Source organism: Pseudoliparis swirei, chromosome 24 (genome assembly GCF_029220125.1).
Source record: "Pseudoliparis swirei isolate HS2019 ecotype Mariana Trench chromosome 24, NWPU_hadal_v1, whole genome shotgun sequence".
Classification (NCBI taxonomy): domain Eukaryota; kingdom Metazoa; phylum Chordata; class Actinopteri; order Perciformes; family Liparidae; genus Pseudoliparis; species Pseudoliparis swirei.
Genome location: NC_079411.1, coordinates 6,362,605 through 6,425,154, shown reverse-complemented (window position 1 = coordinate 6,425,154; position 62,550 = coordinate 6,362,605). Strand labels below are relative to the sequence as shown.

General features: G+C 41.6%; 6 protein-coding genes across 8 annotated transcripts; all 6 read left to right on the top strand.

The window, feature by feature from the left end:
* The first annotated feature begins 3,584 nt into the window (after window positions 1-3,584).
* Window positions 3,585-7,680, top strand: clrn2 (clarin 2). The gene is made up of 3 exons (XM_056409634.1): window positions 3,585-5,436; window positions 6,276-6,455; window positions 6,578-7,680. The coding sequence occupies exons 1-3, from the start codon at window positions 5,184-5,186 to the stop codon at window positions 6,844-6,846; spliced, it is 702 nt and encodes a 233-aa protein (XP_056265609.1). The 5' UTR covers window positions 3,585-5,183; the 3' UTR covers window positions 6,847-7,680.
* Window positions 7,681-8,594: 914 nt separating this feature from the next.
* On the top strand, window positions 8,595-14,457 carry lap3 (leucine aminopeptidase 3). The gene is made up of 13 exons (XM_056409251.1): window positions 8,595-8,788; window positions 9,138-9,253; window positions 9,896-9,950; window positions 10,035-10,140; window positions 10,282-10,441; window positions 10,579-10,743; window positions 11,553-11,711; window positions 11,804-11,928; window positions 12,106-12,194; window positions 12,288-12,390; window positions 13,291-13,370; window positions 13,471-13,583; window positions 13,945-14,457. Exons 1-13 carry the CDS (start codon window positions 8,690-8,692, stop codon window positions 14,129-14,131), a joined length of 1,557 nt encoding a protein of 518 aa, XP_056265226.1. The 5' UTR covers window positions 8,595-8,689; the 3' UTR covers window positions 14,132-14,457.
* Window positions 14,458-15,186: 729 nt separating this feature from the next.
* Window positions 15,187-17,476, top strand: med28 (mediator complex subunit 28). Of its 2 annotated transcripts, none has more exons than XM_056409499.1 (4): window positions 15,187-15,359; window positions 16,394-16,460; window positions 16,561-16,661; window positions 16,881-17,476. In XM_056409499.1, exons 1-4 carry the CDS (start codon window positions 15,198-15,200, stop codon window positions 17,082-17,084), a joined length of 534 nt encoding a protein of 177 aa, XP_056265474.1. In that variant the 5' UTR covers window positions 15,187-15,197; the 3' UTR covers window positions 17,085-17,476. The 2 variants fall into 2 exon arrangements, with proteins under 2 accessions (XP_056265474.1, XP_056265473.1); XM_056409498.1 differs by having other exon boundaries at window positions 16,561-16,673.
* Window positions 17,477-19,011: 1,535 nt separating this feature from the next.
* Window positions 19,012-33,833, top strand: klhl2 (kelch-like family member 2). 2 transcript variants are annotated; one of them, XM_056409568.1, is made up of 15 exons: window positions 19,012-19,425; window positions 23,686-23,805; window positions 23,897-24,003; window positions 24,110-24,231; window positions 25,018-25,180; window positions 25,399-25,508; window positions 25,612-25,728; window positions 28,184-28,333; window positions 28,433-28,550; window positions 29,760-29,957; window positions 30,145-30,246; window positions 30,733-30,861; window positions 31,006-31,146; window positions 31,244-31,387; window positions 32,306-33,833. In XM_056409568.1, exons 1-15 carry the CDS (start codon window positions 19,358-19,360, stop codon window positions 32,332-32,334), a joined length of 1,818 nt encoding a protein of 605 aa, XP_056265543.1. In that variant the 5' UTR covers window positions 19,012-19,357; the 3' UTR covers window positions 32,335-33,833. The 2 variants fall into 2 exon arrangements, with proteins under 2 accessions (XP_056265543.1, XP_056265542.1); XM_056409567.1 differs by lacking the exon at window positions 19,012-19,425 and having other exon boundaries at window positions 23,078-23,805.
* A 715-nt stretch (window positions 33,834-34,548) lies between these two features.
* On the top strand, window positions 34,549-39,255 carry msmo1 (methylsterol monooxygenase 1). The gene is made up of 6 exons (XM_056409569.1): window positions 34,549-34,653; window positions 35,791-36,084; window positions 36,205-36,353; window positions 37,051-37,177; window positions 37,364-37,518; window positions 38,496-39,255. The coding sequence occupies exons 2-6, from the start codon at window positions 35,830-35,832 to the stop codon at window positions 38,683-38,685; spliced, it is 876 nt and encodes a 291-aa protein (XP_056265544.1). The 5' UTR covers window positions 34,549-34,653; window positions 35,791-35,829; the 3' UTR covers window positions 38,686-39,255.
* Window positions 39,256-40,649: 1,394 nt separating this feature from the next.
* cpe (carboxypeptidase E) lies at window positions 40,650-55,742 on the top strand. The gene is made up of 9 exons (XM_056410244.1): window positions 40,650-40,982; window positions 50,098-50,294; window positions 50,479-50,646; window positions 51,301-51,418; window positions 52,156-52,338; window positions 53,065-53,204; window positions 53,908-54,007; window positions 54,278-54,396; window positions 54,612-55,742. Exons 1-9 carry the CDS (start codon window positions 40,742-40,744, stop codon window positions 54,708-54,710), a joined length of 1,365 nt encoding a protein of 454 aa, XP_056266219.1. The 5' UTR covers window positions 40,650-40,741; the 3' UTR covers window positions 54,711-55,742.
* Window positions 55,743-62,550: the final 6,808 nt, after the last annotated feature.

The window sequence follows — 62,550 nt, the reverse complement described above, 5'->3', positions numbered from 1 at the left end:
ATGGAAGGCAATCTCAAGGTCTGTTAAAATGGGGTTGAAAGGACTATGTAGATCAGGGGTGCTCACACTTTTTCAGCATGCGAGCTACTTATAATATGTTATTTATATATATATCTATTTATATCTATTTATATTTATTTATTTATATACACACAAACCCTGAAAAAGCAGGGTTGTCATATTTTGTTTGACTGTAAAAAATAATTTACAGTGAAAAATTGGAGTCTGTACTCAGTGTACTTTGAATTGAGAAACGGCTATTGTCACTTTCAATAACCCTTAAAAGGTGTATGGTTTCGTGTTGATTGCCTTCTTTTGTATCTGCTTCATTGGTTTTGATGTCTGCCTTTTTATATTGTATTGTTTTAATGATTTTGTATATGTTTTAATCTACTTCCTCTTTGATCTAAATCGGACTTCTATTTTGAAATGTTAAAAGGAAGCGCACCTTTATTTTATGTTAAAATACAAACTTGACGGTACGGCTAAATGTTATGGACGGATGCGCATTTCATACGTTTTAATAGTTTGAATGGTCCCGTATGAGGCTAATGCTCTTACGGTGGTGACAAGGAGGTATTTAATAAAGATTTTTGGTTCAATTGTATTCGCCGAAAGAAAGAAAATAAAGAAGTTCACCAGCAGTAGGCCTAAGTCTCACGCCGATTCAAATACGGGGATCCGTACAGTCACCATGGAAACATTGTCACATGACATGAATGCACTCTCGTTCTGTGCTGTGACGTCGCTCGTGAGTAGTGACGTCACGGAGCAGCGAACCAGAGTCTGTAACTAGAAGTGACTTCCAGCAGAAGTTACGTCTGTGAATCTCACAGAAACCCCCCTCCACCCAGGGAAGTGGCTGAATTGGAGAAGGGGGTGGGCGGGCTCTGCTGCGAGATCACAAAACGGGTGGGTGGGAAGGTGATTCTCAGAAATGAGAATTGCCAAGGACTATATATAAAAGAGGAACAAAAAGGGAATTCATTTCTTACATAAAGAAATTTAAAAAGTGTTCAAGTGCGTTGTGCGTAACGCACTTGAACACTTTTAAAATTTCTTTAAAGAAATTTAAAGAAATTAAAGAAATTAAAAAGATGTTCAAGTGCGTTGTCTTTCAAAAAGACAGAAGGAACACTACATCACGTTTAGCTGAAGCTTTGATCCAAAACGACTTTCAATCATACACCGTAGACAGCTGCCTTGCTCAGGGACACATGGACTCGGGCGGGGATCGAGCCAAAGAAAGACCGTCCTGAATAGTTGGTAGTAGGCATGGACCACGATCCAGACCTCCACAATCCATCAGGCAGATGGAGGTAGAGAGGAGGAGTGGGCGGGGCACATCAGCAGGGCCATGGCATCAGACCCAGCCAGGTCCAATGAACCCTATGCAGGCACGTGCACAGATAAAGCCCTAGTGGTGCTCAAGCTCCAGCCCTTTTGCCCTGGATGAGTAAAGTGCCCTTTTTGCTGGAGACACATTTTTTTAATTCATCCGTATTTAAGAATAAACGTTACTCTTTCTGCCATCAAGTCCCCCCAAATGTGTTTTAATATCCGACGGGGCATTTATTTGAGTTCTTGTGAGAATTTCGCCGAGACTTCATGCGCTCACGAGCCCCCCCTCCCTCCCTCCGCCGCGCCCCTCCCTCCTCCACTTCCTCCTCCTCCTCCTCCTCCTCCTCCTCCTCCTCCTCCTCCTCCTCCTGGTCCGACGTTTCCTACAAAAATAAACAAACTCCGTGATTTCAAAGCCTCGTCCAGCTGTTTACTGACTGTTAGTTATGTTTAGAGAATAGAGAGAGAGAGAGGGAAGAGAGTGAGAGGGAGAGAGAGAAGAGAGAGAAAAGAGAGAGAAGAGAGAGAAAAGAGAGAGAGAGAGAGAAGAGAGAGAAGAGAGAGAGAGAGAGAGAGAGAGAGAGAGAGAAGAGAGAGAGAGAGAAGAGAGAGAAAGAGAGAGGAGAGAGAGGGAGAGATAATTCATATTCCGTTCTATTCAACAGGGGCTTGTCTAAGATTTGCGTGGCCAGACTGAAAAATAAATCAGACGGCCTCTCTTGTTCAGAGGGCCGGGCCAAATGTGGATGCGGGCCGTATTCGGCCCGCGGGCCTTAGTTTGAGGACCACTGCTCTTGGCTGTTGATGTCTATCAATATCGCTCATTTTGAAAATGACGTCAGAGGGTAATACGGATCCGTATCAGACCAGCGAGGAGGGCAATACGTGGCTGGCATGACGCCCATTAGCCAATCAGAACGCTTGTACTGTTGTTGCTATATAATAATTAATCTTTATTCATAAAGAAAATGTAAGCTAGCGGTCTGATGCTGCCCAGGAAACAGGGTCGAGGACAGCATCATCAGTATTGCTGCTAATGCTTCAACTCTGGCATAACTCTGCATTGGCATTGGGTGCTTTTTTTTTGGCATTTTTTGGTTTGAGCACCTGCCCCCCAAAATGTCTGTGCACGTGCCTGACCCTATGAGATTGTTTGCAATTACATGTATGTGTAATATAACCATATATACATACAAATATATATACATATAAATATATATGTAAATATACACACATATATATACACAAATATATATGTATCTATATAACATACATATACACTACCGTTCAAAAGTTTGGGATCACCCAGACAATTTCGTGTTTTCCATGAAAACTCACACTTTTATTTATCAAATGAGTTGCAAAATGTATAGAAAATATAGTCAAGACATTGACAAGGTTACAAATAATGATTTGTATTTGAAGTATTAATTTTTTTCTTCAAACTTTGCTTTCGTCAAAGAATGCTCCTTTTGCAGCAATTACAGCATTGCAGACCTTTGGCATTCTAGCTGTTAATTTGTTGAGGTAATCTGTTGAAATGTCACCCCACGCTTCCTGAAGCACCTGCCACAAGTTGGATTGGCTTGATGGCCACTTCTTGCGGACCATACGGTCAAGCTGCTCCCACAACAGCTCAATGGGGTTGAGATCTGGTGACTGTGCTGGCCACTCCATTACAGACAGCAGACCAGCTGCCTGCTTCTTCCCTAAATAGTTCTTGCACAATGTGGAGGTGTGCTTTGGGTCATTGTCCTGTTGGAGGAGGAAATTGGCTCCAATCAAGCGCTGCCCACAGGGTATGGCATGGCGTTGCAAAATGGAGTGATAGCCTTCCTTATTTAAAATCCCTTTACCTGGTACAAATCTCCCACTTTACCAGCACCAAAGCAGCCCCAGACCATCACATTACCTCCACCATGCTTGACAGATGGTGTCAGGCACTCTTCCAGCATCTTTTCACCTGTTCTCGTCTCACAAATGTTCTTCTGTGTGATCCAAACACCTCAAACTTGGATTCATCTGTCCATAACACCTTTTTCCAATCTTCCTCTGTCCAATGCCTGTGTTCTTTTGCCCATACCAATCTTTTCTTTTTATTGGCCAGTCTCAGATATGGCTTTTTCTTTGCCACTCTGCCTAGAAGGCCAGCATCCCGGAGTCGCCTCTTCACTGTCGACGTTGACACTGGCGTTTATGGGTACCATTTAAAGAAGCTGCCAGTTGAGGACCTGTGAGGTGTCTATTTCTCAAACTAGAGACTCTAATGTATTTGTCTTCTTGCTGAGCTGTGCACCGGGGCCTCCCACTTCTCTTTCTGCTCTGGTTAGAGCCCGTTTGTGCTGTTCTCTGAAGGGAGTAGTACACACCGCTGTAGGAAATTTTCAGTTTCTTTGCAATTTCTCGCATTGAATAGCCTTCATTTCTAAGAACAAGAATAGACTGGCGAATTTCACATGAAAGTTCTTTTTTTCTGGCCATTTTGAGAGTCTTATCGAACCCACAAATGTGATGCTCCAGATAATCAACTAGCTCAAAGGCCAGTTTTATCTCTTCTCTCATCAGCAAAACAGTTTTCAGCTGTGCTAACATAATTGCACAAGGGTTTTCAAGGGTTTTCTAATCATCCATTAGTCTTCTAAGGCGATTAGCAAACACAATGTACCATTAGAACACTGGAGTGATAGTTGATGGAAATGGGCCTCTATACACCTATGGAGATATTTCATTAGAAACCAGACGTTTCCACCTAGAATAGTCATTTACCACATTAACAATGTAGAGAGTGTATTTCTGATTGATTTAATGTTATCTTCATTGAAAAAAACAGTGCTTTTCTTTGAAAAATAAGGACATTTCTAAGTGATCCCAAACTTTTGAACGGTAGTGTATATATATATATTTATATCTAATCTAAATCATTATAAACTAGGGGTGCTCACACTTTTTCAGCATGCAAGCTACTTATTATGCGCACAGACACGCCGGCATCGGAGCTCTGCGGCGAGCTGAGAAGTGTTAACGTGACACGTAGAGACAGAAATGACATGCTGTTGTTTGGATACGATCAATAAGATAAGATATATACTTTTATTAATCCCCAAGGGGAAATTAGTTCTCTGCATTTAACCCATCCTTAGTTATTAAGGAGCAGTGGGCTGCAGTGATGCGCCCGGGAAGCAACTGGGGGTTCAGTGCCTTGCTCAAGGACACTTCGACTTCCAACAACTAATGGGGAGAGCCGGGATCGAACCGACAACCTTGGGGTTGCAGGACGACCCCCTTACCCCACTGAGCTACAGCCGCCCCCAAACAGACGGCTGTTTAGTTTAATAAATGAACAAAGACGTGCTCTTTAAGAAAAGGGACCTTAACGACCTATAAACCGAGTCTGCACCCATTGGCCCCTCTGTGTTTACCACTCTGACCTTTAGGTGCTGCAGAGCATCGCATCACTCATTCTGAGACTATTAGCTACGCGTGCATGGCCTTAATGACACCAATCGTGAAACATGTCCAAAACAAAGGTTAATGCGTACGCTGAATAAGGAGGAGAGTGCAGAGGGAGGGAGAGAGGAAAGCAGGCGCACTGGGCATGGGATAGAGTTTCTCCCGGTAACGGATCTCTTTGACCCCCATGGATTCGGTTTCTCCTCCTCTGTGGACTCGCACGACAACACACGCGACATGTCACCAAGAGACATACCTTTTATTTACCCGATGATGACTAATTCCTCCTTTTTTACAAACTAACAGAGCAAACTCATGGTGATCGCCGAGTGCGCTCCGCGGTCGCTGCCCGGCCTCGTGTTACCTTCCTCGGGGCAGCATGGGCTCGTGAGATGCCTTCGCTGTGGAAACGGATAACCTTCTCGGTGGCCTCGGTGCTCTGTGTCGGCTCGGTGGTGCTCCTGGTCGTGGCCTTGTCCACGGAGCGATGGGTCACCGGACGGATCCTGTGTAAAACCGGGGCGGAGATAGTGAACGCGTCCCACCCGGAGCTGGAGCAGTTCATCGGGGACATTTACTACGGCTTGTTCCAGGGAGGAAAGACCAAGAAGTGTGGGCTCGGCAACAGGCGCTCCAAGATATACAGTAGGATCAAACTGCCCTCTGTTCATATAGACTACACACAAAGGGTTCACTATTTAATACATAGAAAACATAGTTGGATAAAGACATTTATTTCTTGAAATGTAAAATGTTTATTATTTCCATGAAATCTGCAGAAAAAAATGTAAACGTTTTATTCAAAGTGGATTGTTTCTTTAGATTCTCATTGCCAGACAGACTATTTCTTCTTCCTGTGGTCCACATGAGAGCTTTTAACAGTGACAATGACACATATAAGGTTCACAGATAGCTCATGATATTTTAACATTTTAGTAACCAAAAAAGCAAACCTATTTTAACAAGTCTCGGAGGTCGCAGAGCTTTCAAATATAACAAAAGCGGTGTTTTTTCAGCCTTATGGCTTAGGGAGAGTTTGGAGCTTATCTCACCAATATTAGGTTTCTTAAATTAGAATTAAATTGGCATGAGTTCATTACATCTTTTAACATACTTCAAATAAACTCCATTTAAACAATATTAAAAACGTGCCACATGCTTTCTTTTGGATATTGAAAGAATAAGAAACATATAAGGCACATTATACTGCACATATACCACACACATCCAACAATTGTGCTAATGTTTTAGTTTATTGACATAGATATCATAAAACAAACATATACACTTATATACCATCTTCACATTAAAACATAAGCACCAAACAATATAAAAACATAAACATATTCAGGCTAGTATGCAACATAATTTATCCGTTAAGGCTCCATCTTTCCAGTTAAACCTGTGATAATCACAAAAGAAGAGAAATGCTGCATCCGCACATCATGCTGTGTTTTATTTATCTGTGTTTCTTCTCGGGATAGTTTTCCCAAAGCTTGTGCGGACGTTGAATGGCGGCCTTCACATGATGGTGATCCTCTTCCTGCTGGTGGCTGTGGGTTTCGCACTGGTCAGTCTGTCTTTCTGCATATACAACGCACGCAAAGTTCCCTATCAAAGCATCAAAGGGCTCAAAGGACTCTACCTGTGGAACGTCATCGCTGGTGTGTGAGGCAACCTTTCCGAATCACTCTTTCCCTCAGAATCTCAATTGTTGATGTTTTTTTCTTTTCTTGCTTGCTTCACTTCCTGTTGCTTCTGAACTTCCCCTCTTTATTTTTTTCAGCTCTTTTCGGTGCCCTGGGTGTACTGTGTTTCCTGGCAGCCATGAGGCACCACGCTCTGACCGAGCGGGTGGCCAATCATCGGGAGAACTTCTTCGTGCTGGTTGTCCTGGACGACGGCCTGGACTGGTCCTTCTGGCTGGGCGTAGGCAGCATTGCGACTCACTTGGCCGTCTGTGGAGTGGTTGCCATGAGCCGAATCAAAATGCCCAAACCGGAGATCAAGAAACCAGAAGAACCCACCATCTCTGCTCTGGACCTGCTCTACTGAAGGACCAATCAACCGAGGAGCATTTACAGGACTGGAGGAAACCCCAATGACAGACAGCCGAGTGAAACCAGCATTGTGCCAGTGCCAAGCGTCCTGCATCCCAAACTTCCCTTTGCATTCTGGACATGTTGGATATATTCTGTCGATAGCTGCAAAATGTAAATATATCATTATTGTTTTCCTTATAGGTATAGTTTTTAACTCACTTTATTGTTCGCTTAAAGTCTCCATTTTGGTTTTCAGAGTAATTATTGTTGATCCCTAATAGAAATTGTACAATTATGCATGAATAACAATTTACTTCACAGGGAGTTGTGGTATATGTAATGTTAACAATCTTCCATAAACAGAAAGAGATTTATTTTTTCACTTTTATTCACTTTATCTTGGTCATAAAATGTTCAGCTGTTATAAAGGTTAAGTCACTCTGGCCATCATTAAGGGACTTCTATACATTTAATAGATTGGTTATTATGTCCTGGTCATTAACACTATAACATATAAGACATCAATTAAATAATTATAGTTGAAGCACAAGTTTGTGTTTTATTGTTGTTATTATCTCCTAATGACCTGAGGGATTGTTCTTTCTTTTGTATTTGCTCTGTAATAATATTTTAATCTCTAAACTTGCAAATATCAGGTCTTGACCCAGCGAAGATTTCCTTCTTATAAAAATATAATTCATGATGTAAATTAATCTACTGTATGATGTAAGTGAAACAGAAACATCAAGTGACGCCGTTGTCATGGAATAAATAATTTTCTTGCTTAAAATTGTGTGCAAAAGTATTACATTTAAAATTAGGTGAGTTTCCCTTTTTCAGACTTGATAAAGAACAATACATTCATTAAATGTGTTGTTGCAGAGTTGATTATCAATTATTTTGGGAATATTCATGCACTGATATTTTTTCACGGCCGTTGTTGAACAATATCAGATCTTTTACTGAAATAAAATTAGCAATACAGTGTAAACATATTTCATTATCCTTCTTAAGAATATGATATGCATTAAAAAATGTAAATCAATTCAAAGGTATTAGAATCAAAGTATACTTATGGTACCAACAATTCAATTAATCATAATGCAGGATATCCCACAATATTGTATATTATATAATTTAAGGCTATATTGATGCATCAATGTTTGCATCATTTTTATGTGGGACTTAATTACTCAATGTATACTGGAGGGAATGTAATTCATTCTGGAGGATCAATATGTTTTATATTATTCTATGATAGACATCGTCATTTATTTGTCAATTATATTTTGTTACATAATCTGATTCTAAAGCCCCCAATAGTTCCTTCCAATTAGTAGTATAACGTATAAAGTAGCAGCAAATCTAAGTACCTCACAATTGCAATTAAGTAAAGAGTGTGCTCATCCGTGTGCGTCCGTCTGCGCGCAGCACAGCAGAGCTCCGATGCCGTGCTGGGCGCATCGCTCTGCCGCGAGATAATATTGAAGAGCCCTGCCATTACAGCAAAGGATAAACGCCCTGTTTTATAAATAATGCGCACCAGGCACCAGCGGTGATTGAGAAGTGGGTATACGCAATGCTGACTGAAAAATAAGTGGGTATACGCCGTATACCAGCGTATACCCTGGAATACACTACTGGCCTACATGTCACTATTTGTGTCATTCGTTTTGGGCTGATTCAAAGCCCCCTGCAGCTGCTCGCTGCTGCCACCACGTGGCGACTAAATGAACTCCGTGGTCGCGTTTAAGTGACGAATAAACAACGCGACGCTGTCAGGTCTTTGCACATGCATGCGACCTCTACATCTCTGAGTTAATAGTTTGTTTCGGGGTTTAACATATGTACAACTGATGACGATGCTTCTTGCGAGGAGAACCGTGCAGACGGCGGCGCGGACAAAATGCTGCAGGTCGTTCTCCGCGTCACAGACTCACCTGAACGAGAAGAAAGTAAGGAGTCGTTAGCCGTGAGCGCTAGCTGTTAGCCTGTCAAACATAAGCTGATAGGCACTCTCTCTCTCTCTCTCTCTCTCTCTCTCTCTCTCTCTCTCTCTCTGTGTGTTTGTGCACAAGTTACTTCCAATCATCAGCCACTCGGTTATTTAATTGGCTTCAATTGTGAATGTATTTAACAGCTCTATTTTAGCACAGTCAACAGTCAGTGTAATCTGTGAGGTTTGTGGATGAGTTACAAGCAAGCATTTGTATTATTAGTGTGAGATCTATTGATCTGTCAATTTAGAGAATTGTAGATTGATCGGTTTTTCTTCTTCTCTCTCTCTTTCTTGTGTGCCTGCAGGGTCTGGTGCTGGGAGTGTTTGAGAAGGAGGGAGAGGAGGGCGGCCTTCATCTGACTGAAGCGGCTGCAGGTTTTGACCAAAATCTTTCTGGAAAACTCTCCGAACTGCTGAAAATGTGAGTCTGTGATGTTTGTGAGCTGTCAGTACACGTCTTATTCTGTGATTATAACAATAAGGGTCCTGCAATGAATTCTACCTTCATAAAAGTTATCAGTTGTAGGCTGTTAACTTATTATTAATTGATTCATTTTTATAATTAACTTATGTTTAATTGTAACGATGCATGATTAAAATGTACACAGGCCTACAAAAAATGACCATGAATATGTAGGCCTGTGTACATTTTAATCATGCAAGTCCCACCCAGAGAAATGCACAGAGTAAACCTCACTGATAAGTTAAAAAAACAAAAGAATCGATACATCACTGATATTAAGAAATAAGGTAAGGATCGAGATACTTTATAGTCATCCATCTATAAACAGTGCACATAGGAACAACATTGTGTTTCCCTGGTCAGGACAACATAATAAATGATGCAACATTCAGATCTTGCAATGTTGCAAAAACAAGATACAAAATGAGGTAACAGTACACCTTTATTATGCAGTACAAAGGGTTGAAATACATCAAGTAGTGTAAACAAGACTGCCAAAAACCTCTCTGGTGCATCCCTGGAAACCACGTTAACACGGTGTCTCTGTCTAATCGGTTGCGCAGGTGGTTAATAAACTATTTTTTGATTGGCTCTCTCCAGATCTGGACCGGCTCTCAAGAAAGGCAAAAGCAGAATATTTTATGGAATCCACAAGGTAACGAGGAGTGACATCAGAATAAGACAAACCCGGTCTCTTGACAACATCGGCGTAATTCAATCTTCTCTGTGTCTTCTCCAGGACTTCCCGTGCGTCGCAGTCGTCGGGCTTGGTAAGACCAGTGCGGGTGTGTGTGCGGCAGAAAACTGGGACACCAGCAAAGAGAACATCAGACAGGCAACGTCTGGTAAGACACGTTGTCTCTGCTCGTCTTCGTACGGGCAAATATTTAAATTTCATGCAATGGACAATAAAGATGTCTTATCTGATCTCACTGGAGTGACTACCTGGCTGATATATTTGCATGTGTCTGTGTGTCTGTGTTCAGCTGGATGCCGGCTGCTTCAGGACCTGGAGGTGAACCACGTGGAGGTGGACGGATGCGGTGATGCCCAATCGGCAGCAGAAGGCGCCACTCTGGGTTTGTTCCAATACGACGAATTAAAAACCAAGAAGAAGACCAAAGTAACCACACAGCTTCATGGAAGGTAGACTAACAAACGAGCTGAAGCACAAAGCCGGGGCGTTTGATACTGCAGGGTTATTCACGATGTACGCAGCATCATGCTAATCATGTATATGTATTTGTGTGTGTGTGTTTGTGTATGTACGGGCTTGTTCTTAGTTCCGACTCGACCGGGTGGCAGAAAGGAGTCATGTATGCAGATGGCCAAAACCTGGCGCGGCTACTCATGGAAGCTCCCGCCAATCACATCACTCCTACTGCTTTTGCCAACACCATCGAAGAGAGATTAGCGCTGCATGCTGATCGAGTCACAATAAATAAGAGGTCTGTGAATCATTCATCATTACTGCAGCGTCCCAATTATGTCAGTACTCAGAAAACAACAACAAAGCACGCCGACATGTGAAGTACAGTCCATTGTTTTGATTTGTCGCATTGTTGAAGTGCATTTTAGACGCGTGTGCTCTTTAACCCTTGTGTTGCCTTAGGGTCATTTTGACCCGACTCAATATTACACCCTCCCCCCGCCTTTGGGTCATTTTGACCCGATTCAATGTTTCACCCTCCTGTTACCTTTATATTTACTAACATATTTTACCCTTTGGGTTCAATTTGACGCCAGCAATTAAAACCTCCAGAAAATTATTAGAATTAATATTGTTTTCCAAGTTTAAGTGTGAGGCACTTTATGTTTGTTTGTTGACTACCGAAAGAACACCGACATTAAACATTGAATGGGGTCAAATTAATCCTAAGGCGGGGGGAGGGTGTAATATTGATTCGGGTCAAAATGACCCTAAGGCAACACAAGGGTTAACCGACCAGTTATGGCATTTTAGGACCTTTATAAATAAACGGTTTCTTATTATGTTGCCAGATATTGAATGTCATTTGGCTGCAGAAGATTGTGATTGGCCTTTTTCTTTAAAAAATAAATATTTTTTGAGACCCAAGTGATTGTAAACCAGATCTTCTTTTTTACAATCATAGAAACAATTCTTGACAATTATTCAATCAAAAATAATCTATCGCTTAAAATAAGGTCTTGTCTAAATTGATTGGTTATCCTTTTTTGCACCGTGAAGATAGGTTAAAGGAAGACTTTTGGTCTAACGGTTCATTTGTGTCTGTAGGTCTCAGGCCTGGATCGAGCAGCAACAGATGGGAGCGTTTCTCAGTGTGTCTCGAGGCTCAGAGGAGCCCCCTGTCTTCCTGGAGATGCATTACAACGGTGCTCCTGACAGCAAGCAGGCCCCACTGCTCTTAGTGGGCAAGGGCATCACCTTTGACAGGTAAACCATCACAATACACACTCAAGCCCAGTAACTCGCATAAAGAAAATCATTACAAAGCTCACATTAATGTTGTTTTGACTTCTTGGTAGCGGCGGTATTTCTCTGAAGCCGTCTTCTTCTATGGATCAGATGAGAGCTGATATGGGGGGAGCGGCCACCGTGTGTGCATCTATCGTCACAGCAGCAGCTCTGAAGCTACCCGTCAACATTATTGGTAAACGGTTTGACTTTGTAGTTTCTTATACCATAGATTGTAAATTAGAGAATTTATAAATATGAACACCCTGCAATGGATTTTTTAACCACTACATGCACGTATCATTGATATTGTAATGATGAATTGAAAAGAAATCTCTTAACCTAATTGTTTCCACTGGTAACAATAAATTAGGTCTGGCTCCCCTGTGTGAGAACATGCCCAGTGGAAAAGCTACTAAACCAGGGGATGTTGTCAGGGCCAAAAATGGAAAAACAATCCAGGTGGGTGGAACGAACCATTCCGTGAGTGTGATACCTTTTGTGCATTTACATGTGTGAGTTCAGATGAGCAGGTTGTATTGTTGTTGTGTACAGGTTGACAATACAGATGCAGAGGGCCGGCTGGTTCTCGCTGACGCGCTGTGTTACGGACACACTTTCAACCCAAGAGCCATCGTCAATGTTGCTACGCTAACAGGTGGGATTTCTTTACACAGTAGTGTTTTGTGATGAGAAACAACTAATGTTTTTTATATTTACATCATATTTGCATTATGTTATGCCATATGTTTAGTTTTTATGGCAAATCATATTCTTTCAAATTGCTTATATATTTGAGTGATCTAAATACATTCATTTGACTTATAAATATGAGTCTCTGTTTTTTTCCGATGTGTAGAAAGCGGCGTTGGCACGGTCTTTGACCTCACATTAGACTTATTATGGGTTTGTTAAGTTTGATGAAAGTGTAAATAAGTGGAAGTGAATGCAGGAAATTCCTTTGCTAAATCAGAAAGTGAGTTGGAGTTTAAACAGAGGTGTGTTGGAGGTGATGAACAACATACTGTCCCCTCTCTGCTTATCCCCTGTCTATATCCTGCCGCAAAACACATCTTTAAAAGAGGTTTTGGTTGTGTCTAAAGTAAAGAGAACTGTAGAAATTCTAAAGTATCTATAACCCTTAAAATAACAGTTTAGGACTATTTCAACCTGTCTCTGTGTTCCCATTCATGACATTCAAGGTCCAGTTGTCGCCTTCTCAAACATTAGAGCTTATAATTAGCTGTTTCTTTGTGATACCAGAGAAGATAAATGAACACTTGAGGTGCATGAAAGTGCTGCATGACTTGGTGTCACTCGTGGTCGCCGTGCAGCGCAAATGATGCAGGGTGACCATCACCAAAACTGTCCAGATACCAGGTCATGTGAGTTCATGTTTACAGCTTGGTAATAATAGTCAGTGTGAACATGAGATGGACCAGAACTAGAAGGCCAGATTTGTAAGTGACCAACTGTCGTTAACTACAAGTTCTGATAATAAGATGTGCAAATATAATGTGTCTGTTTTAAAATATGGTTTCTTTTTTTTTGCTCTTAGGTGCGATAGATGTAGCTCTCGGCTCAGCAGCAACTGGAGTGTTTACAAACTCTGACTGGCTCTGGGAACAACTACACAAGGTATTGTGAATGCACAATAAACATGCTCCCACCCTCTCAGTCCATCAGCTCCTGTGTTGACTAATGGTGTGTGTGTGTGTGTGTGTGTGTGGTTTTGCAGGCTAGTGTTGTGACAGGTGACAGAGTTTGGCGGATGCCTTTGTTCCAGCACTACACCAGACAGGTGACTGACAGCCAGCTGGCTGACCTCAACAACGTCGGCAAGTACAGCCGGTACGTATCTTGCTGCCTGCCGTCATCAGAGGAGTACAGACTCCTTGTGCGTGTATCACCGAAGTGAATAGTTTAACCATATTAGAGTGTTGAACTCTTTGTTATGAGTCTGGATGTTTGAAATTCATCAAATGATGGTTTCAACTCGTCTTTCGTGTCTATTTCACAATAAGGGCGCATTGTTACTCAAGATAACTTGATCTAGGATTAACGAATCAACAACCAAATGAGCACGCTGAAAATAAAGAGAATTTACAAAACATGATAACAGCATATTAGCCTGAGTTAGTTCAGAACAGGACCAATATGTATTCCCATGGCTTTATTAACCTGAATCTGACTATGTTGGTCATGTTTCTAGGTCTGGCGGCGCCTGCACAGCAGCTGCATTCCTGAGAGAGTTTGTCACAGCTCCTCATTGGGCTCATCTGGACATCGCAGGTGTGATGGGCAACAAAGATGAAGTTCCCTACCTGAGAAAAGGCATGTCTGGAAGACCAACACGTACACTGGTGGAGTTTGCTGCCGGATTGGCCCACAGTGGCTGAGAGATTGACACAAATATCAGAATGGACACAAGACTGTGAGCTTCTTCTGTAGCGAGATTCAACCCTGATCTCTCAGCATTGGCCAGGTTTAGAATAAAAAAATGGACAATATCATATCCATTGAAGAGCTCAGGAAATGTTGGCAGGGATTCATTGCTGATTTTTTTGTAAACCAACATGACAGCTTTTATGTTTACATACAGCTAATGCGTCGAGGTCACAGGTACAGAGGATCCCCACACTGTTGTGATATCAGCTAAAGACAACTGAAACTTTATTGTCAACAATGTATATGATGTATGAAATAAACGATATCATTAATTATGTATGTGACACCTTTGTAATCTGTATAGCTCTTTAGTTAACACACCAACGCACACTACCTCACACCCAAAGAGTACACCCTGTATGGGATTTCTGAATACCTAATTTTAGAATCATGGGATGGGGAGGTTTACCAACAGATTTTGCAAACTGGCTGCTGTGATTTGCGACAAGAGCATGAGTGAGGATGCATGCCAATATTGATATTTCATCCAATATGGCATTCATCCCAAAGGCCAGTCAAGTTTCAGACTTTGATAGCAACTTCTTTATGGACTTGTCATTATGCAACGGGGCAAGTCAGTGCCTTTCCCCAAACTGTTGCCCCAAAGTTGAAAGCGTGCATTAGCTTGGGACTCTTTGAAACAAAGCTTATTGCGTCCCCTCATAAGCTCTCATTTGTCCGTTCAATCAATGTGTTTTTCCCTTATTAAATTAACTCAGATTCATAGTTTGTAGAAGCACCAAAGAGGTGAGAATTTCCACTATTGTGCAATAAATAATGCAGAAATGGAGAAAACAAAACAAAAAGAACCATCATTTTTGTAATATGTTTTCTTTCGTATTATTGTAATCATCTCCACGGGGTCCTGGCCACCAGGTTGGTGACCACTGGTCTAAAATATAGTGTTCTAAGCCATCAAAATCTTTTTAACCGACTCGATTGTCCTCGGTTGTGCTCGGATTACGGAGAGCGCCGTCCCTCTGTCTGCGCATGTGCGAACTGGCTACAGAAATCGAGATGGCGTCGTCCATGAGTGGGATGTTCTCCGGTCAGCAGCCCCCGGGTGTCCATCCTGTTGGCGCTCCCGGTGGACCGGGCCAGCCGGGCTTCCCCGGCGCAGCTACTACCAGAGGTCCGGGAAAAAACACGCTGGTGGACGAGCTGGAGTCTTCCTTTGAGGTAAGGCTAACTGTACGTGGCTAGCTTGCGTTAGCTGAGTTTGCTAAGTGTTGTTAGCTTATTTGGCTAGCTGGGTAGCATTTGCTAATTTTGCGAAAATACTGCAGTCTCATATGGCTATGGAGATATTTATATTTTACCACGTCTTTTCTGAGTAAATCATTCTGAGATAACGCTCAAATACAACAATAGATGACACTAAACTAAATGAGCTATCTTAACGCTATTCAGCTCTGGTTTTCACACTGACAAGCTTCACTAGTAGATAATATATAACTAACCCAACAGCTCTGGAGATAACGTTACTCCAGTCTCTTATTATTAGTGAATCTACATAACATGACAATAACATGGATGCATCTTTAATATCCTGCAAATCTATCAATATATTATATTAATAAACAATAAAGCAACAGGCATTTCGACTTTCCAGGTGTTCTTGATTCATTATCTCAGTTACTTAAGTCAGGTGGTGTGAATGCAGAAATACAAGCTTCCTAAAACCAAAGCAGCTAAATTGGATTCAAACATCAATTTTATTATTTACAGATGTGCTTTTTATACTCTGATATAATAAATAGTAACGTTGTTGGTCAAGTTTGCCTGTGTCGGCTTTTTAGTTCCCATTTGATTGGACTGGAGAATAATTTTGTTCACTTGTCCAGCTATTTCTTAGAGACTGGCAACAAGAAGCTGAATGAAGTTCTTGAACACAGTAATGTTGGCTGCTGGGATTTACAGGAGAGTATTAAAGTCCATGTTTGGAATGACGTGTTCAACAATCGCACCCTGTCTGAGTGTAGGAGGTCAACATAAAGTAATTAAAACATTTTGTATACTAGAATAGTTGCATCTCCGCTATCCCATAAACCATTTTATTATGGTACAGACTGTAGCATATGAGGTTTGCAGTATATTTCATAGCTCAATTTTAGATTGGAAAGCTTATTTCATTGAACAGTTTATCGTGTCAATACATCATTTTGAGCATTTAGAAAAAGGCAAATTCACTCACGCTGTGCATTTTTCTGTAGGCATGTTTTGCATCCCTGGTAAGCCAGGACTACGTTAACGGAACTGATCAGGAGGAGATTCGAACTGGTGAGTGAAACATCTAAAACATGTTCTGTTGTTTATGGTAGTTTTAGTTCATCCCATATTGTTATTGGTATATTGATGTGCATCTGTCTGTTGATTACAGGTGTTGACCAGTGCATACAGAAGTTTCTGGACGTGGCTCGTCAGACGGAGTGCTTCTTCTTACAGAAAAGGCTACAGCTATCTGTGCAGAAACCAGAACAGGTGGTGAAAGAGGTGCTGATTTGCCTTTTTATTCATCTCTGCAGTTTTTAAATGGTTCTTTCCAACTCCCATCGACTTATTTCCCCCCTCCATTTTGCCTCTATTTCTTAGCCCTGAATCCGTGACATGCTGTCAGTCTTTACGTACTATGCATTGCTCTCCATTTCTTAATGTGCCTTCTCTCTTCTCACATACTTTTTTCTTTTTTTCTCACTTCAGGATGTGTCAGAGTTACGTAATGAGCTGCAGAGGAAAGAATTACTGGTTCAGAAGCACTTGTCCAAACTGCACCACTGGCAACAAGTTCTCGAGGACGTGAGCGTCCAGCAGCGTAAACCCACAGACCTCCCTCCTCCGGGGCCGCTGGCCTTTCTGGAGCAGGCCTCTGCCAGTCTGCCCCCTGCCCCTTTAAAACCAAATTAACACCAAAGTTACAGTCGCGTTCGTTTTCTGTCGAAGGAAATAGTTTGCACCCAGAATTGGATGTTGAACTCTGACCTGCTGGTGGTCACACCGAAACGGGAAACCCACTTGTTTGAATTCATCAATCATAAAGGCGGGTTTTGAAGCAAGATGGAGCGAGTACTTGCAGGATTTAAGTGTAATGTGATTGTAACCAACTGTCACAACACACACCACGTACATAATGTGATGCCTGCCGCCAAGAGACAACCTGTGAGAAAGTGAAGAACAGTTTGTTGTCGCTGTCCAGCTGTTAGAACATCAGGATCATTTTAGTTCTGTATTCAGTTTTTATGTAAATATTTCTATTGACAACTTATTTTTTACTGTAAAATAAACTTTCTTGTATTTGACTTTGGACTTTATTGTGATTTTCTATTTGTACATTGATTTATTTGTGTGTGTTTTGAAAACAAGATTTAAAGGGGCATTCCACCAATGCACAAATGGTTTTTTTGCTGCTCTGGAAGAGATATTTGTTAAATATGAACAAATATATCCTGTTGAGGCATTTACCAAGCAGACTGGATCTGACAGCGATGCCATGGAGTTATGGCCGTTATGGGCCTTGTGGGATCCAGCAGACTTGAACATTACTCTGGACTAAAAGTCAAGATTCCACCTTCTGCTGCTTCTATTTGGAACATTCCTTGTTTAAATCTCTCGCAGTTTCCAAACTTAATGTCATTGCCAAAATGTGTCCTATAATTTTAAATATTCACGTAGTTTTATTAGTGTCTTGGTGTGATGTGTAAAAACAAAATGCTGACAGCTTTTATATTCCATGTGACTTCTGTATGAAATCATGAAAGAGAAAGGACTTCAGATAAGCCATGCTGCAGCCTCCTGGCAGCCGGTGGTCTCTGATGGATTCGGCATTTTCACACCACAACAGACTTGTTCTCCGCAGCTTCACAGTTTTTGCCCGTCCACGGTCTTCTCAGATGAATTCAAAGGACAAACATAGTTTTGCAGAACAGGGGTCTCTGTGGTCTTGACATGATCAAACAGGGGGATTTATTGTTGTGTTTTCAGAAGTCCAGATGGGCTTTCCTTCTTTTTATAAGTTAAAAATCACTGTAAAATCTGGTTTTCATCCCCTATAAAAATATCAATGCTCATAACAACTCACATTTCTGAGACACCGAGTAAACATTTTAACAAAATGACAAAAACTAAATAATATAAATATTTTAAGTTATTGGGTCTAATTTAATAGACACTAAGGTATAACAAGGAAAAATGAAGCCAGAGTTTTTAGACGCTGAAGACAAATTGAGATTCTAAATCAAAATTGTAATCAAACTTTGGAATTAACAAGTATAGAAATGATGAGATATTGAGGCAAAATTACGAAATATGAAGTCAACAATTCCTAAATTACACATGAGATTGAATAAATCAAGATTATGAGATAAATCAAAATTGAGAGAAAGTGAATCAAATTTAAATAAATCAAATTACTATGCCATTTTAATTTTATAATTAGATTTCCATTTCTAGATTGTAACACAACAGACCTCTTCCTGCACATCTCATGGACAAAGGGCAGTCTTGCATATTTTAGATATTTTAGGCTCCAGTCTTTTAGGGATTTGTTCTCACCTTCGTTTCATGAATCGCCGGCTGAATATCGATCTAACTCAAACAATCGAACATTAAAATTGAGTTGTGATGCCTTTAGTTTCATTCGAGGGTTTAATTCCTCCTCCTCCTCCTCCTCTTCCTCCAGCGGCCGGTCTCCCGCAGCTAGAGGGAGACAGCGCTTTCTTGTGGGACGCCTTGGCTGCTCGGAGGACCGTCTTTACCGACATGTCCTTGTTTGTGCGTTTTAATCAGCGATTGGAAAATATCAGGTAGCCCCGTCTGTCCGCCTCTCGCACCCATACACACCCAGGAGGGGAGCGCGAGAGCCGGAGAGCATTCAGGGAACAAATAAAACCACAATAAACCCTCACTGACGCGGCTGGTTGGCGTGGTTTTTGTGTGTGTCTCCCCCTCTTTTTTTTGGTTGTCTTTCGGTGGCGGCTGACAGAACAGACACACCGCCGGGGCTCAGCAGCCGGGTTCAGGCGCAACGTGTTTGTCACCACTGCAGTCGCGCTGTGTTGTTCCTATGAGCCGGGGCTGATTTCATGGGGCTGCAGTCAGCCCGCCTCGCCGCCTCCGGACAGCTGATCGCCGCGATTCACGCTCGGATTTAGACCCACCAGAGACGACATTGTGGATATGGAATGGTGCATGCTGCTGGGCCAAGTTGTCAGCCTCTGAAAAACACCGGAATCATGGACAGTCATCCGCTGTGAGTGCAACAATAACCACTGTGTGTGTGTGTGCGCGTGTGCGTGTGTGTGCGCGCGCGTGTGTGTTAGTATGTGTGCTGACGTTTCCCAGTAGCTGCTTGAGTGATGGTGCCGCATTGAGAGCGACAGCGGCCAGCCGGTGTGGCTGCTCACTGACCGGGGAGGACCGGGTCACTGAGAGCCGGGGACCGACACCAAACCCGTCTGGCGGGGGGCAGAGAGGGGGGTGTCTGTGGCTGTGTGATAATCCGATGGTGTGTTGGGATTACGGAGGTGTTTTTGTTTATGGCAGAGGGGATGTGTGTCAACTGCTCTGTAGCCGTGTGTGTGTGTGTGGAGGGGGGTTTGTTTGTGACAGAAAACAAAGGCCACGTGATTTTGCAGCATGATTTTATGTAGGCCATATGTGTTGGATGTTTTATTGTGAAAGGGTGGTGGAAAGAAGCCTACATTTACTGTTGCCAGGTACTTTTCTTTAGTAATTTCTATGTCTGTTGTTATACTTCTACTCTATTACATTTCAGAAATGTTGTCCTTTTTACTCCACTATACTCTTATCTGACTTAGTTACCCTAGACTGAACGAGCTTTATTTAAAGTTGTTCAAATCCAACTTGACGAGCAACAACAGTAAATGCTATACTTGATTCATCAACATTAACAATTTATTAATCTAATACATAATTCCATTTCATCCATTTTTCTTCTTCTGCAGAACGAGTACTTTGATACTTTAATATAATACATTTGACTGATTATACGTCTTCAATTTAAATATAATTTGTAATGAGTTTTTAACGACTTTTATTCACAGGCTACTTTATGAGGTTGAGGCTGGTTTAGAATCAGGAGCCAGGTGATTGGATGAATTAGTCATTTGTTCGGGAGCTAAGGTACAAAATCAAAGATAACCAGTCTGTTTTATTGTGTTGGCAAGTCGAAACCTGCTCAGAAGACCTTATTCAGGAGTTTACTTTGAGCTCACGTGAAACATATTCTGACATAAAGTGGTGGTTTTGTTTAAATCACCTCAAACCAATTAATTCACATAAAAGCTGGGCCAGTTAGTTTTATTCAAGCAGAGGATTACTTGTTGGTCCAGGCCTTTATTTCGTGGTAACTTGGAAGCAAAATGTTTTTTAAGCACTGCTCACAGGGTTGCAGGTGGGTGGTAGCACCAGTTTATTAGATCCTGGAAGTTATTAGGTGTAGTGCAGTTTAAATACAACAGATCTGCCAGGAAACGGTTCGGTTTTAGTTGAAACTGTTTTATAAAAATGTTGATTCAACAGTCTTTTTTACACTTCAATAGAAGTTAAATTAAAGTAAATTCATGATATTTACACCGTGAAAAAATTACAGCAACACTCATCTCACTCAATAATGAATCGCTCCACTACTCAGAACACAAACTAACACATTCTTATTCCAACTCGTCACATACTGACCATTTGTCAGACCCCTTTGCATCACTTCCTCAGCAAAACATCATGGGTGGCCTTAAAATAAGTACGCAAACAACACAACATAAGTACACAATCATCACTTGCGTAACTTTAAAATAACCCAACACTGGAGTCCTGGTTGAAAGTCCTGTATTGCTTTGACCCGTCCTCACCTGTTTGGTTATTTTTTTCTCGACCTTCAACCAAGCATTTCCTCTGAGCGTCTAATGATGACGTGGATGTGTTTATGTCGTAGTTACTTGAAAGCCCCGAGTGTCTCATACGGATGCCAACGGTTGCCTTTTGCGTCGGTATCAGACGCCATTGGGCGTGACAGAGCGTCGATATAGATGCACGAGGAATGAGAGTGTGTTGAAAAAACACGTGTAACAGTTTCCATGTGCCGAAACCACATGGCTAGAAACTTCTGGAGGTAAATGTAATCTGGATGAATCGACACTTTCTCTGTGAAGGAACCAAATCACAGCTGCAGATCGTCCTACAGTGATGACTCATAGGTTTCATGCCAGAGCACCATTTGTCACAAAATGATCAATCATATCCCTGTTGATCTCCGAGTGTTCGTGTTTAGTAATAAACCCTGTTTGTGATATTTATGCGTTGTGTGTACATCATTTTCGGCCATAGTTGTGGAAAATACGAATACGTTTTTTTATTGTCCGGTGTCAAGAACATCTCATTCCTGTATCTCCAACATATGTTTTTCTAAACCTCTTATGATTGTGAATGAGATACTGTGAGCGCTGCAAAAAGAAAATGAAAACTCCACGTCACCTCTATTGTATTGAAATGGAGGCAGACACCTCAGAAGAAGATCTCTTAAAACGTGGGAATAAAAAATTATATTTAGAATATACTGTGTATATATATACTTCTAAAATGGCGCCGTGCCAACGGCTGCCTGTCGCTGCAGCAGCACAAATGCTTTTTATTTCATTGTCTTTTTTTGCACTTTTCCTCTCTTTTTCTTTTCCTTTTCTTTCACGTTGGTCTATCTATATTTAATATTTTTATATTTAATTTAATTTGTCATTAGTATTGTGTATTGTGTATGCATATATGTTATACATATACATATATATTTTATTTTATATTTTACTTTGTATACTCCTATATCTTTCATCCCTGTTTTTTATATTTTATTTTTTATTCTTGTGTGTTTGATGATGATGATGATATATTTATTTGTCGTTTGCCAGAGTACAGGTACAAAAGCATCGAAATTACAAGAAAGGGTGGATGAAAGATTACAGCATAACATGAGGGAAGAAGGCGAGAAAAAACACCAACCCCCCGACTATGCCCCGAGAGGGGGTACAGTGTGGGAGCAGGAAAAAAACACCTTAGCACATAAGCACATACATTTTAGACATGACTTGCAACGAGTAGGAAGGGGAGGGAGGTAATCCAACAACTGGGTGATCTAAGCCCATCCATTGGGGCAGAAGGTAACCAGCACCGGCAAGCAGCCAGCCGGTCCAGCGCCAACATAGCAGCGCCCGCACAGCCCCGCCCGGTCCCACTGGCGGTGAAAAGCAGGCGAGGTCGTGGGATGGGGGAGGGGGGGTAGTGAATGCAGTCAGTATTATTGAAAGTCAGAGTGTGCGTGTTCTGGTATGTCGTCCTCCCCCAGGCCACAACAGACAGAGTTCTCAGTCCGCAAGATGGTCGTTGCCATGGAGATAGCCTTGAAAGGTCCTGGGAGAAAACAACCACAGGTGTCTGTGGATAGGGGGAGGGAATGAGAGGTTCTCACTTCAGCGATCTTCAGGGGAGTTGTTGTTCCCGTAACGGCCTTGGCCAAGGCACCGTTCTGGTTGAGGGAGCCGAAAGCAGATAAGATTGGGATTGTTTGGTCTGCCAGCAGCTACATCCAATTTGCGCACCTACTATTCCACCACTTTCCTCCCATTTTCCAAATCGATCCAATTTCGTCGGGCAGCCTTAGGGGGCTTTTAACGGCTGTCACCGTTTCCTTAATTTTCCGATAAACCAGGGCAACGCCAAATCCAAACAGCAGAAATCCTGTAATCATAGTTCCGAATAGGTAGATGTCATCTACGTCCTCCACGGAAAGGCTGCTAGGCACACGACACGTCCATCGTGTAACCAGCTGCAACGTCCCGGCAGGACGGGCAGGTTCCCCCAAACCCAAGCTTCGCCGAGAAGGCGGTGTCAGTGCGTTGAGAGACCAGTTGATCAGATGATCAGTTGATCGGTCCATGGTTTTTAGTTCGAAGAGCGATGAGGAGAGAGTCTCTCAAGTATAAAACAAGACAAGACATGACGAGAGAAGCCAAGCAGGGAAGGGAAGATCATGGGGAGGAGAGGGAGAGAAAATGCGACCGCCTCCGAAGAGAGCCAAAGTGTTTATTGGTGCTGCTACTGTGACGACAAATTTCCCCTTGGGGATTAATAAAGTATCTATCTATCTATCTATATATATATATGTATGTGTGTACGGCTTACTGTTTCCGGAATTCGATTTTCAAGGTTGATAAAGGTATAATAAACTATATAATAGAGGAACTGATAGCAACAGTTAGAGTTAATTGCGAACAGTTAAACAGACCGTCGTGGTTTAAACTGATGACAAACGTCAGAGGCGGATGGCAATCTGAACACGGCGTCTGATTTCTCTTCTACATATGAAATGTAACGCACTCTGAAATGTCCTGCTGTCCAAAATAACAGCTATGTTTATCTGCAAGGACATCTGGTTGTGTATTATCCTTCCCTATACTTCCTGTATGTCACGACGCACGCCCTCGGTAATGTCGTGCGTCCCTCTCAGGTGCACCAGGCTTTGTCCACACGCTCTGGACAAAGAAGAGGGCGCCGAGAAACAAGGCCCGGTCACGCTCAACCCTCGGCACATGAGAAAGGCGTTCAAAGTCATGAACGAGCTGCGCAGGTGATGCACGCTTCTTCCCTTTTCAGTTCCTCTGGGTGACTCTTTCAAATGTGTAACCTCTCTCCCCTCCGTCTCCTCAATGCCCACGCAGCCAGAGCTTGTTGTGCGACGTGACCATCGTGGCGGAGGATGTAGAGATCGCTGCTCACAGGGTGGTTCTGGCTGCTGGGAGCCCGTACTTCCACGCTATGTTCACAGGTGAGGACTCGTTGCCATTCATTCGGGATCTTGTTTCACCTTGTGTTTCAGTTTTGTTGTTGTTGTTGTCGCTATGTCCTCTATGATAATGGACGTCTACTAACAGGTGAGATGGCAGAGAGCCGGGCGAAGCGAGTGAGGATAAAGGAGATGGACGGTTGGACTCTGGGCCTGCTGGTCGACTACATCTACACAGCAGAGATACAAGTCACAGAGGAGAACGTGCAGGTAAACACAGACATTTATACTCTCATAAACACTAAGGACATTTAGACTTTTTGGGACATTTATGACACTGGTATATTTTGTGGTTTTATGACAGTATTTGATTGTTAGTTAGTAGATTTCACTGGTTATATTCTACGACTCATTCAATTTTAAAATGGATAACCAAACCCATCGGTTTGCACTTTGTGATTGATCCCTAACTGTTAATGTCCTGACCTCACACTTTGTCCCTTGTCAGGAAGCAAAAGTGTCCGAGATTTTGTCTTTTACTTTTTGTTACGTCTACTTATTGAGGTTGCATCCAGAATTCCATCCGACATGTTGAGAGCCGTGAAGAGGCATGGTGCGTCTTTAAAACGAGAATTGCTCTCATGAGGATGAGGCTGCTGCTGAGATTTGGGAACTGTACATACATCAAGCATCTATTTGGTTCAGGTGATCATATGTTTCGCACCTTTAGCGAATCTTTTCAACGTCTGCCTTGCCTTCGGGAAATTCACTCTTTTGGAAAGTGTAAAGGATTAAAAACAACTAAAATGAGTCCGTTCATCTAACTGCTGTAATAAACAGTTTAGCTTGGAAATTCAAACCATATCTTGTAATTTACAAATATGCATTTTATCAGAAGTCTCAACATGCTGGTCATTCTTAGGGACTGAGCCTGTGATCATGTAAAGACAGTGTCACCGCTTTAATTTAATTAATCTGCATTGTAGTTCATCCTACTTTATGCAGGATACTTTGTGCGTGTGTGTGTTTACGTCTGTGTGTGTGTGTGTTTGACAGGCATTGCTGCCTGCAGCCAGCCTGCTCCAGCTGAACGAGGTGAAAAAGGCTTGTTGTGAGTTCTTGAGCTCTCAGCTTCATCCATCCAACTGTCTGGGCATACGAGCTTTCGCTGATCTACACGCCTGCACTCTGCTCCTCACACAAGCCAACAGCTATGCAGGTTTGTGTGTGCAAATCTCGACTTGTTTTGTGTGTGTGTGTGTGTGTGTGTGTGTGGACAGCTCCACGAAAATATCCTGGAGGATGTGGGACGGTGGCTGAGACGGAATGAGAACAGGTTCAATTAATGACGATGTTGAGAGAACAACCTAAAAAAGAAAAGACAAAGATGTGTTCATCTGCAGGGTAGTTATTTTCATTCCATGCTTTTGCTGACAGAGCAACATTTCACCGAGGTGGTTGGGAGTGAAGAGTTCCTTAATTTGGGCATGGAGCAAGTGTCCAGCCTGATCGCCAGCGACAAGCTCACCATCGCCACTGAGGAGAAGGTACACAAACATTCACTCCGCTCAATACACGCAGGTAGGACAGCACAACCAGAATGGTCGTACCCGATGTGCTTCACGGGTCTCTGTGTGCTTCCCTGTGCAGGTGTTTGAGGCGGTGATAGCTTGGGTCAACCACGATAAAGACGTCCGGCAGGAACACTTGGCCCACCTGATGGAGCACGTCCGCCTGCCGCTTCTCTCCAGAGAATACCTGGTGCAGGTATGAGCGGCCTGGTAGCTGGCAACAGAGAGAGATAGATAGATAGATATATACTTTATTAATCCCCAAGGGGACATTTGTCGTCACAGTAGCAGCACCAATAAACTAAACACACAAAATAAATATTATAAAATATAAAATCTAAAAAACAGGGATGAAAGATATAGATGTATACAAGTAAAATACAAAATGAAGTATATGTATATAAAATGAAACATATATGTATATATATATATACAGGACTGTCTCAGAAAATTAGAATATTGTGATGAAGTTCTTTATTTTCTGTAATGCAATTAAAAAAACAAAAATGTCATGCGTTCTGGATTCATTACAAATCAACTGAAATATTGCAAGCCTTTTATTCTTTTAATATTGCTGATTATGGCTTACAGTTTAAGAAAACTCAAATATCCTATCTCTAAATATTAGAATATCATGAAAAAGTATACTAGTAGGGTATTAAACAAATCACTTGAATTGTCTAATTAACTCGAAACACCTGCAAGGGTTTCCTGAGCCTTGACAAACACTCAGCTGTTATAAATCTTTTTTTTTACTTGGTCTGAGGAAATATTAAAATTTTATGAGATAGGATTTTAGAGTTTTCTTAAGCTGTAAGCCATAATCAGCAATATTAAAAGAATAAAAGGCTTGCAATATTTCAGTTGATTTGTAATGAATGCAGAATGCATGACATTTTTGTTTTTTTAATTGCATTACAGAAAATAAAGAACTTTATCACAATATTCTAATTTTCTGAGACAGTCCTGTATACACACACAAACAAATATAATACAATGACTGTGCAAAGTATACAAATTAAAATATAAAATACAAATACATTTAAAATGAATTGAGTTGTAAATGTTGCAAATGTGACCATTGTTTGTCACCACTGTTGAGACACATTGATCTAAATATTCATGTCAAATTGGCATCATACTGGAGTACATTTGCCGCTTTGTTTTCAATCTATCAATATCAATAATCCGTCAAATATACAGAATATACAATGGTGGGTATTTATTTTCCTGCTGCATAACCGGCCAACTGACCACACGTCCTCCCTTGTGACGGCTGATGAACTGACAACTATTCATTTGTCATTCACGCATCAAAAAGACATTAAAAAAATTCTTTAGGAGGAAGTGACACCATTTTTAGTCATAACTAGACTCAAAAAAACATGCATGGTAAAATCATTTCAATCAGGAGAGACTTCATGAGACTGAAACAATAATGAGCATGCATGATGAAGTAAGTAGTGAAGAGTCTCTGGCAGTTGGACATGAATACTCCCCCTGGAGTCAAGACATCGGTGGTTGCAGTGATGAAGGGAGTTGCTGAAGATCTGACAACTGACTGCAGTTCAGAGAGTAGAAGCCATTTTAAAATGTTGACGGCCACTATGTGATTGGCTTTGAGCAACCACGGCAGAATCAGCCCACAAACAGCTGATGGAGTAGAAGCCGTAGAGACCGAGGGATTGAGAGACTTGTGAGTGTAAAGACTCTTCCTGACTGAACGTCCACTAAGCTTCATTGACATTTTAGAAATGATTTTTTAAAAAGGCTGTAGTCATATGAATTTGACTTTACACTGAACTTTATGAACTTTAACCAGGCCTGCAGCAGGTTGAGGCTTCAGATACAGTGGCCTCTACAGTAGTGAACCAGGACTAAGCTTCAGGTGCAGTATAAACCGCAGCGTCAGAGGGCAAAGCAATGGGGTTAAAATGGTCGTGGGATTTGAACCCACACACAATGGGTTTCATCCTGAACATTACACCACAGCTAAGGTATTGACGGAGCAACAGTGTGTTGTCATTCAGCCAGGCAACATGCTGCTCCGTATACAGTTGTCAAAATAGTTTTTTTCTGCTGCAGGTGAAACGGGATCGAGGAGGCAAAATAACGGCAGGAAAAAACAAAAAATGCCCAAACCGCCACTTATTCTTTGTGTTGTGTAATGTAGATAGGAAACTATCTGCGGTTGGACATTTCCTCTTGGACGAGTATGCATGCATTAATTCTTATGTTTTGGTTCTGTTTTTAATGAGTTTATCTTTGATTAGCAGCTTATCACACTGAGGTTTGATCATTTTCCATCAGTCTTTATTATGGAAACAAATTGTGGGCAGTCTACATTCTATCAAGGACAAAGCCGATGCACCACTGGATGTTATCTAACTTAGAAAAAGAACATTTAATCTCTTTGTACTATGAACATTGTTAAGGTCAAATCTGAATCTAAATAAATATACTCGGTGCCAATAAACACTATGTCAGTAGAATCCGAACTAGTCTTGGTTTGGGATTTCTATCATGTTTATTTGCTTAGATTTTTAGTTGGTATAATATAGTTGCACAGTTATTTCTGTGTCACAACATGCTGCAGCCTTTTGTTAATCCAGCCGGCTGACTGGCTCCTCTCTTTGTTTTGGTTGTGTTAGCGGGTGGAGGAGGAGTCTCTGATTAAGAACAGCAGTGCGTGTAAAGACTACCTCATTGAGGCCATGAAGTACCACCTGCTGCCAGCTGACCAGAGAGCTCTGATGAAAACTGCACGCACACGCATGAGGACTCCGGCCTGCTGTCCGAAGGTATTCACACAGCCTCTCTAAGCGAACAAGAAAACAACAATGACAACAGTTGTCGTACAGTTCATCACGTCCTGGCTCTGCTGTTCCGGTTCTGTGCAGGTGATGGTTGTGGTTGGAGGCCAGGCTCCCAAAGCCATCCGCAGTGTTGAATGTTACGACTTTGAGGAGCAGCGATGGTACCAGGTGGCCGAACTCCCGACCAGGAGGTGCAGAGCAGGTAGGAAAGCAGCAACAATAACAACGACACCATGAAATGCATCGCAGTCAAAGATCTGGATCTTCTGTAGAACGCCGTTCCCTCAGAGCACCCGAACGGCGCACTAAACCATCACCTACACCCAATGTCACGAAACTGATGTTGCATTCAGGTGTTCTTGTAAATATTAAATGAATAAAATCAGCAGGAATTTTCCTTCCAACAGCCGATGAAATTTTAATTCTGCTGCTCAACAGGACGGGTTGCACAGTACATTTGCCAGTGTTATTAGAAAATAGCGAACATGGTAAATATTTAATATACTATATCTGAATTGCTTCAATAAATCTGGTGTGTTTTGAAGACATGAACACAAATACCTTGTATTGGTCATGCCTTCAGATTTTATAAGGAGACGAGGTTCACCTGAACACGTTTTTTTCAAAATTCAGCGCGACACTACAATAGAGGACACAAAGGATACATACAAAGGATTTATGTCCTCCAAATTCAGATGAAAGAAGGCTGTATTTCTCCGCAGTGCATGAAAAAGGAGGGGGTTTGTCGACCCATTATGATGTGTCAGACACAGCTACAGACTGCGGTAACCTTTAACTTCAACATCAAGAAAAATGCTTTGATATTGACACTGAAGTGACCAGTGTGGATGGACTTGTGGTTTATTGCCATTTACGATGAAAAAAAAGATACTTTATACTTTTATTTATAGTTAAGCGGATATTTACATAAAAAAGTCTGACCGTGAACTAAATTAATCCAATTGCGATGAGTGCGCCTGAATTTGCAATTGCAATGGGATTTACCATATTCGGGGGAATGATCATTTTGACATCATTATTATAATTTCCATTAAAACACCTATTGTTATTATTATTATTCTGGGGTAATTTTTGGAGGGATCCTTACCAAACTAAATTGTTTTCTAATGTATGTATATTATAATGTGGAGGCCAAGACCTCTCTGCTGTACAACAATATGTACATTATAAATGGTGTTTTGACCCGTATTTCACCTTTTTTAACAAACATTGCTCCTCCTGCGATTAAAAAATTGCAATTGGCCATATTGATAAATATTGCATTAATTGTGCAGCCAGTGCTCACTTTCTGACATTCCTACTCTTGAGGTTGCTTCAACATGTGTGCGTGAGTGTTGTGTCTCTATATAGACGCACACATATGAGTATTTCCTGTGTCGTTGCCTTCTAGGTGTGGTGTACGTGGGCGGGTGTGTGTACGCAGTTGGTGGATTCAACGGTTCTTTACGTGTGCGGACGGTCGACTGTTACGACCCGATGATGGACCGCTGGACGAGCGTGAGCAGCATGCAAGACCGCCGCTCGACACTCGGGGCCGCGGTGCTCAACGGACTCCTGTACGCCGTGGGGGGCTTCGACGGCAGCACAGGTACAGCTGTGTCACCGGGACATGAACACGCTTTTTAGAGTGCAGGAATCAGTGAGAGAGTTTGAGTTCAAGTCATTAAATCCCGACAAGCTTTTTTGGTATGTGTAACAGAAGGAAGTTGTATAATATGTGATTTTGCACAGTGTTTTTGATACATGTGTGTGTGTGTGCGTGTGTGTGTTTGCAGGTCTGTCGACTATCGAGGCGTACAACGCGAAGACAGACGAGTGGTTCCATGTGTTACCCATGAGTACCCGACGGAGCAGTGTCGGAGTGGCTGTTGTCAATGGTGAATACAACTCCCAGTTCAGTATTTAGGAATAGATCAAAATAACAGAAGCACTATATACACCATGCAATAGTCCTGCAATGAATGCATCTTTTTGCAAGCCCTTAACTTCTTTTTTATTTAAAAACAACTTCCCGAGGTGTTGAAGCCGGAGTTTGAATGGACAATAATGCATTACTGCCCTCTTTTAGTCATCAGCTCAGAATCATCAAACAAGCAAACATACTTTTATTTATATAGTTTTATTCAACAACAGAAGTTTACAGAGGAAATGGGAAAGACAAACCCACAAAGTAAAAGTTAATATTGAGTCGGAAAATACTGACCGGGAAATACCGAAAGAAGCATTGTTAAATTGCATAAAACCTTTTCAATATTTTTAGCTTTACAAACTTGTATTTAGTGCAAGGCTACCATAATGTATTTCAATGTGTTTCTATTATTTTTAAGTTATGAATTTTGTGTGTTTCCTGTGTTGTTTTTCAGGGATCCTGTATGGAGTTGGAGGCTATGATGGCGCGACCAGACAATGTTTGAGTACAGTAGAAGCTTACAACCCTAAAAGCAACGCGTGGAGCTACAGCGCAGAGATGGGCACGAGACGCAGTGGAGCAGGTGTGTGTGTGTGTGTGTGTGTGTGTGTCACAGATTGAGCCATCAAGACAAAAAACAAGATCCTTGTTGTGCTGTCCTCAGTGATAGAAATTCGCGATAAGGCAGACATGGTGACCAGATGCTGTGTCCGGTGTCTTCCCTCAGGTGTAGGTGTGTTAAAAGGTTTACTGTATGCTGTGGGGGGGCATGATGGGCCACTGGTGAGGAAGAGCTGTGAAGTTTATGACCCGGCCTCGAACAGCTGGCGGCAGGTGGCTGACATGAACATGTGTCGACGCAACGCAGGTAATACAGACCGTCTGTCCAGCAGAGCTCCTCAGGTGTGAGACGATAGACGTATATTCATCTTCTGTGTGTGTGTGTGTGTGTGTGTGTGTTTTAGGCATGTGTGCTGTGAACAACGTACTGTATGTGGTGGGAGGAGACGACGGCAGCTGCAATTTAGCCTCTGTGGAGTTCTACAATCCAAACTCGGACAAGTGGACGCTGCTGCCGACCTGCATGAGCACAGGACGCAGTTATGCAGGTGTGTAGAGAACCATATGTGGACATGATGCAGGTGTGTAGAGAACCACATGTGGACATGATGCAGGTGTGTAGAGAACCACATGTGGACATGATGCAGGTGTGTAGAGAACCACATGTGGACATGATGCAGGTGTGTAGATAACCACATGTGGACATGATGCAGGTGTCTAGATAACCACATGTGGACATGATGCAGGTGTCTAGATAACCACATGTGGACATGATGCAGGTGTGTAGAGAACCACATGTGGACATGATGCCGAACACTTAACCTTTTGTATCTCAACCATGAGAGGTATCTTTTGAAAAAGGTTAGAAGTTTGGGCCACGGCTCCGGAGTATTCTTTTTCAATCTTAATATTTTTGGAGAATCATATCAAAATCATCATCAATCCATTATTGTTTATTGCTATTATACATTTAGATACCTGTTCTTAATTGTTTACACTTCTGCTTTTCCCATTACTTACTACACTACATATCTGTAAAAACTTTTATGCATGATAATTTTGGGTTTTTTGTCCCTCCCATTCTTGTGAACACATTATCAACAGGAGGGAATTTCTTCAAATTTGGCAGACATGTCCTCTTGGACTCGAGGATGAACTGAGAAGAATTTTGGTGGTCAAACGTTAGTGTGACCTCACACAAAATTATTTTGGTTATAACTCAATAATTTGTATCCTAATTCTGACACAAATAAAATAATAGTGAGGGGAAGATGGAAGGTATTAAAACTATTCCTACTTGTATAGCAACATTACCTATAGTAGAGAAAAAAGCCCATTGCTTTTTATTTCCTTAGAAATTCCGACATTTATATTTAACGTTTTCCAACATTTGCTATGAATGAAAAGGATATTGCATTTGGCGAGAGCGATGCACACATCTCACTTGTTGTTGTTTTCCACCCCAGGTGTGACTGTGATTGACAAGCCCTTATGACTGCTCTTGACACTTGCCACTGATTTGAAGCAGAACGTATTCTCCTGCTGAATACTGATCTTGGATCTGTCTATGATGCCGTTGCTTGGATGATGTTGGGCGGCATTGGCACAGGCACTGACGAAGATGAAGAAAAATGACAAGATTGTTGTTGAGGATGAAGATTTCTTTTGCACTTACCTGAAAGGGGGAGCTGTAACAAACGGAGGGGAATCGAACCCGTGTTTGAATGCCCTCCTGGCGGGCCTGCTGCTGGCGACTGGACAAAGCAGTTTGAAGCACGACTGCGGTGTCATTGAAACGCTGCTGATATGAAGCCACTTAGCGACTTTAACATGAGTAATGTTAACATGAACCAGCTTTGGGAGAGACCACTGATCCAATATGGGAGAGGAAGGCAGAAAAGGACCATTTGGGACTGAAGCTTTGTTTCTCCTTTTTGTTTTTATTGTGAAAGTGTGTGCCTGTGTGTGTGTGTGCGTGCGTGTGTGTGCACGCTTGCATTTAAAGGTGCTCCTTTGCTTGCACATGTGAGCATGTGCGTTTGTGTGCATCTGAGTCTCTGTGTGGTGACGCCTGGTCCGACGCCGCATGAACGCACTCTGTCTGACCTCTGACCTTTTACAGTGTTGCAGTGTGGCTGTTCAAGAGTGCCTGAATGTCAAGTTCCACCCCTCTTCTTCCCCTTTGTTATGCCTGGAGTACTGTTCCTGGACAGGGCGCAGCTGTTCCGGGATACACTCGAGAACCGACTCCAGATCGCTGATGACGTGTCGGTTGCGTCAGCCCGCATGAATTCAGAACGGCGACGTGAGAAGCATTTGCAGAAAATGTACATTTCTTCTTTAAAAAACAACAATAACAAACAAAAAGCTGACTTTAACTGGAACACCTCCCTTCTGGCGGAGGAGAGGAGTCATTCATGTTGCCAAAAAAACAGTGATAGGCAGAGGGAGAGGCTGTTTGAGATGAAAAACAGCTGGATGTATCAGTGGTTTACTGTCACCCCGGCAGCCGTCTTTGTTGTGGTTATAGCCACTAATAACAACGACAGCCTGAACTCACTGCATGGTCCCGAAACTCAAACCTCCTATCCTTCAACGGTTCCCTCTTCCTCCTTCGGTGTAGCAACCCTATTATCTTCTGCGCACTCTGACGTACTACGAATGTGCCAATTTGAATATGTCTCTTCAGTTCTGTCTCTTTACTACTTTATTAATCTGTTCTTTCTTTCTGGAAAGTGACCAAACCTACTCTTGATTTTCTGTTCTTTCTCTTCCCTCTCTGCCTATATTGAAAAAATAACGCTATAATAGTAACTGGAATAGCTGTTTTCTTGTCGGTGTATTGAGGAATGTCATGTTGGCTTATGACTTTGAAAATGTTTCATTACTTGTTTTATATTATCATTAATAAATATGCTTCTTGTATTTAAAGCTGTGAAATGACATTATTTGTCTTTAAGACATTTGCCAAATCAGTAAAACGTTGAAACGGAACGTGTGTGATATTTTGATAACAATACGGCAATTAACGCCTTACAATTTAATATTTTAGTGTTGTGCACAGCTGTCATTTTCCTGCGCAGTTGCCCCCCTTTTCTAAACTTTTCTCCCATTTTGCATTCATTCAGCTGAAGGTCTTGTTATTGTGCCGCTATTTTAGACGAAAGGCTTCTTTTGTTAAAAAAAAAGAAGTTTTTACGTTGGTAGAGAATAACTAGGTACATTTACTCAAGTACTGTACATAAGTACACATTTCAATGTACTTCAAAATGTAATTAATACAGTACATGTTGAATATGACAATAACTGAACTAATGCAAGGGTGCAAGTTGTGTGATTAGTGTAGATACACCTACACTTGTAGAACAGAACATATAGTTTTATTTCCCCAAAAATACTTCATTGGTGCTCCGATTGAATGCAATTCTACATATATTTGTTAACTTTATACTACAGTCTATTTGTCTCAAAGTCATTACGAAAGGTGGCGTTGGAGTCACAAACTCTATTAATGTGAATTTGAGACGCAAGACTTTCATGTGTGACTCAAAGTTCTCCGGAACACCTCATCTCTTCTGTCGTACACTTTGTTCAACACGGCAGAGGTTATGAAAGGCCGAGCTCGCCTCTGATTGGCTGCCGCTCTATCAACATTCAGTCTCACTATCATCGCTCCATCGCGCGGACCAATCAGCGAAGCCGCTTGCCCCGCGGACGTCAGTCTCCTCTCCTCTCGGCCAATCAGATTGTTCCATATGACTACTTCACCCGGCCGGCTGCTTCTGCTCAGGTAGACAGGACGTTCGGCTGAAAGGTGGGAGAACCGTCGTTGTTCACTGCAAATGAGACATTTATTACATGATTATTTAGCAGCAATTGCTAAAATACACCTGTTGTTTATGTATTTGGGTGAAGAATAGAGGCAGATGCTGTGACATCTGCGGAACAACGTCGCCGGTTTCGTAATCCGAAACAACACACCAGTTGTTCAATAATAAATATGAAGTAGTGTCGGTGTCCGAGTATTAGTGAGACAACGTCACTGGAGAGATGTAACGATATGTTGCTCGTTACTTTTAGGTGATTCAGTTGTTGTTCCAACAGTGTTCGTAGTGAGACTGAACATGTATGTCAGGATGTATTGATTCATATCGTATTTACTGTTGCCTTAAATACTGGATCTTGTATGCAACGTTGTTATGGCATAGTGTATGTCCATTATTTAGATTTTTAATTGTGTGTATTTCAATGGTGTAATATATTTAAGTTCCGCAGTGGTTGAGTATCACAGTTACTCACATAACCTATTGTCTCTTCATAAAATGTGATTCTTAATTATAGATTAAACTATCCCTCTGTCTGCAATATTAAAATGCAGTAAATATGTCAACGCACAAATAATAATCTAATCATGTATATATTTGTCAAACAGGATATTTTTGCATTATATAATTACTTTTACTTTTGATATTTGACGAATATTTTGGTTAACTTAAGATACATTTTATATATGATATTTTTAATGCTGCTAGAACTACTTTTACTTAAATAAAGAGTATTTCTTACATTCCAGTCGTTGTAATTGATCTGTTTGCTTGTGAATAGCATGTATTGTAATTTGTAAAACTGTATGAGAACCAGAGGAGTTTAAATGTGGAATAACTTATTACACGGCCTACTTATGTACAGCACGCCCCCACACAATTATTTGAAAATAAACTGTATTGATGGATGCTTATAAGTTCGGTAGTGTTTGGTTATATTTTCACACTATATGCATATTCGTAGAATGTGTTTTAAAAGTATTATCTCCATAATGAATATAAATTATGTTTAAATGTGCCAACAACTAAACCAACTCAGCTAACAACAGAAGACAAACATAACTGAGAATATTATTTGTCCGGCTGTATGCGAGCTGCACCTGTAACGTAGCGTCCCTGTTTTTCAGTCTTCTCTCCACACCTGCACTCACCCTGCATCGTCCATCATGGAGGTGAACGGCACGGTAGACATCTTGAGCTCCGCTTACCTGGCGGCGGAGTACGTAGATGCAGTTTTGCCAGAAAACCCCTTCCAGCCCTCCATGAAACACGCCTGGGACTACATGACGGACAACTACACCAAGTTCCAGATTGCCACCTGGGGGTCGCTCATCGTCCACGAGGTCATCTACTTCATGTTCTGCCTGCCGGGCTTCCTCTTCCAGTTCATGCCCTTCATGCAGAAATACAAGATACAACAGGTGTGTTTGGTTGTTGAAAGTCTATTTGTTGAATTTAAGATGACCTTTCTGCTGTTGTTGTGCTCCCTGAAACACCTGCTAACAGACCGTGTGTGTGCGTGTGTGTGTGTGTGTGTGCAGGACAAGCCAGAGACCTGGGAGAAACAGTGGACATGTTTCAAGATGCTGCTGTTCAACCACTTCTGTATCCAGCTGCCCTTGATCTGTGGGACTTACTACTTCACTGAATTCTTCCGCATCCCTTATGACTGGGACTCGATGCCACGCTGGTCAGTTGAAGGACAATGACTCACGCCTGTATGCGTCATAATTCAAACCACCCTAGATAATTGAACAATGTTCCACAATTCCATTTGCAAATGTCAACATCAAGGTGTGGATGCTGCTTAGACTCAGCAATTAATAATATTGTGAAGTGCTTATTGCACGGGTGATTTCTTCTCTTTTTTAAACAATCCAAGGCACAAATGCCTTTATTCTACATGGCAACATGTGTGACGTTATAATTCCCACCATTTCTATTTGATGATGCATCACTTCCTTCTTTGGATCAATAGGCTTGCACATTGTTAGACCCGCCCTCATACTCTACTGATTAGTGTAACACAATAAAGGTGCTACTGCTGACTATGACCCCGGGGAAGAACTGTGTTGGACATTTTAAATACATTTTGCCATTTAAATGTTGCACAAACCCTATAGTGTGACTGTTTCCATCATGATGGTAGGAAGTGAAGCTCGACACAGAGCTCTCCTAAAGTAATCATTTCAGAAGACGTTATTTTTCCTTCCCATACAGGATACTTTGTAGGATAAAAAAGATATTTTCAGCTCATTTGCTACGAATTTTTTTCTAGACTGTGCATATTACAGTTAAATATGTTGCCGCTCATCTAAAGACAGTCAAATCTGTGAGTTGAGATAACTGGCTGAGCTTGTCCCGTCTCTTCTCGTCTCCTCCTCCAGGCCGTACGTCCTTGCTCAGTGCTTGGGCTGTGCCATCATCGAAGACACCTGGCACTACTTCCTCCATCGGCTGCTGCATCACCGCAAGATCTACAAGTACATCCACAAAGTCCACCACGAGTTCACCGTGAGTAAAACACACACATGTGATAAGATCAATGAAGACAAACACAAAATCCTTGACTGACGAGTTACTTATTAATGATGCTGCATCACCTCCCACGTAGAAAAGTGACCATGCACGTACGCACGCACACACACACACACACACACAGAGACACGTCTTCATCACAGTGTCTCCGCTGTCCTTCAGGCTCCATTCGCCATGCAGGCAGAATACGCTCATCCTGCTGAGACTCTCATCCTGGGAGCTGGATTCTTCATCGGCATCATGCTCTTCTGTAACCACGTGTTCTTCCTGTGGGCCTGGGTGTCCTTCCGCCTGCTGGAGACCATCGATGTCCACAGGTAGGACACATTTTCAGCGTGATTTTTGTTTTCTGCTGCCCTCTCTGCAGGAGAGCTTTGTTAGAATGTTTATTACTATGCCTCTCAAAGGATATTTGTTGGAGTGATTTGGAGGAAAAGCAGCAGTTATACGTCACTGATTATCATCCTTAAACCAGTAATAATGAGGTTGACCACTAGATGGCCACAGAGGGCACTAGATCATATTATCATATCGGGTCATATAGAATTCCATAGACATTTATATGTTGCTATTCTTCCTGAGATAAATGTGATTTGCGATAATTAGATTTTAAGTCACAATAAATAGAATTTTTTAAAATCGAATAAAATTGTATTTCTATTTTTACTCGGATCTATGCATTTTGCTGATTCTAATTATTTTCTTAAATGACTGTGCAACTTGCTTTTAGAAGAAAATACAAATAAAAAATGTATTATTGTATGTTTAATAACCTGCTGATTCTAAATTACACATTCTTTGTTAGCATTTTCCTTCATTGAAATAGAATACTCATTTAATCACAGAAAATGAGAGAGGTAAAGTAAAAAGGATTCCTAAATGTTTACAGAATGCCTCAACACCATTATATTATCGTAATCATTTAGCTTGTCTTGCCTTCTTTAAATTATGCCCAATAAAACAATGCTTGTGACAAAAGTCTGCCAACATGGCAGCAGTATTAAATAAAAGAAAGTCACCAATTATAATTGTCTGTGGAAACATACGCAGTGCAATAAAAACCTAAAATATATATCCAACCACAAGGCAGCAACACAAGGACTGAACCCAAATGAATGCATCATATCTTCAGGATACCACCACTAGAAAAACATTGTTTTTGATCATTTCGAGTGCCACTTCTGAAAAGCATGTGTCTTGTTAGAAGGATGATTTGTAATCGAAAACATTGACTCTGAATATCTGAGACATTTCTTTGATTGACACATGTATTTGTTCTCGCCTGCCCCCTCAGTGGTTACGACATCCCTCTGAACCCGCTCCACCTCATCCCGTTCTACGCCGGCACGCGCTTCCACGACTTCCACCACATGAACTTCGTGGGGAACTACGCCTCCACCTTCACGTGGTGGGACACGATGCTGAAGACGGACGACCAGTACAACACGTACCTGCAGAAACAGGGAGACAAGAAGGGGCAGTAGACCCCGCGGGGCCTCTGTTCTTGCACTGGCCTGCTTTGCCAGAAGCAGCGACTAGGACACACACACACACAAAGGGCTGCTTTTCCACACACACACAACACACGACAGGTGTACAGATTCCGAATCGGACTGTGTGTTGACTTCAGTGTGTCTTCTGTGCCTTAGTATTTGCTGTCTGCTTCTGTCAACAGCTGCCAGCTGAATAAAAAAACCATCAACATCCTCTTTTTCATTTGTCACTTTGCTTGGTCATTGTATGAGGACAAAATAAGTTTGTACCACATGACTTTCTTTTGCGAAATGCTTGCGTGTACCGCTGAATGTCTGAGCACTTTAGCGCTTCCTCTTGAAATATAGTAGAATCGGAGAGTAACGTGGTGTTACAGCGGCAGTTCAGTCGGAACTGCCTCGACTTCATTTATGTGTGTTTGATGCAAATCCATGTACACATTTTGATAATGAGGGATTGACTCACAGAGACTTCCAGGTTCTTCAAGCTTGTTTTGTTTCAAACTGTACACAATGAATAAATGCTGTCTTGATTTTTTATAAAAAGAAGCCTTGAATATGTTTTGGTTTTCTGTTTTTATCATGAATATATGACCTAATTTGAACAAGAGTTTGGTTGTGTTTTTAATTTGATCTAAAAGGATATGTCATGCTTTTTAGATCACATACATAGTTTATGTTTGTATGTTTTCTTTCCTATAGTTGTCCAAATACACATTTCAACTGCAGTGTCTTGCAACAGCTTTGACAAATAATAATAATTTGACTCAGAAATTTCCACTTCAGTAACACTTACATAGACCAACCTTTCCACAGAGGGAAATAGATTAATAGATCAACCATAGCCGGATTTATAGAACATTGTATTACGGAAAACATTGATATTGATTTACGACAGTATTTTGTGATTTATGGAGTGGAACAAAGAGATATCCCACATTCTCTCTGTTAAAATCCTTAACTCTAACATAAAACACAATTTTTATTAAACCTATTATCCAATATTCAGATTTATGTACTGGAAATGTATGCAAATTAAAACATATTTATTAATAGAATTCCTCAATTGAGTATTTACACATGTTGGGGGGGGGGGGGTTCACGATGATATCTCTCTTTATATGTTTCCACATTCACCTGTAGAGTCTCCTCTTAACAAGATATTGTTAATTATTGACACATTTCTACACAGGCCTCAGTAACTGCTTAAACTCAAACATGTCTTTGATTAATATCACAGGTCTGCATCTTCTCTGCAGACTCTTGTAGACAAGTGTGGGATGATGGAGGAGGTGGGCGATCCTGTCGGTTCATCTCCTCTCTACTGCACCGTGGACACGCCCCTACTGCTGCGTCAAGTCAGCTGGCAGCAGCGGCTTCCAAACCGGAAGTGAGACAGTTTTATATACTGAGACCCAAACATAAGTAAATAAGCACATGTTCCCCACACTCTGAAACACATTTTTTTAAATACATCAGTCAAATGAATGACTCTGTTATATAATAGTCACAATGTTGCATGCTTTGTTTTCCAGCAGCAGAATAGATTTTTGGGATTCTTTTTTTTTCAAGATTTATTTACTTTAGGGCTCTTTAATATAAATATTTTACATAATGACTCTTTGGGATTACAAGAGGGTTTCAACTGAAACATAATTGCATTAAAGTATCTGTTGAATATGTGTGTGATGCATGACTGTTCAGCGCATGAGATATAAAACAATTGTGAAAACCACTTTCCACAGTTATTTCGGGTAAATAAAGTTATTATAAAAAAACATCTGATGGTATCTTTAATGTGTTGCCTTTGAAAAAAGTCTTTATTTTGAAGCTTGTGACCGGATGTGTCAGTGTTCCGTCCTCCTTGACTCTGGAGGGAGTCTGCGCTCAGGTAGAGCATCACAGACGGAGAGAGGGAGAGAGAGAGGCAGGAGCAGAGTGAGAGATATTTATAGCCCACAGCGAGGCTGCAGCACAGAGATAAGGCTTGCTACCGAGCCGCGTGCACGGAGACGGGCAGGGTTTAGAGAAAAGAAGACACGTCGAAATGAAGCAGTTCACGTCGATAGTTTTATTCGGGGCCGCAGTGGTCGCCCTGGTCAGCGCAGCCGGCACCGAGGGCGAGATCTCCTTCGAGTACCACCGCTATGAGGAGCTGCGGAAGGCGCTGGTGTCGGTGTGGCTCCAGTGTCCGACCATCAGCCGCATCTACACCATCGGGGAGAGCTTTGAGGGCCGCGAGCTGCTGGTGCTGGAGATGTCCGACAACCCCGGGACGCACGAGCCTGGTCAGTTTTTACGCATACAAAAAAAAAAAGCAGAAGAAGAAGAAAAAAGTCTGCTTCATAATGCGGTAATTGTGCACACCCTGGCTCCTCCATCCCCGCTCCCTCCCTCTCCCGCCCCTTCTCCTTCATTGTAGGAACCCATCACCTCACGCTGTGATAACGCAAACACATCACGCACTATTGCGCATACGGCAGCCTGCTGATGCGCTGGTTTAGGATGTGAGAGTAGTTCAGGGAACGACCCGTGTGGCTTAACTGACCGGAGGACAGTGGAGGAGGCGCGCAGGTGTGCGCAAAGGGGGCCTGCTGCATCACTTCAGAGGAATCTAGATGATAGATTGTGGGATCAGCCACGCAAAGCCGCCATTTTGCTGGTTGATAAAGATCTGTTTGCGCGTATCCCGAGTCGTGATATTGAGAAGGAAAACAACACAAAAACACCCTGACCGCGGTGGATGTGGCCGCGGCTCCTTGGGGTGCGTTTGGAATAATCAGCCCTTCCAATCAATAGAGGATGTATTAGCAGTGTTGGCTGCAACATATGAGAGAAAATAGTTCATGCACAGCCTTCAAAGAAGGAGGCCTTTGACTGAATATTAAATGAGGTCTTGATAGGTTTAAAACAGACATTATAAGGTTAGGTCACTACTTTCCATCATCTCCATCACACTCCTTCATACTGTCAAGGCTGGACTACTGGCTGGATGAAACCATAGAGCAGGAGAAGTAAGCAAATGTGAGACTTCTTGGTTTGAAGGACGGCAGCTCCGGGAACTGCAATCCACCACAGGCTGTTTGAGATGCAACACACCTTCTTCTTGCTTTATGGTCACGCCTGAATGGAGGAACAATCCACATCTAGTGTATTTCCATGCATGAACACTTAAAGGTATACATTTTTAACCCTCCTGTTACCTTAGGGTCAATTTGACCCCATTCAATGTTTAATGGTGTTCTTTCGGGTCAATTTGACCCCAGGCTGTTTTTCACTGTGTCAAACATATAAGAAATATTAACTTTTTTATATATTGCGTGACCTAAGACTGAAATGCGTGAGTCTCACGCTCAATGCGTGACACTTGAGAGCCCTGTATTTGAGTGCACTAGAGCTCAGAAGAGGGATTTCTCTCCATTGAAAAGGGACTCTGGACAAACTCTTTTGTTTCTTATGTCTGGATCTATTTAGAAGGCTTCTAGTTTTGAGGTAAAACTATATATTGTATATTCTGAAGTTGAAGAAATATGTCAGTATGAGGCACTGCTTCATCCAATATGGTGTACGGACCATCTCCTGTGGACTGTTTTATTAGACGACAGAGGAAGTAATCCCCAGAGTTAAAGTCTGCCACGCTGCAGGATATGGTCATACAAGTATTGAATATCAAGTGAAACACAGGCAGACATGGATCTAATAGTGCACATTGCTGTGGAAGAGAATAAAATGTAAACCCAGTATATTGTTTGAGGAACTTCCTCAAGCAAAGATAACAAAAACAGCTGAAAGGAAGGACGAGCTGATGAAAAACAGATTTAAAAAATAAGACAGAAAAGAATGATTAAGGCCGGAACAGAAAGAAGAAGAGAGAAAGGCCAATGCACCAGTCAGGGGTCATTTATTATACATCAGACACCTTCTTCTTCTTCTTCTTCTTCTTCTTCTTCTTCTTCTTCTTCTTATTCTTCTTCTTCTTGTCCCTTTGCTTCTTCTGCCGCCGAAGCCTCCTTTCTGCTTTTCACTTTTTCCTGTGCATTTTTTTTCCATTTTCTTTCTTTTTCCACCATTCTTCTTATTCTCTCTGAGTTTTCATCACTATTTGCTATCTTGCAACTTGTTTTTGTTGCGTGTTTCTTATATCTATCTTTCTCAGAGAGCTGAAATGGGGATTTACATTTTCTCTCATACAGCAGCGGCTAGCTCGCCATGTTCTCCGTATATATGTATAATTTATCATACACTCAAACATTTCTGCATTTCATTTGTTATTTTTATTTCACATGTGTGATGCTTTTCCTCTCTGTATATGGCAGTCATTCAGAGTGAATACATTGCTATTATATATAAGTATATAAATATATATATATAAATATATATATATATATAGTGTGTGTGTGTGTGTGTGTAAACACAAGTGCGAGTGTGTTTACTCAACCTCCCAGTTCATCGCCCTAAGCACCTGCGTATCGGGGTTGCCACGACGATGAGAGCACTCTGCTGCGGTGCTTCCTTAATGACGTTGCAGCCGCCGTGATTACGTGGTCACTTAACCCTTGTGTTGCCTTAGGGTCATTTTGACCCGAATCAATATTACACCCTCCCCCCGCCTTTGGGTCATTTTGACCCGATTCAATGTTTCACCCTCCTGTTACCTTTATATTTACTAACATATTTTACCCTTTGGGTTCAATTTGACGCCAGCAATTAAAACCTCCAGAAAATTATTAGAATTAATATTGTTTTCCAAGTTTAAGTGTGAGGCACTTTATGTTTGTTTGTTGACTACCGAAAGAACACCGACATTAAACATTGAATGGGGTCAAATTAATCCTAAGGCGGGGGGAGGGTGTAATATTGATTCGGGTCAAAATGACCCTAAGGCAACACAAGGGTTAACAGAGCGTATTGATCACCTACCACACTCTTCTGACAAATCATGACAACGCGTAATATGACTTTAGTCGGCCACAGCTCGGGGACATTTAAGATCATCTCAGTCGTTGGTTTTCACACGTGAAATGTGTCCACCTTCAAGTTCTTCTTCACGCAAACATAACAAACGTAACAAAAATGCCTTCTATTGGCGACTAGAGGGGAAACAATTAGGGAGTTCATTAGTCGAGTGAAAAATAGTAATTAGCAACTGCTTTGTTTTGACAAAACAAGACATCATCTCAGGGAACTCTGTGATGGATTTCACACTTCTCTGATATTTTATGGACTAAACAATGAAGCAAATAATTGCTAGTTGCATTAAAAAATTGCAGCTCCCGCTATGATTTGGAGAACTCGTGACACAAAATGACACCCAGGACATTTGCTCACATCCCCGTGTTTTCTTTAACCCTTGTGTTGCCTTAGGGTCATTTTGACCCGAATCAATATTACACCCTCCCCCCGCCTTAGGATTAATTTGACCCCATTCAATGTTTAATGTCGGTGTTCTTTAGGTAGTCAACAAACAAACATAAAGTACCTCACACTTAAACTTGGAAAACAATATTAATTCTAATAATTTTCTGGAAGTTTTAATTGCTGGGGTCAAATTGACCCCAAGGGTAAAATATGTCAGTAAATATAAAGGTAACAGGAGGGTTAAACATTGAATGGGGTCAAATTGACCCTAAGGCAACAGGAGGGTTAAATAGCGTACAATGGTTATAGTAGGGGTAGGAAACATATCTGAAAAAATCTCCAGAAAATCTGAAAAACTAGTTTCTCTGTTAAAAGCAAGCCAGTCGTACCTGAGATTCAAAATGTCTGGAAAGGGAAGGACGAGTCTGAATGACCTCAAGCTGTTTGTGTGATGGAGCCAAACTCATGGGAGACTCATTCTGTGGGTGTTTCTTTCACTTTACGTGTGTTTTTTGCACTCAAAACCTGACATATTGCATTTTATAAATAAATAGCAATCTAATAAACCAAAACAAATGGACCCTTTTCGCCCCTTAATCCGAAAACAAACTAAATATTCACCGCACCACCTGGAAAAATGTGTGCTATAAGTGTTGAAAACAAAGTACACTCTTTTCTGTGTTAGCATCGAGAGCAATCGTGCAACGTGAAAGGATTAGCCTGTCGTACATTTAACTTTAATGAACGTCTGGGTACGGTCAATGCTTCCTGTCCATCTCTCGAAACAGGAAATGTAACTCTTGGAAGTGATGCATTTAGTAATCCTGAAAACTGAGCAACAATGTCTGTAATTACAGTATGTTTTACAGTCTAGTTTATGGGGTTTCAACTATATACCTCATATGTGTGTAAAGGTGTATTTTCTTCTCTGGGTGTAGTTGTGGTCCTAACGGGGCACCACAGGTTGTGTGTGTTTCGCTGCTCGCCTGCATGGTCACAGACTCTAATGGCCGCATGTGCGTATGAATAATCCCATAATAGTCTGGTGGGTGTGTGCAAGCATGAGTCACAGTAGCACTGTGGAGACCTTATTACTACCAGATGAGTTTCCGAGCTGCATGCGGCGACACCAACAGAGGCAGCTCCCCCCTCTCCTCTCCTCTCCTCTCCTCTCCTCTCCTCTCCTACTGAGCAAAACATCCAGAGCAAGAGGGAGGGTGATGAAACCGAGGAGCTCCAGAGACTGACAGGCCAGAGGAGAAGTGAAGGATGAAAAACATGACGTTTTCAGAGTCGGCGGTAGAAAAGATAAACTCTGCTGAGACCGGAAACATTTCAAAGCTTCCACTTTTAGGTGCCCTACCAATATTTTATCCGACCCCGAAATGTGTGAGGCGGAGCCGAAATAGCAGTTGTCGGGGCAACAGATCGGCTTAGTGCCCTGAGCTGACTGGTTGTCTGGCTGGCTCCGGAGGACGCCGGTCCTGAGCTCTGTCAGCAAGCAGCCATCTGTCACACACTGAGGCACAGGAAGGATCTATAGCCACGAGTGTAGAAACACCGGTTACATATTAATGTACAGATGCATGCAGTTTAGGAACATGGGTAATGGTGGGAAGTAACTCAAGGTACCTAAAGTAGACCTCCTGTTCTTAAAGTGGTACTGCACACTCAAATCAAGGTGCTGAGAAAGGGACAACACATTTTTATTTAAAGCACTCGTTTAAATTATATTATGGCTTAAAGTAAACTCACTAGCTGCTAGCCGTGGACCCACTAGGTGTAACGCCTCGTGGAAGCAAAGTACAAAAACAGGACTCAAACACACGATCCAAAAAACAGGATGAGGTGTGGGAAACGTCTTCACTTAGATGAAAGGCTGTCACCACAGAATTCAGAGTAACAGGCAGAGATGTTCCTGAAAAACCAGGACCGTGAACATCAGGACATTTCTGGAATACTTGACACGAATGACGAAGGTGAACTAGCAGAGAGACATGGGAGCACAGGGTTTAAAGATACTGGGGAGTGTAGTTGATGAGACAATAGACTAGATAAGAAGGTGCCGTAGACATCGTGACCTCACCAATTGGTTTGTGAACCGCCGTGCGCCATCTTGGATTACCTCCGTCTCCATGTTGTTGCTTTATTGAAACCGTATGCATAAGTGAACATATTTGTAATGTAGAGGAGTGACTTTGAGAGGTCGCAGAACGAAATTGGCGGGAGTGCGTGACTTAAGACCGAAATGCGTGAGTCTCACGCTCAATGCGTGACACTTGAGAGCCCTGTATTTGAGTGCACTAGAGCTCAGAAGAGGGATTTCTCTCCATTGAAAAGGGACTCTGGACAAACTCTTTTGTTTCTTATGTCTGGATCTATTTAGAAGGCTTCTAGTTTTGAGGTAAAACTATATATTGTATATTCTGAAGTTGAAGAAATATGTCCGTATGAGGCACTGCTTCATCCAATATGGTGTACGGACCATCTCCTGTGGACTGTTTTATTAGACGACAGAGGAAGTAATCCCCAGAGTTAAAGTCTGCCACGCTGCAGGATATGGTCATACAAGTATTGAATATCAAGTGAAACACAGGCAGACATGGATCTAATAGTGCACATTGCTGTGGAAGAGAATAAAATGTAAACCCAGTATATTGTTTGAGGAACTTCCTCAAGCAAAGATAACAAAAACAGCTGAAAGGAAGGACGAGCTGATGAAAAACAGATTTAAAAAATAAGACAGAAAAGAATGATTAAGGCCGGAACAGAAAGAAGAAGAGAGAAAGGCCAATGCACCAGTCAGGGGTCATTTATTATACATCAGACACCGACCTTCTTCTTCTTCTTCTTCTTCTTCTCCCTTTGCTTCTTCTGCCACCGAAGCCTCCTTTCTGCTTTTCACTTTTTCCTGTGCATTTTTTTTCATTTTCTTTCTTTTTCCACCATTCTTCTTAGTCTCTCTGAGTTTTCATCACTATTTGCTATCTTGCAACTTGTTTTTGTTGCGTGTTTCTTATATCCATCTTTCTCAGAGAGCTGAAATGGGGATTTACATTTTCTCTCACACAGCAGCGGCTAGCTCGCCATGTTCTCCGTATATATGTATAATTTATCATACACTCAAACATTTCTGCATTTCATTTGTTATTTTTATTTCACATGTGTGATGCTTTTCCTCTCTGTATATGGCAGTCATTCAGAGTGAATACATTGCTATTATATATAAGTATATAAATATATATACAGTGTATATATATAGTGTGTGTGTGTGTGTGTGTAAACACAAGTGCGAGTGTGTTTACTCAACCTCCCAGTTCATCGCCCTAAGCACCTGCGTGTCGGGGTTGCCACGACGATGAGAGCACTCTGCTGCGGTGCTTCCTGAATGACGTTGCAGCCGCCGTGATTACGTGGTCACTTAACAGAGCGTATTGATCACCTGCCACACTCTTCTGACAAATCATGACAACGCGTAATATGACTTTAGTCGGCCACAGCTCGGGGACATTTAAGATCATCTCAGTCGTTGGTTTTCACACGTGAAATGTGTCCACCTTCAAGTTCTTCTTCACGCAAACATAACAAACGTAACAAAAATGCCTTCTATTGGCGACTAGAGGGGAAACAATTAGGGAGTTCATTAGTCGAGTGAAAAATAGTAATTAGCAACTGCTTTGTTTTGACAAAACAAGACATCATCTCAGGGAACTCTGTGATGGATTTCACACTTCTCTGATATTTTATGGACTAAACAATGAAGCAAATAATTGCTAGTTGCATTAAAAAATTGCAGCTCCCGCTATGATTTGGAGAACTCGTGACACAAAATGACACCCAGGACATTTGCTCACATCCCCGTGTTTGCTTTAAGAAGATCCTTGAAGGTCTAAATGCTCCATTTGCTTACATTTTTGGTAGCTTGTAATAATTAATGTGCAAACTGCCCCTCTTCCTCCTTCTTCTAGTCCCCCACCTGTACCTAGTTTGTGTTGGATGTGCACACTGCCCGCCTTTCCTGCTCTACCTGAACACGCACAAACGGGAAAGTCTTATCATGTGTCTCAAAACATGTGTGCATCATAAACTCATCAATTCCGACACGTGTTAAAGAAAAGATCTCCAGCTACTCAGCATCTGTGTAATAGCTTGAATCAGATTAACTGCTCGTGACTTCAAAGTGTGTGTGTATGAACGTGTGTGAGTGTGTGTGTGTGTATGAACGTGTGTGAGTGTGTGTGTGTGTATAAACGTGTGTGAGTGTGTGTGTGTGTGTATGAACGTGCAAGCGCATGTTTGCGACAGCTCTTGTAATCTTGAGATCATTAGTAGCAACTCGGAGAGGAACGAGATTCGAGAGGTTTAAGAATAACCTGACGACCAGATGTGTGCTGGGTGGTGTGTGTGCAGCCACTGGGACACGTCACACACACAAAGAAATAGTGGATCAACAAGATGCAACGGTTTCAATATTGACACACATGTACACTTGCATCTTGAAAGCATTATTTAATTTTTTTACTGGAAAACAAATTTAATTTAATGAAGTGAGACATTTTTAAATAAGATAAATAGAAACCTAATAATGGGCCAAATCAGAATCGTGGTAAAAAACAAAAAATAAAACACACACACACACAAAGCCCCTGAATAAAAACTGAGCCCTGCTGCAATTTGGCTTCAAATACACACATATACACACACACACACACACACACCCTTCCCCATCTGCTGCTCTTGGGCAGTGTTTCATAACTCGTAACTGATCTGAACTAAATATATATATTTGTTTTATTCAGCAGAGAACTTCCTTTTATTCTCTTCCAGCCACAGAAAGCCACTAATGTGAACCCCAAAAGAGAGTTCACAATACGCCGTAGCTCTTTGTCTTTCTGTTAAAGGTCTTTAAATAACTCCTCAGCAGCTCTCTCTTTGTATGTGTTTGTATTTGCATGCATGAAGAGACCCACAGAAGACCAGGAGCAGCTAATTAGTATATTAAACATACGGTCATTAAAACACAGCTTCTATATTATATATTATATTTATATCACAGGATTCTGATATAAATAATATATAAAGCCAATATCTCCTGTGATGAAAGTGAACAAAGCAGGGAAAGGGAAAGCAGTAGTCGTGTTTTTATGCCCATACATTTATGTGGCTTCCCTTTAATAAAGGGACATTCAGACAGCATCAGCAGAGTGGTGTACGGTTGATTAATCAAAAACAATTATGATACGCCAAATAATCGACAACTTTCTGTTTTCAAATGTGAATATCTTCTGCTTTTCCCTGTTTTATATCGCCTCTGCCCCGTATACTTACAAATAAAGGTTAGTTTCACATGTAAATGTCTGAAAACCACTCTGCCCTTTACAATAATTTAAAATGCTGTTTCACTGGGAAATACTGCAAATATTTCAGTGCTGAAATATTATATTTCACATGTGACTCAAGCTACAAACAGCAGGAGGTTTACATGTTGCAGAACTCCCTCATTTTGTCACGACGTGTCCTGAAGTCAAACTCTCCGTGATGTTGTCCAATCTGACCCCAGACCTGTCACTCCAGCGATTTAGACAGAACAAACGTGGCAGCGTGACTCAATAATCCTCCGTGTCTCGGTCATTATGGTCCAAATGGAGTTCTGGGCTGCAAAGTTTAATTGTGTTTAGCCTTTCCGCTGATGAGTCAGTGTGTTTGTCACTGCTGGAGACCGAGGAGGAAGTGTTTCAGTCTAATGGTGTGTGTTTCCGGGGTGACCTCCAGAACAAATTACAACGCTTCATCGCCATCGGTGACCTCTCGGCCAAAAAGAGATGCATGTTTGTTTCCATGACTACTGAGTAAAACGGCTTCTTCTCACAAAGGCGATGACGTCGTTGTGACAAGTATCTTTTGTGATTACGTGGCCCAGTTGTGTCAAATGTGATGGGTTTCAGCCGGTAAAAGCTGGCCTCATTGTCATGGCGAATGAAATGTCACTGAAATGAAAGGTGCAGAATGTCGAATTAAAGCTTCGTTATTGTCTCTTTCCTGCAGGTGAGCCCGAGTTTAAGTACATCGCCAACATGCACGGCAACGAGGCCGTGGGCCGGGAGCTGCTCATCTACCTGGCCCAGTACATGTGCAACCAGTACCAGCAAGGCAACGAGACCATCATCGACCTGGTCCACACCACCCGCATCCACTTCATGCCCTCCATGAACCCAGACGGCTTCGAGAAGGCCGCTTCACAGGTGATGATGACACACATACACAAAACACGGACCACCTGACATGTTAAGGTGACAAGACAGCAATCATCAACCACAACTTCTTGGCTTTAAGCCACACACACACTCGGCGAGAAGGTTCCGTCGCGGTCTCGCTTCCCTTCACTCTGGTGTATGTGTCAACGTCATCTCCTGTTCCCCCGCCCAGCCGGGAGACATCAAGGACTGGTTCGTCGGCCGCAGTAACGCACAGGGGGTGGATCTGAACCGCAACTTCCCCGATCTGGACCGCATCATCTACATGAACGAGCGGGAGGGCGGAGCCAACAACCACCTGCTGCAGAACAGGAAGAAGGCGGTGGACGAAAACACCAAGGTACGCTCAGAATGTAAAGAGTTAAAGGACGAGACTGGTGTGACTTCTTATTGCCAACAAATCCCATGGAAAGACCCAAACAACAACACCTCACTCAATACGAATAAAACATAAAAATAATGTAATAATATAATAATACATAATATGAAGTGTAATTTATAATATTACTTTTTTTTTAAACAATAAATAAAACATCTGGCCACCATTGTTTTTAGTAAACAGGAGTAACTTGTGCATTTCCTTCGGGACTATTTCTAAGTGTGAATATAAAACATTTGCTTCTGTAGTGAGTCAGCAGGATGGCGTATGTGCCACTGATTTTCTTTCTGCTGCCCCCATGTGGCCGAATAGAGTCTCTCATTGCAGGTTTAAAACAATCTACACAGTCCATGTTCATCTAAATGAAGAAACATGTCCCCAAGTGCAACAGTGTGATGCATTTCAATAGTTCTAAACCGGCTTTACTCATCAGTAGGATCAATAAGAAATACAGAGACCATCACCACGCTTCTCCTTTACTTTATAAGAAATTTGGCGTGTGTGTGTGTTGGTTGGAAGTGGTCATGTTTAGGTACACAAATGCCTCTTTGCCTTGCTTGAAGGTGCAGTATGTATTTTTAAGCGTCAGTAATGTATGTGTTCTGGTCTTTGCAGCTGGCTCCGGAGACCAAGGCGGTGATCCACTGGATCATGGACATCCCCTTCGTCCTCTCAGCTAACCTGCATGGAGGCGACGTGGTGGCCAACTACCCGTATGATGAGTCCCGCACTGGTAAATCAACACATGTGTGGACACACAATCTCCAACACAGCCTCGTTTTTCTCTCTTTGGGTTGTTAACCCTCCTGTTACCTTCAAATTCTTCATCTTTTACCCCATGGGGTCAATTTGACCCCAGCAATTAAAACCTAGAGAAAATTATTAGAATTTATATTGTTTCCCAAGTTTAAGTGTGAGGTATGTTTGTTTGTTTGTTGACTACCTAAATAGCCTTTTAAATAAATAAAAAAGTTGATATTTCTTATATGTTTTACACAGTGAAAAACAGCCTGGGGTCAAATTGTACAGGACAGTGAAAACATATCATCATGTGAATTTTATGTTTTCCCAGTTGTCCCCAATAAATTAGGAAAAGTCATGAAATATGAATCCCAAAAAATTATGTCAATAATTTTTTTAGAGACGTTAAACATTGAATGGGGTCAAATTGACCCCAACGGTAATAGGAGGGTTAAACTGTGTCTAAAATGTATCTTTGCCGCCATGTTTCCACTCGTTAAATGAGACAAATAATTTATACCATAAATGAATCGACAAACATTTTATTAGTTTCTCCTCGGAATGTCGTAACACTGATTTAAATCAGATGGGAAACGTTTCCTTCGACGGCTTCCTCCACCTTCTTACTCACTCGTTTCACGCGCTGCACATCCAGGTGTTTTAATACTTTGTCACATCTGCAGTCTAAACGTTGTGCACTTGCTCGTTCCCTCCCGTTGCGCCTCTAAGGCTCTACCCATGAGTATAGCTCCAGTCCAGATGATGTGATGTTCAAGTCTCTGGCGAGATCCTACTCCATGTACAACCCAGTCATGTCCGACCCCAGCCGACCCCCCTGCCGTAAGAACGACGACGACTCCAGCTTCAAAGATGGCATCACTAACGGAGGGGCCTGGTACAGCGTGCCCGGAGGTGAGACCCAGCAAGCACGTGTGTGATGTAAAGACGTTAAAGGTTAAAGAATAAATGGGTTGGTATTGACATTTGAGAGTTACCGTATGTCAGTATACGGGACAATGTGTGGAGCTCCGGTCACAACACCCTCCGTTTGAATCTTTTCTGGGAAACCCTCGATGACGCTCGACTGCACTCTGTCTAAGAAGCAGAAAATGCCTCCCAGTTGACTCTTTTGTTTTATTCATACAAACATGTCAACATTTCAGATTTTTATGAATGATTATTCATTTATGGGGATAATTTACAGTTGAAAAGTAAAACGTTCAGTGTTCTTTAGTGTACAAGTCAAGCAATGGCAACTCTTTCCAAATGACTCCAAACATATCATATTCACATTTCTGTTCTGTGAAATCCTCCTTATCATCCGGGTTATGTACAGATAATATCTGTGTACAAAAACTCAAATGAGCTGGCGATGCATTGGATTGATTAGGTTCTTTAAAAAAATGATGTATAGCTGACTTGTCTTCTTAAAGAATTTTCAATGATATACATCCCATTATACCTGTCTTCCGGACATAAGCAAAACATCACTTCGTGGGTTTTCATTCCATCAACAACGTTTAAATCTGGACGTTTCATCTGTCATATGCTACTTCTCTACTTCCTGCCATTTTGTGTCATTAATATCAGTATTGCTCTCGTTCTCCCTGTTTTTCTTTTTTTACCGACCCGTTACAGGAATGCAGGATTTCAACTACCTCAGCAGCAACTGTTTCGAGATCACTCTGGAGCTCAGCTGCGACAAGTTCCCCACTGAGGACTCACTCAAGACCTACTGGGAGCAGAACCGCAACTCACTGGTCAACTACATCGAGCAGGTATGCAGCGCCACCGGGACGGAGGGAATATGTCCTAAATATGTCTTAAATATGTCTTAAATATGTCCTAAATATATCCTAAATATGTCTTAAATATGTCCTAAATATATCCTAAATATGTCTTAAATATGTCTTAACTATGTCCTAAATATATCCTAAATATGTCTTAAATATGTCCTAAATATGTCTTAAATATGTCTTAAATATATCCTAAATATGTCTTAAATATGTCTTAAATATCTCCTAAATATGTCTTAAATATGTCTTAAATATGTCTGGGTGTAGTTTGACCTCTGTTGTTAATAAATCTCTATATGGTCTAAATGTTGATGGTGTATACATGGGGTGAATTCAAATGTGTGTGATGAGTTATGGCCAAGAAGTCTTCATAGTAAAAAGAACCTCATGTTGACCCTCAGGTAGGCGATGAGACATAAACCGCTCTCAGAAAGTCAGACCAGAGGATTTGTTGTGGTTTGACAACACAACACTACTTCCACCATTGCAAGCACTTTGGTTGTAGTTGTTTTTTTTGTTTTTTTGTGGGAGACAGTTTGTGCATTTTATTTCCAGGGTCCGTGAATACTCATGGTCACGTAAAGCGTCCAAGATGTCATTGTGTCATTGTGTATTTTCCAAAAAAGCACCATTGCCTCCCTCTTTGAAGCGAGCCTTGAGAATGCCTCTTTGTTGGTGTGTGCAGGTTCACCGTGGCGTGAAGGGCTTCGTGCGCGACCTCCAGGGAAACCCTATTTTCAATGCCTCCGTCTCTGTGGAGGGCATTGCACATGACATGACCACAGGTATCAGCATCTGATGCAAATTCACACAATTCTGACAATCATAACCCATCCACAAGAGTTGTGGATGTGAGTGATGTAATAGCAAGATGATGTGATGCCGCCTGGTGGACACGGTCGGTACTGTGTCACTTTTTTTCAGCAGCTTTGTATTTGCACCTGCACTATTACAGTGATAGTAACAGGCGCTCAGCACACTGTGTTGAAAGCATCCATGGGCTTTGGGTTTGTTGTTTGAATACATGTATTAATGGTAAAATATGTGTGTTATAGCCAAAGATGGAGACTACTGGCGCCTTCTGGCTCCAGGAAACTACAAAGTGGGGGCCTCTGCCCCAGGATACCTGACTGTCATCAAGAAGGTGGCTGTTTCCTACAGCCCTGCAACCAGAGTAAGACTCACAGACAAAGTCACCAATCAAATTCTGCCTCTCCTTCCTCGTGTGCTCACTTCATATTTCCAAAATATAACTTGCAGAGGACCTGAGAGTCTAAGCGCCATACTTACATCAAATCATCAAGTGTAGATTATTTTAAACTTTAAAATAGGAAGAACTCTGTTGACTCAACTCCATCTTTTACTTCTTCTCATCTGTCTCCATCTCAGGTGGACTTCGAGCTTGAGTCTCTGATGGAGAGGAAGGAGGAGGAGCGGGAGGAGCTGATGGACTGGTGGAAGATGATGTCACAGACACTGAACTTCTAAAGCGTTTGTCCAGCGGATCGTCCGCACATCGATGTAATATCATTTATCATTCTGTGTGAACGCCCACAGAATATTTTGTCTCTATTTGTTTTGTTCTATTTCGATCATTATTTGAATTGATCATTACTGTTTATCAATGTAATGGTTTGCCTCATACTCCCGTAGATTGTTTTAATATCCTGCAGACACAGAAACATACACTAACGGACGGAGAAGGAATTTGCAGGTAGTTTGATGGCAGTGAGATCGGTGTTGATTTCTGTGGTATTGTGTTATTTATCGTACATGTGATTTGGTAACCATGGCACCCATCTATATAACCAATGAGTGACTGAGTAATTATGTATGTAAAAGAGCCGTTTACATCATTATCACTTGGCTCTGTCCGAAATAATTCAGAATTGTTTCCTGTTTTAAGCGTCTCTGTTTCTCCAGGCTTTCGTACACATACAAAAGTACAACACCAAAAACACACTTTCGGGAACTGTAAACTTGCACAAGCTTAATCTGTTTCTGTCTCTTTAAAATAAATAAATACAGCGCTATAGTTTTGAGCACATCAGACGGTACAATCACTGTAAACATTATATTGTAAACAACCTATAGAGGAAAGCCCATTTCACCGTATGTTATTGATGTCCAGATTCTTTTTTAACTGACTGCAGCACAGCTTTGATTTTAGCACAAGATGAATGGTTATAATATATACTGTATTTATGAACTATAGGTATAGCAAGAAATATGTGTTTTTTGTAACGAAAAATAAATCAAAGAAAACAAGGCCATTACACCTATAACTGTCCACCTGAAGCCATTCCCTCGTACTGTGTGTGCACTCAGACAATACTGCATAAGGAACTGTAGTACAAGTACACAGTGGTTTTTCAAGGATAGATTAACACAGTTTAGATGGCTGTGTGGATGCAGTTCAACTGATTTGAGACCCCAGAAAGAATATTGAATGTATATCTAGAGAAACCGTGACAAATGAAAATAAATGAACTGATCAATAAAACTCCCCTCTGTTGTCAAGCTGCTGTCTTGTCTTTGTTTGAGCGCACGCTCACTCTCCTACATGTTAGTTGGTGTTAATAAGGCCGAATGGGTTTTGTTAGAGACTGTTAGTCCTTTAAAACTCAATAAGGTGAATCCACTATTGTCCTGTGCCCCCAAGAACGCTCTTCCAGGCTTCATGAAAATGCGTATGGAGGACTACCACTGTGGGCGCTCAAGATCTTGAGATGAGCTCTCTTGACTAGCTTGCAGCTTTTCCTCAGATCTCCCATGGACCGCTGCAGTTTGCTTATCGCCAAACCACACCCATGGATGATGCTGTCTCCCACAGGTACACCACACACTCTCTGGACTGAGTTCTGTTCAGCTGGGGGAGTATGTCTGACTCCAGACTGGCCGGCAAGCTGATTAGCTGTCCCTCCAGGACCTGTGCTTGGATCCTGTGAGCTGGGACTGACCACCCTGAACACAGGCCACAGGTGGTCACACGACCCACCCACACCCCTCCACTGGAACACACACCCCCATCCTCTCCCCCTCCTCCCCCCCTACTGTACTCCCTGTCTCCTCAGCCCCATGTGTACCGCTCAACTTCACACACACACATGACACAGTGGTAACACCCTCATCATCATCCTGTGACGATGATCTACAAGTGGTGCCTGCCCCGAGGAACAACGATGACGAAGGCCTACCTGGAGGAAGTTGCTGATCTGTCACTGGTGCCAGGACAACAGAAGACTGTTGAATGTCACCAAAACTAAGGAGCTGATACCACTGGGGAGAGGCAACAAGATGTGAGGAGGGAGGGTGACTGCAGTCTCTGGGGACCGAGGATCTGGGGAGAATACCTACCGTCCACATCACACACACACCATGGTGGACAGAAGGCACAGACACTACAGACATCAGGAGAAAGAGGAAATTTAAAGTTTCCCAGAGGATCCTTCAGGACTCCCAGGATCCTTCAGTCTCCGTCCTCTGGAGCTGGTGAGCTGCCTTTGGCAACTGCTCCGGCACTAGGACAGGAGGTCAGAGAGACTAGTGGTGCAGGCGGCTGCAGAGTAGTGTGTCCACTTCCCCACTGATGCAACTTTGAACCACCCTGCAGAACTTGTGCAGCAGGGGTGCAGAACAGAGCCGCGGGATCATCACCACAAACAACAGACTGTTCAACAACAGACTGCAGGCGCCACGCCTGCACAGCCGATCACGCTGAGACGAACGAGAGGAGAGACTGAGACGGGTTTTCCAGGCCAGGCCATCTGGACTGTGAAACCCGACCAGGACCAGGACCCCCCCATCACACACACCCACACACACACACACACACACACACACACACACACATGTGTTGTTTTTTTTTTGTGTTTAGTGTGTGTACTTGTTGCCTTGCACATTCCTGCTGAGCATTGCCACACACTTTCATTTCACTGCACACCCTGTGTGTGTATGTGACAAATAAAACATCTTGAATCTTGAATCTTGAAACTTATTTTTCCTCATTATTTCAGAAATGTTTTTATATGCAACCTAAATAAATGTGTATTTGAGAAGAAATGTATTGTTTACGAATACATGTGTAAAATAGAAATGCATTGCGTGAATTGAGTGGTGCCTTATATTGTTTAAATTCTTAATTAAGTGTAGAAAGAACAGAAAAGTGTGAGCGCTTTTTGCATTTAAAATATATTCCCTTACAAAAAAGACCCTCATTAAGTTAAGATAAGCTTTTTTTTAAATTCTGTTTTTGCAGCAGCACAGGCACACACATGAGAACAGACAAGAAAACAAGTTTTAAAAAAGCAATTCAAAGTATATAGAATAAGATAATAATATGAATACAAGTATAGTACAAGAGTAATTAAGCTAAAATGTACAGGCAAGCAGTACACATGCAGTATCCATGAACTGTGTGGTACTTTAGTGTACTATTCTCTCAAAGGAAGTTAAATAGTGGTTTATATAAGCCCTATAAGAATATTATACCATGTACTATGACAACGTACACCAGAATGATATATAATATAATTAGGTAATGACACTGTAATCATATAGTAATAGGTTGTAGTCCATAATTAAATAAAAGACAACGTTAATATGAAAAAGGCCCTCAGAAATATGTTTCAATTGTGAATTACTGTTTGTAGGGTTTTGTATTATTTCCTCTTTTTGTGTTTATTACCTGACATTGATTGTTTGTTTGTTACCTTTTGATGTGTATCTATCTAGAATACAGAGTTATTATTATAGCATTATTATTATTATAATTATATTATGAATTATTAAACTAGAAAACACCCTTTGTTGAAGAGAGTGTTGTGGCACATTTAATTGGAGCGTATTCCATTTCTGGACGCCTCTAAGTGAGCTAAAGACACACAGCTGACACCAACACACGGGTCTGCAGTTGTTGTTCTGGCTAACGTGTCAGCAAACAGTCACTACCGAGACACCCAACAGATGAACAGCAACATTGTCTTATTATCAATATGATGTCCACCTGACGATGGAAAGTTCAACTTCCTCTCTTCTTTTGTCGCTCTTCTTTGGTCGCCACCAACCGCTGAGACTAATACTGTTAGAGGAAATGTTTAAGACTTGGCCATTCAGTCATCATTCATGTGATTTAACTGTGTTCACTGGGCATATGATATACGGTGGGTACGGAAAGTATTCAGACCCCTTTAAAATGTTCACTCGTTGTTTCATTGCAGCCATTTGCTAAAATCAAAAAAGTTAATTTTATTTCTCATTAATGTGCACTCAGCATCCTATCTTGACAGAAATAAACAGAAATGTAGAAATGTTTGCAAATTTATTAAAAAAGATACTTATGACCATGTGATATTTCAGTTTTTCTTTTTTAATAAATTTGCAAACATTTCTACATTTCTGTTTATTTCTGTCAAGATGGGGTGCTGAGTGAACATTAATGAGAAATAAAATTAACTTTTTCATTTGAGCAAATGGCTGCAATGAAACAAAGAGTGAAACATGTAAAGGGGTCTGAATACTTTCCGTACCCACATTTTCAGGAGTTAAGTCTGTATTTAGAGTGGAAGGACCGCCTCTTGTAACCTTGTAACTGTCAAAAGGTCATTTGTTTATGGCCCTTGAGCATTTACACAATTTTACTGCCCAACAAAATGATGTTAGTAGTAATTTCGTCTCAAGTAACAATCACAGTAAAATGTTTTTATGAATTATAATAGTATGCAATAGTGCACTCTCTGCGTTGTAGAGTATAATATAGTGTATCTAGTGTTATAGCACTTTGAGTGGTCAGAAGACAAGAACAAGTCCATTTTCCATTTATAGGCTACAAACCAACATTTATATTTTTGCATGTGTCCTTTTACAAGAACACCTGCATGTTCTGTTTGTGTTTTTAACAGCTTACGTCACTATAAGCAACCACTGATCCGTACGGCTGAGTCACCCATCAACACGGCCCATCGTTAAAACCCAAACACCGGCGGCGTTTACTGCGACAAGCTATTAAATGTGTTGAGCTGAAATGCTTTTGCTTGTAAAAAACGTTGGTTAAATTCTATGTCGTGTGATGTGATGCTCTGTACACGACCACAAATTACTTAAACATCTAAAGGACTTGTGTACGCTTGTAATTTTTCGCTGGTCTAATGCTCTGGACCAGGTTTCTCCATCAAATACATGTCTGGCCACTAAATATTGGGCCACTTGCCAATGTAATCTTGCCGTTCACTAATAGCACACAGATCTAGACAGTACATTGGTTTTGGTTGCATACTTCCATTGCCAAGCTGCGTCCACACACTTACGTAAGTCACTATAACCTGGAAACTGTCAAAAAAATAAAAGAAGGTCTGAATAAAAGTATTTAAGTTGGGTTGAGGGTTAACGTCGGCCTGTCGTTGGACTGAGTTTATAAGTGTGCAAGCTTGACTTTGGCTGCCGAATCCAAGTGTACACACATAATGAATGTCTTACAGTGTCCTCCTGCATCTGTGTGTATTTATATCCTTCACACACACACACACACACGCACAGAGCAAGGGTGGCACTTTTAGTCCAACTATGTAGTTGAATCAGCTGTTTTAGCATGAGATGCTAACTCTGCAGATCAATGGCCTCCTCGGTCTATTAGTCACACCGGCCCTATTAGCATCAGCTATTAGCATTCCCTCATCAATACCATTGATCAAGCTTCTCTGGCTTCAGGAGACCTTGTGAGAGAGAGAGAGAAAAAGAGAGAGAGAAAGAAAGAGAGAGAGTTATATAACTTTAGACTCACAAGTGGAAGTTTATTGAGATTTTGGAGTAAATGATCTGACATTAGTTCATGAACATTGGACATGTTGACATGAGAGCTAAAACACTGTATTTTTATTAAAAATCTCCAGACACTTTTTTGTGTGTTTACTCTTTACATTGCAGTTTAAAATCTCTAATGTCAATATCAGTGTAATTTCATCCACAATATTATTTTACTGAGGTATTATTTCCCCAAACCGTTCAGCGTCATAGCTGGAAACAGTGCGGCAGCACGGCTCAGATGACCTCAGGCGACTTGGGTTTGGATAAATCAAAGACATGTTTTTGCTGCACGAGCGATCATTTGTCTTCTTTTTTTTTTTTTTACACTCCCGCCTAATCACAGCTGTCCAGTTTGACAGCAGTTTGGCATTACTCCGTGAATCCTGTAGATGACAGTAGTATGCCGATGACCTGGCAGTCATTGAGGGAGCTTTAGTCTACTTAAGAGCTAAATCAGTGATTCGTGGAACGGTCCCGGATCATTATTTGCATGTGGATTTGAGCTCATGCACCCAAGTGTCTGTTGCCTGTTGTGGTGATTGTGGACTGGGAGCGGTTTCCCCGACTCCCAGAGAAAAGATGGCTGCAGACCCGTCTTTTAAACAAAATCATCTGACCGGAAAATAGCACACATAGATTCCTAAATAATTTGCCGGTTATACTACATTTGATACCACGTAGCCTATCTTTTTTAAGAATCATTTTTAAATGTAAAAGGCCTTAACCCTCCTGTTGCCTTAGGGTCATTTTGACCCGATTCAATGTTTCACCCTCCTGTTACCTTTATATTTACTAACATAATTTACCCTTTGGGTTCAATTTGACGCCAGCAATTAAAACCTCCAGAAAATTATTAGAATTAATCTTGTTTTCCAAATTTAAGTGTGAGGCACTTTATGTTTGTTTGTTGACTACCGAAAGAACACCGACATTAAACATTGAATGGGGTCAAATTAATCCTAAGGCGGCAGGAGGGTGTAATATTGATTCGGGTCAAATTGACCCTAAGGCAACACAAGGGTTAAAACTGTTGTCATAAAACCAACGATCTGTTGAACTGGACAAACTTAAGACTTGACGACACAGCCATCAATGCCGAAAACTAAATAATGTGTATTTGTGACCTTGAGATTAAAACTGAATGGAGGGTTTGTAGAATCTTGATCCCCTAACTTCTTATGCACATTATCTGTGAACACACTGTCCAGGTCTAAACTGTTGCTCATGACACCTTCTTCTCCAATAGGTGGTGCAGGCTGACAGGTGGGGAACGCCCGTCCTCCACCATCAAAAGTTTGTGACTGCTTTGCAAGAGGTGTTGAATATTTAAAAGCTTTTTCTTGCTAAAATGTTAAACTAACTGAACAAACATTTTTAGTGTCCCAAAGTTTCTTTCGAAACACGTGCAGAGTTTAAGGTCTCTGCTGCTTCTTTCTTCAGTCTGTCTGAAAGGAATCTTTCGGAACAGAGGCCAAGGCACACACACACACACTAACACACACTAACACACACACTAACACACAGACACACACACACACACACAACAATCCCAAGTTCCTGAAGAAGTGCTATGTCAGCAAAAGGACTACTGTTTGCATTTACACCCAGAGGCACACACACACACACACACACACACACACACGTACAGCATCTTGGGATTTTAAGGGCAGCGAGACGATGTGAAGAGGGTGATTTATTCTTTTATTGCTCGCTCAGTAAACTTATTTCTCACTGTCACCGTTTCTATTCAAACCAAACTCAGCACCGTGGTTCTTTTGTACAACTCTTTCTCCTTTTGCTGCATTGAAAAAAGTTGCCAGGTCAACACATAATAACATATTTCGACTCAAACTAGAACATCTTCACCTGATTCACAGCGATTCAGTTCCTGAATGTATTTCCTGAATGTATTTCCTGGGCCACTACACCATACATAACCATTTTGAATGGGCCCCATCAGATTATTTCTTCAACCTCAATCATTACAAATCCTGTCTGTGTAAGTGCTGTTCAAATACACTAATGCACAATCTTTAATTTTAGAAATTAATGAGAGTTTCACCAAAAGTGTAATGTGAATTACAGGGAGATCTTCTGTTGTTTGTTTTATGTAATGCAGCAGACAAAGAAGATGTCCTGGATGTGAGTATTACCCAGTGTACATGTAATAAACGTGGCCTTAATAAAACACTTTCTTACATGTGTTGAAGGGAAAGTTCAAACCCACCTTTTACAGTTTTTTTCGATTGCTAAACGACAGTGGGCACAACTGGAGTCACATGTGCAAAACTCTAACCACAGTCTGCACTACCAACAGTCACCTGAGCTAAACAGTTCACATCACCTGCAAAAGTCATTCCAAGCAACACAACTCTTAACACATGATTCAAAACATGCTCAATGCAGCCAAACAACATGCATAACCCTCACTGAGGTAACACACACTGTCACTCAGAGTACACTGAGAGTAAAAACACGAGCATCAAACACCAATACAGAAAATACAAACTTTTCATCTTTACAGTTT

Bases quoted from the DNA above. Each gene is read 5' to 3' on its own strand.
- clrn2 (XM_056409634.1), top strand. From the start codon at position 5,184: ATGCCTTCGCTGTGGAAACGGATAACCTTCTCGGTGGCCTCGGTGCTC. The intron at 5,437-6,275 runs GTAGGATCAAAC...TTCTCGGGATAG, and splicing joins CAGGCGCTCCAAGATATACA to TTTTCCCAAAGCTTGTGCGG. The intron at 6,456-6,577 runs GTGTGTGAGGCA...TATTTTTTTCAG, and splicing joins CCTGTGGAACGTCATCGCTG to CTCTTTTCGGTGCCCTGGGT.
- lap3 (XM_056409251.1), top strand. From the start codon at position 8,690: ATGACGATGCTTCTTGCGAGGAGAACCGTGCAGACGGCGGCGCGGACA. The intron at 10,141-10,281 runs GTAAGACACGTT...GTCTGTGTTCAG, and splicing joins CATCAGACAGGCAACGTCTG to CTGGATGCCGGCTGCTTCAG. The intron at 12,195-12,287 runs GTGGGTGGAACG...TGTTGTGTACAG, and splicing joins AAAATGGAAAAACAATCCAG to GTTGACAATACAGATGCAGA.
- med28 (XM_056409498.1), top strand. From the start codon at position 15,198: ATGGCGTCGTCCATGAGTGGGATGTTCTCCGGTCAGCAGCCCCCGGGT. The intron at 16,461-16,560 runs GTGAGTGAAACA...TGTTGATTACAG, and splicing joins TCAGGAGGAGATTCGAACTG to GTGTTGACCAGTGCATACAG. The intron at 16,674-16,880 runs GTGCTGATTTGC...TTCTCACTTCAG, and splicing joins CAGAACAGGTGGTGAAAGAG to GATGTGTCAGAGTTACGTAA.
- klhl2 (XM_056409567.1), top strand. From the start codon at position 23,588: ATGTTTATCTGCAAGGACATCTGGTTGTGTATTATCCTTCCCTATACT. The intron at 23,806-23,896 runs GTGATGCACGCT...ATGCCCACGCAG, and splicing joins GTCATGAACGAGCTGCGCAG to CCAGAGCTTGTTGTGCGACG. The intron at 28,551-29,759 runs GTAGGAAAGCAG...GTTGCCTTCTAG, and splicing joins GACCAGGAGGTGCAGAGCAG to GTGTGGTGTACGTGGGCGGG.
- msmo1 (XM_056409569.1), top strand. From the start codon at position 35,830: ATGGAGGTGAACGGCACGGTAGACATCTTGAGCTCCGCTTACCTGGCG. The intron at 36,354-37,050 runs GTCAGTTGAAGG...CTCCTCCTCCAG, and splicing joins TGGGACTCGATGCCACGCTG to GCCGTACGTCCTTGCTCAGT. The intron at 37,519-38,495 runs GTAGGACACATT...CTGCCCCCTCAG, and splicing joins GAGACCATCGATGTCCACAG to TGGTTACGACATCCCTCTGA.
- cpe (XM_056410244.1), top strand. From the start codon at position 40,742: ATGAAGCAGTTCACGTCGATAGTTTTATTCGGGGCCGCAGTGGTCGCC. The intron at 50,647-51,300 runs GTACGCTCAGAA...TGGTCTTTGCAG, and splicing joins CGGTGGACGAAAACACCAAG to CTGGCTCCGGAGACCAAGGC. The intron at 54,008-54,277 runs GTATCAGCATCT...TGTGTGTTATAG, and splicing joins TGCACATGACATGACCACAG to CCAAAGATGGAGACTACTGG.